Here is a 54,090-nt window from a genome sequence, read left to right on the forward strand (position 1 = left end):
GCTTCTAGCACATCAACTTTGTGTACTTAATAAGTTAAAATTATACAATAAACAACCAAGTGTTCTTAACGAGTTATGTTGTTTTAATTATGTGTGTATCATGGTTTTTGAGTGATGATGGATTTCTAAATCAAACCCTTCGAGTGTTGAGACGCACGCTGACGTGTGACGTCATAAACGGCCAAACGGGACTTAACGTTTTCAGAAAATTCAAGATGGCTACCCGATGCGAGGGAGACGGTTTTGCAAGTAACGGAGCAAAACTGTTAATAACCTATTTAACAAAAGTCAAGAGAACCAGTATTTATTCGCAGCGCTGTGATAGAAATGTTTTTGTGTTCTTTAATTTCTATTTTACAACCGTGTGTGCTCTGGGAGGACCGCTTCAGGATGTAGAGGCAGTTTGGCGCGTTACTTTTATGCTAATGTTAACGGACATTAGCTCCAAAGTAACGTAACGTTGTGACTGAAGCCTTCGCCTGACAGTCGACAGAGAATGCGCTTTGGTCCGGTGAGTAAAAAAGTTTATCACATTTCGGCTCTGTTTTCGCAGAGTACGGCGCAGTTACGTTTACAGAAAGGCTAACGCTAGAAGTAAGCTAGCTCACATTGAGGTAACGTTAAGTTAACTTTGCACTATTGTGAACTGATGTCACTGTCAGTTAACGTTAAATCACGTTAGTTAACGTTATATTGTGGAGACAGTCAACTTCTGCGTTTGTTTATAAGCTGTTCCTGAAATAGTGTTGATGCATGGCTAAAAGTTTAACGTGAACGTTATTAGCTGTAAACCTAATGATTCTCCTCAGCCCCTCAGTTGCCTCGTCTGAAGTGGCTGTAACGTTAATATGTATTTGTGAAGGAGTAACGTTATTTTTCCACTGTGGTAATGAAACCTTTTAACTGGTGAAGAATGCTCAGTTTTCATTGAAACTATTTTATCATTTGTTCATTTTGGAAGATGTTTGTGGTAACCTTACGTTGACATGAGTTGCATTATTAAGTTACACAAAAGATTGTATTATTTAGCATCGGCTCAGATATTAATGGGATGGACAAAATAACAGAAGCACCTGTGATAACGTTACAAATTACCAGCAGCACAACTGCAGTTTCCAAAATGATCATACAGTCGAATCAACAACTCTCTGAAACAGTTTCATCCAAAACTGAACATTATCATTGTTATGGAGGATTTATTAACTATTGAACTGGTAACTTACTCTTAGAGACTAACGTTAAATACATTTCTCACAACATTAAACTATTCCAGTATCACATGTTTGTGAGAAGTGTTTACATGGCCATTATTTTGTAAACTAATACAAAGTTGGTGTTCATATATTGTGTGCCCATTAAGGACTATAGAGAGTGCTGCTGAAGGGATTTCATCTTGTCCATAATCACCTGACTTGCAAAAGCAGCTCTTGTATCGCTGAGTAAGTGAAATGATAAAATAAAGTATTTTTAAAAATCAGCAATTGCGGAGATCCTAGGATTTATGACCTCCAGGTGAGTGTACGATTGATTTTGCCATAGGCGCTAATGTAGATCACATAATGTGTGGTCATTACAGATTAGGACATCTCTGCAATACAGTTATTCTGAATTTGTGATGATTATGATGACATCTACTTTCAATGGTCATTTCACATTTGCATAGTTGTTTGCTTTTTTTCCAGTACATGATCACTTTAAAAGTTGTTTCAAGCCTATTTTAAATGGCTATTCTTAGGCTGCACTGAACACACAATACAAAACAGAGAATCCTAATATTTGTGTATGAGGCAGTCAGTGTTTTTGAGTTAGTAGTAATTGAAAATATTGAACAAGAAACTAATAAATATTGAGTTCATAGAACATGAAACACTGGGTTTTCATACTTAAAATGATTAATTTCTGTCCAATGAATATTTTAGATTTGCATTAACTCTAAATATTTGAGTTATGTTATTCAGTAATTTTATCTAACAGTAATCAAAAAGTATATGTAACCCAAACTCTAAATATTTAAGTTCTAGAAACTTCTGACTTTTGAGTTTATAAACTCAAAAGAATTGAGGTTTTTTGAGTACTGCTTACTTATTCGGGTGTACAGTGTGCTATAATAATGAGATAATCAGTGTTATTCACTTCACCTGTCAGTGGTCATAATGTTATGGCTGATTGGTTGCTTTGTGTGGTCTATGATTTTAGTTTTCCTTTGGGCTTTGCCACTGGTAGATTTATGAGTTATGCTGAGATTGTTTATATTCTTTGTCGGGAAAGTATCAAAAAACAGGCAGTTATGTAATAATTTTCCAAACTTTCCAAATGATCTTATGAACCATTAACAACTCATATATAATTGGTTTGTCATTAAAATAATACTTCATTTATAAATAGTGAACCGATCATGTATAAAGTATGATAGATGAGCTTATTAATAAAGAATACAACATGTATAACTATGTTTATAAATGACTTACTAATGTGTATTAACGTAAGAACAGTGGTTTATAAATTATGAATTAAAAATGTACTAATACTTAACAACTGCTTCATAGTGTGTAGATAACAAAGGATAAAACATTTATAACTGTTTATGAATGACTTACTAATGTGTATTATGTGTATAATGTATGAACAATGCTTTATAAATGATGAATTCCTTATTTACTAATGCTTAACTAATGCTTTATAGTGTGTAGTTATTATAATGTGCTACCGTTTCATCTTCACAATAAACAGTCTGACATTTTGGAAACAGAGTCCATCTTGATGGTCCAGTTGTTTGGGCCGGGTGGATCGTGGTCTGTTTCTCTTTATTCCAAAAGCTCTAATTACCGCCTAATTTTTGAGGGGGAGGGCCAAAGGATAAAAGACGCATTAAAAGAAAGAAACTGACCACTCGTGGTCTCTCATGCAGCATCAGGTTTAAATCACTGGACTCCCCACAGGTTAGCAAAATTGATGACGCTCCTTAAGAAAAATCTTTATCTCTAACAGCAGTCCATCGTTCATTCTGACTTGACATAAGTCAAGTGTGGAGAGTCAAATGGTCATTGTGGGATTGCTGTTTGCTCCTAGTCTCCCTACTCCCTTTTATTCTGATGGTAATGAGGCCTGGACAGGCCAGTCAATAGGGTCATTTCCTGACCAGTCACTGTGACAATAATGAACTCTAAATACACTGGGTGGACATGTGCTTTGTGCTGGTCTTGTCAGGTTGGCTGGTGGCATTGAGTGAGGAGGTCTCTAAAAAGGCCCAGTGGGGTTAAACAAGTTAACTGTGGAGTAATCTGTTAACACACTGCTGGGGTCAAATACCCATGTGTTATCAGTAAAATGAAACACAGCTTTTACATGGTGTCATTCTTATTTAATTTTACCTCACTGTTGTGTAAAATGCACTGGGTTTTTTTTGCAGGTCTGTTTTAATTGTATGAATGAAAGTGTGTACCAGCTTCAAGGCCTTATTCATAATGTAGCTGTACTTTGTTAAGCATTAGGTCAACATTCATACTGTATTACAGGTTTATATTATGTAGCACTAATGTGTTCTGATAGCAGGACAATGGTAGTAGCTACGCTGTTGAGAGTAAAATGTTTGGACACAGCTGTGTCTCCATCAAAGCCAAAATCCTTTCACCTAAACACCAAAAGGATCCAGTTTGACTTCAGCATAGTTGAAGACAGATAGACTTTAGGGATCTTGACTCAAATCCAGTCTTTTAAGACACTGCAACAGTTTGCTGTAATTTTATTGATGACGGGGTCAAGAGGTGAGAGACAGAACCACTGTAACAGAGATGTTTCTCTTAAATCACTGTGCAGACAGGCCTTGCAGGGACCTGATGCCAGAGGAGAGTGGACACAGCTCCTCTTGAGAATTATATGACCCTGGGGAGAGTGTTTGTGAAACCACTTGGTCTGCTATTGTCCTCCTGGGACTGGCCTCCTCTGAAAAGCTGCAGAAAGCCTGTAATCAGATTAAAGGTTGCTGGGAAGGGGAGGAGGGATTTTTGAGGAATAGCGAAGAGGTCGTGGAAGTTCTCTAATCAGTACCTGCCATTGAAGTGCAGAAGAGGGGCTAAATAACGCAGCAGGAGGGGAGGCGGGAGCCAAGCTGGAGGGACAAATTGGCCTGTTGTTGGAGGGGGATAATGGGACAATGAGGGAGGGGAGTATAATCAGTGAGTATAGAGTGAGAGAGAATAGGTGCAATGAGAAAAGGAGGAGACTGAAGAACTCCAAAGGCGGTGGCCTTGTCCCATCCTGCCCTGGCAATTATATCACCTTTGTGAGCTGATTGGAGCAGGCTGCAGCGTCCATCTGGGCTTTTATATGGACGTAACAATCTACATTTTCTCACTGTCCTCGCCATGTGGTCTCAGCGTGCCACTGAGCGAGATATCCGGGGCTCCTGTGGTCTAAATAAAACTCATCAGCACACTCCTGAAAAGCTCCTGCCCTTCAAGAGATCCACAATACATAATTGCCACATGATAGTAACAATCGTTAGTCACATCTCCATGTTTTCTCTCAGACTACTTCATTTGAAAAGGATACCCACAAGGCTAAAGATGTTTTAACGTTCTTTTGGTTCTCGTGGGAAGCAAGCAAAAAAATCTAAGTTTGATGTTGATGCAATGGGTTGTGCTGAGATGTAACCCTGTACTCTAACAAATACACATTACCTTCCCACTGTCCAGAACTTGTAATGCTGATGTCGTATCACAAGACATCCCACTGAGCACTGAGCTCCACCAATCTCGCTGTAGGATCTTTCTGTCTATGTGATTACTCATCAAACGTCCATTGCCTGAACAACAGGCATCACTAAAGGCCAATCACTACTTTTTTATTCAGTTGACAAGAGTCCATTTGTTGGGGTCAAAGGGGAAAGTCTCAGGGGGGAAGACCTCTCTGCCAGCACCAGTGAGGAGGAGAACCAGAGAAATAACTATTCATAGCGGGGGAATGCTTTGATGGGGCACAAAGGCCACTAGTTCCCTGCCTAGATTGAAAGAAGCAAAAATCAGAGCTGCTTTAAAATATGTGCGAGGGATCCAAAATGAATGGTTTAGCTAATTAGGTGCTCCACCTGCCCCAGAGCCCTAATTAGTGCATAAGAGATAGTATTAGATTATAATAAGAGAAAAATCTTAACATTATTTTATTTTTAATTTACAGTTTTTTCCAACTGCTTACACACGTTTTCAAAACTATGTCTCCTTTTTTCAAAACTCTACACACAATTCTCCCAACTGCTCACACAAAATGCAACATACCTCATATGTCCTTCAAAATGAAACACTGCATTCAAAATGCCATAAACACATCACAAAATGAAGCATTTGCATCAGATGGCAAACACTTTTTTCAAAATAGCAAATTGTTGGATATACCATGCACACACTGTTCTAAATCTAAAGCTCATTTGTCTTTCACAGGCATATGTGTACATTTACATACAATGTTGTAGGAACTTGGGCTGGACTCTCAGTCCAGCTTCTCTCATACCTGTGGTCACATGATCAATAAGTGTGGCCCTGATCTCATCAGTGATGGCTCTCCTTCCTTCTCTTCTTTGCCCTCGTCATCGTCGTCCTCGTCCTCCTCTTCCTCCTCCTCTTCTACCAACTCTTCCTCCTTGAACTTTTCCTCTCTGTCCATTGTTGGCATCCAGTGTTCAAAACAGGTAATTTGACCTTTGACCTATGCATATGTCTACTGTGATTGGTTAATGATCAGTTAAGTTAGTGTTTGCACATGTGAGGAGTGGCGGTGTGACCTGGTGAATAAGTGCAGCATTTTGATTGGTTGTGTTTGGAAAAGGAAAGCAGGTCACTTCCTCTTAGATGTTTGTGTCTTAGGTAGAGAATTGTGTGTAGTGTTTTGAAAAAAGTGTTTTATGCAATTGAAAACTGAGTGAAAGGCTGAGAAATAGCTAATGGTTTTGGAGATTTGAGGTGAGGTTTTGCTCTTTGAGTGAGAGGTTTCAAAAATTGTGTGACATGTAAAGATTTTGTGTGGAAGCAGTTGGAAAAAACTAACATGTAACCACAACTATAACCTTTCATGTTCTCTATGCATAATGGTTCACATGCAGAATAGCAGTAAATCCACTTGTTTTTCTACCTGTAAAGAAGTGGCCCATCCTGAGGTTTGAGTTTTGGTTATATTCCTGTCTATCCTGCACAGTTTTACTGGCCACACTAGTGGCAGAAACAGCAGAAAATGCAAACACAATAATTCTACCCCAACAAATCGCAGACAGGTGACAGGAGTGTGTGTGTGTGTGTGTGTGTGTGTGTGTGTGTGTAATGGTACAGATCAATAAAAAGAATAATAATAGTAATAATGATAGCAATCGTAATGATATATTGATAATAGAACTAATAATAATTGTAGGATGTCGAGCAATAACATGGGAGCAGTAGGTGGCTTGCAACCACAGATTGAGGCTCTACAGCACAAAACTACGGGAGATCAGTCAAGTTAGTAACATGCATTAATGGGATAAGAATGCATATAGATAGAGAGGGAGAGGAGGAGAGAGAAGTTCAATGCATCATGTAAAGTCTCCTGGCAGTCTAGGCATAAAGCAGCAAAACTAAGGGTTTGTTCAGGACTCACCTGAGCCAGCCCTAACAATAAGCTAAATGTCGAAATGTTTGCCTCCCGAACCCAAACTGGAACCTGGTACCATAAGAGAGGAGCTTGATAGCTGAACGCTCTGGTACTTTTGGAGACTCTAGGAAACACAAGTAACCCTGCATTCTGGGAGCACAGTGTTGTAGTTGCATAAGGTACTATGAGCTCTATAAGATGTGATGGTGTCTGACCATTAAGGGTTTTTGAGCAGAAGGATTCAAAATTATATTCTGGATTTTATAGGGAGCCAGTGCAGAGAAGCTAATACAGGAGAAATGTGATCTCTTGTCAGTAAACATGCTGCAGCATTCTGGATCAGCTGGAGTCTTAAGAGAAAAATAAATAGCAATTGTCCCAAGAAAGGGAAACTTTTACCTAAGAGACTATAAGATTTAGAAAACTGTTCTGCCGTCAGTAATTTAGCCCTTAAGAGAAGGTACAACAAATTAATACACTTGTTTGTCTGTATGGGGCTCCTGAGTCAAGTATGCTGTAACTGTATCTACATGCTATACCCGTTATTTCATTGCCATCCCACAATGAGAAATCCAAAATCAACATAATTTCTTTTCAACAGAAAGAAAGCAGTATGCTACAGAAAATTTTGGTTCAATTAGACCAGACACAGACGCTTGATGATTATTTTCTCAGAAATATAAGATAAATATAACACAAAAGTATATTGTCATCTGGACAAAGAAAGGCATTTGGCAAAGTCCAGGACATTCTCATTTCTATGGTGCTTCTGGCGTCTCACTGCAGGCTGGTCGCCAGGCAAGACCGTGCTGGAAAGTGAGTCAGTCTAACAGCACTGTGTAGAGTAACACCTCCATCCTTTGGGAGTTTGTGACTGAAAGGGATTTCCCTGTGGCATGTCAGTAGTAGGAGTATGAGTTTGCTTTAACAGTATGCACTTTAGTGCTCTTTTGCCGGCACACATAGAAATGCATGGGCAGACACATGCACGCATACATAGTTGTAACATACAACTAGGTAAATGAGTTACATTAGTTTGTACACCAATTTTGAGATGTTTTTGTAGCCACTTTTAGCACACTTGTGGTCTTTTTGTTTCTATTTAACTATGAAATCAATAATACACACAATATAATGTATCACAAGACTTGAACTGAATCAGTTTATCTGTTCCTATTAAACAGACCAATGCCAGTAATATGTATGCAAAGAAAAAGGTAGTAGTCATTGCATTAGAGAGATGGACCCAAGAGGCCTGTTTTATCACGATGTATGGACACATGCATGCAGATTAAAGAGGCTTTATATAGTTTTTAATGAACTGAATTACTTTTTTTTATTGCGAGTGTTTGAAGGAGTTGTAATTTCACATAAAAATGATCCACCTTCCGGGTTTTTCTGTTACCTCTGACAGCCAGTATGCCCATTCCTATGTGAATCCCCTCCCGGTTGGATTTTCCGTGAAATCCCTTGTGTTGCACACTTGGACACAAAGGGGACTTCCAGGCGTGCATAAGTTTAAAAGAACTCCTTTACTTTCTTTCTCTGTAAATACAGAAACACAAGCACATCAGCAGAATGTTGTCTCTATGTACAGCAGGTTGTTTACGTCTACTGACTGACATGTGTGCCCTCCTGTCTAACCCGAAGGACCCCACACGCTACCCAAAGTGCCTGTGTGAGCCTTACTCATTATACCCATAAATTGACCTACTAAAATATTACATTTGTTATTGCACAAGAACATATACATCAGATTAATAAAGCAAAATCAAAACAATTAAAATAATACATTAGAATGGGGGGTGCCCACTGCCTGTGTCCATCAACATGCCCAACAGAGTCCACTAACAAGGCCAACATCACTGTGGGTCCCACGACTTGGCTGTGACGTGCATGCGCGCTCCCGAGCCTCTTGATTTTTCTACTGACAAAACAAACTAAGGATGTAAGGATAAAAAACCACAATACAGTTTTGTGTGCTGAAGCCCATCAGGTCAAACGAGATTCAGATCGATGTCGTGTAAAAACACAGTCGACATCATAAAGGTGTTTGAGTCACAGAGAGCCCTCCGCTTTGTTTTGGAGCTGACAAAACGGACACAGAGTTGGATTTCATCCTATTGCGCAGTTAAACTAACATTACTACAAAGCATGTGATTTGTGCTTTAGTTGTGCTTTAGTTGGCTGAAAGTCTTAACGGCAAGTCCTGCCACACGACAGAATTTTTGCCAACGCCTCCGGGTAGTCATTTTATGTCCAGGCTCCTATCAGAATGAACAGGGAGAGAGCCATAACTGCACTTTCACTGGTCACTGGGACATAAAAACTGCATGTACAGAATCAGCAGTAGCCTAAAATCTAATAAAAAACACTGAAAAGTTTGATGCCTTTGCTCAAAAATAAGGTTTAAAAAACGTTTTTCCCCACAGGTTATACTTCCTGCCTCGGCTGTTAAAAGCAGACGATTGGCTTTCTAGTGGGAGGGACGGGATAATCGCCATCTTTGGTGTTACGGGCTTTCCCTATAGAGTTGTATTGGGGATTCTTAAAGTGGTGTGTCTTTTCCATAAAACGTCTCTGGCTGAAGTTAGATTATGTTAGCTCGCTGGCTAACGCCAACCAGTTGCTGACATTATCTGGTGCAAAATACTACAAAATACTAATGCAATCCATATTACTATTCTATGTACCATAATGCTGGTACACAGAAGTGCACATTTTGATTGGCCTTTTATTGTGGCCAGTCTAAGGCACACCTGTGCAGTGCCCATGCTGTCTGATCAGCTTCTTGATATGCCACACCTGTGAGGTGGATGGATTATCTCTGCAAAGGAGAAGTGCTCACTAACACAGATTTTGACAAATTTGTGAACAGTATTTGAGAGAAATAGGCCTTTTGTGTACATAGAGAAAGTCTTTCCTGAGTGATGGTGTGCAAAGTGGTCGTCCCACAGTATTTATTAATGTTGCAGATACTGTACTAGTTGCACAAAAGCATCTCTGCACCCAATTCTTCAATGCTCTTAATGCAAAGACCTATATTATTCATTCCTGCATGCCAACTGTAAGTGCCATCTTATTTACACTTAAGAACGTGCTGTATTTTTTGCAGGTGACTAATCTTTATCAGAAACCATCATCTCCAACTAAGTTAATGCTGATGAGACACACTGACAGAGAGGGGGCAGTAATCTCACACTCCACATTGCGACAAGTGCAAACGAAGGAGAGAAAGTCATGGAGAAAGAAATTAGGGAAGAGAGGAACAGGGACGGAGGGGAGAGGAATGATTCTCTTGGGAAGGGAGGGTGTTTGGGTGAAAAGCAACAGCATATGTATTGTTGGAGGCCCTGACTCGCCACCCTGGAGAGCTCCCTGTTCCCACGGTTTGCTCAACAAACAACCCCCCCCCCCCCCCCCCCATCACCATGCACTGAGTGGTGATGTCATTAATTACCATCAAAATGAGCATGACAGCAAGCAAGTGTGCGTGTGTCTGCCAGCAAGGCTTTGTGTGTGTGTGTGTGTGGGTGTGTGTTTGTGTGTCTGAGAGAGAGGGAGATGTAGGGGTGAGAAAGAAAGAGACCATTGTCCATTCTGAAATAAAGAAATCTCCACTGAAGCATTGTAAATGGAAAAGGCAGAAAAATGGACCAAATTCGTGGATCTTTGAGTGAGAGCTGAGCTGTCACATCTCGTCAGAGCCTCACAAAACCTGATGTGCACACATTGACCTGCCTGGCTACAGAGACACACTGTGGCCCTGTGATTGTGTGCTCTCCTGATGAAATTCAGCCTTTTCCCTCCCAGCCTCACAGGCACAGGACACGGTGCTACATGCACTGCATGTGAACATAATCAAATATTTTATTGCACTACAGATTTTGTCTTAATGCTTTTGTGATTTCACTTTTATACTGTAGTCCTCAATAAATTATATTTAATTTTACTTTATTCTTTGCATTTGAAATGATAAAGAAATCTGAACCTAAACTTGAACTTGAAACACTGTCGACAATCCATGGTCATAAATATCTGATTTGATTGTGAACATAATCAATTTTACTAGTGAACAATGAACAATAGCCAATCCAGTTTTCTTGTTATATTATAATAAAATGGCAGCTAAATGAGTTAAATGCTAATGTCAGCATGCGGACATGCTCACAATGACAATGCTAACATGATGATGTTTGGTGGGTAGAACGTTTACCATGTTCAGCATCTTAGTTTAACGTGTTGTGCTAATTTGCGCTAAACACAAAGTATAACTGATGACGCTAACTGACAACTGATGAAGTCAGTCAAAGATATTGATTGAGGCGTATTGTAAATCCATCCAATAGTCATCTAAATATTTCCCTCATTTGCTACAAATGTGAACCTAATGGTGGCGCTGGAGGAAATGTCAGGCATCACTAAACACAGTGGGATTCATCATCAAAGGCCTTTTTTCTAGTTTGGCTAAAACACAGCAGAGACGTGGCTTGGTTGTTAAGATCGGACAGCAGAGAACTGGACGATTCTGCATTTAAAAGACGACTGTCCAAACTCTCAGCCTGCTACTAAACACCTGCTGTGTAACTAAAGAGTCCAGGCTGCTGTAGACATCTGTTATTTTCTCTAACCTAATGCATTTACAAAAAGTGATTACTGAGCCCAAATCGGTTTTAAATAAGTATTAGAAACAAACCAAACATGTTTGTGTGTGTATGTAAATGTGTGTGTGTGTGGATCAGCTTTGTGTCCTGCGATTTTTTGGCATGGCATAGATCATTGTATGGACCTTCATTAGAGTTCATTAGTTTTTTTTGCAGAGAGGGCCTCGCTAAGCTCTGGTTGTGCAGTGAACCAGGCCGGGGACTGAGATTATTGTTGAATGTGCAGACATGAATGCATGAGATTCCACCTCATCAAAGTTTGCACAGATAATTGCTACTATTTGATCTCCACTATATGAAAAGAAGCCGTGTTAATTAGAGGCTCTGATCGGGATGTGAAGAGAAGAGAAACAAATGTGTGCTTTGTCTTCTTGTTCAAATTTTTCCTCTCAGGGGTTTATGTATCTGCAGAGCTGGAAGCTTTTTGTGTTGCAAACTTTGATGAGGTCCTTGTTTCAGGACAAATCCCTGTCCAATCTCTGTCTTTGGGAAAAGATCCCTGTGTACCCCCCCAACCTCCAAGCTCATCAGCCGTCCCTGTGAGCTGAAACAATGCATTGCATTGAAGACTTGAGATGGACGGTTGAAAGTCCTTAACTTATATGTGTAATTTGTTCTTTGAATGGAAAGCTACTTAAGATACATTATCTTGTTTTCAAAAGGGTTCTGTTCAAAATAATGTTGTGTGGACATAAAAACATGACGTGAAGATACTAACCCCTTTTTGTATATCAATTTTATTTGTGTTCGACAAAATAAGCTAAATATAAATGTCATTTCCAGCTACTATCATTTTTGAGATAAGTAATAATGTTGTGTTTAAAAAAGATACAAGATCCTTCTCACACTTCTCTTTGTAATGTGGCTCAATCACATGGAGTTGTTATCGGTTGTGTGTACATAACCAGTGTGTTTATGTGTGTGTGTGCCTGCAAGTGTGAGGTCATAGATGCAGGTGGGAAGGCAATGAAAGAACTTGAAGTGAGGGAACACATTGTGCTTTATTTCCAGCAGGTGGTGCCACAGTGACGAGGACTCAAGCTGGTCATTTATTCTGTCACACACATTTCTTTCCTTTCACTCTACTTATTCAGGCTATATGTTGGAAGCCACAATGAGTGCATCTTCTTTTCTACCTTCATATATATGGAGAAGGTGACTGGTCTTCTCTGTTTTCTGCCATGGTGCTCTTCCTACTCACATCCATTCACACCTCTGCCATCAACTTGCCCACAGTGTTTCTAAGCAGATCTTCATACATGAGACAATAACCTGCTTCTCTAAACTCCGAGGTAACTGGCCATTTTGGTAGTTTACAGTACAGTTTGTATTTACAGAGAATAATAGTGATCTATAATAAGAGCCCTCTCCTCCTCTTTCACACCTCCAGCATCATCTCATTCATGCTGCTGAATGGACTCCACTGTAAATTGGGCACACTGTTATTTATGGTGTCCTGGGCATTTTAAAGTGAGCTCTCTAAGACAAATTCCAATAAACTGTGTTGGTATGGCAATAAGCATTTTAATCTTGAACTTTGCATCTTTTTCAGTGTGTCCATCCCGGAGATAATGGATGGTCTTCACTCTTAAGTACTTTTTCCCAAACTGTGAGTTCAACAACCTGCTTGGAAACATATGGTCCATTTCATAATTCTGTAGGCTAGTTAAATTTGGCCTACATTTAGAGATTAATACACAAATATACCAGCTAGTATTTTCATTTGAATCTTACTATATCTTACATAAATTAAAAAGGGGAAATGTACATTTGAAAAAATATATTTTACTTCATATGAAATTCACAGCTATAGCTGCCTTATGTTATATAAATTTAATGAACAATCATTTTAAACAAGAACACATCTTATGAATTAAAATGTAAGAATATAGATATTAACCTCATGGGTTTATTGCACATTTCCAGAGCTTACAAAAAAAAGTTAATTATTATGACAGCAAAAAAAATATAATGACCTTTAATTTTAAATGTGTTTAAGGTGAGTAACAGGCCGAAAATGAAGCAAAGCAAAGTAGCCCATCCAACCATCTGGTTTGGGTGGAATAACTGTAAAAACAGTAGAGAAGCCGTTCAGACTTATTTATTTAAATAGCCTAACAGTAATATAACAATACAGATGAAGTACCACTGAAATCTAAGCTAAGAAGTCACCTAAACTTTTTTCCTTCCTGTTTGTCCGATGACAACCACTTTTTCAAAAAATGTTTAGCTCTGTTCTTGACTTCATTATTGGGCATGAAACTTTATAATCTCCGTTTGTTCTGATATTTGTTTTTAGGTCACCATATATTTTACAGCATATCATAAAAGTGATAGTTGTATTATTGAATCTGCTGCTTTGCTTCAGAAGCTTAGATATGGTTTGTCTCATGGTACAAATAGCCAAGAAGTGTCACAATAATACTCACATCTTGATTGAGGAGGATGATTTGTCGTGTTACATCAGGTCTTTGATGCTATAGGTGCTGACCTTCCTACGCTCCCTGTACTAGCCTAATATTATCGCCCTGATTAATAACACACTGTCAAATTACCTTTCTAGTAGAAGTTCTGGACTGATTTTGCAATAAGACAACACCCATCTAACATTTGAACACCTGCATGCCTGTTTATGGTCGCGATCAAAGTCTTGTTTTATTGTTTCTACTCTCCCAAAGAGTTCATTGCAGCTCCTGTGCATCTTGGGAAGCCTTCACTGAGCTGTCTGCTGGGCTGCACAGGTGCTTCTATATGCGAGGTGATGAGTTGACAGTTAAAACCTCACAAGGCTGGAAAAGAGAACTGTCCAACACAATGTTCTCCCCCTAAAAAGCAAAAAGAGGTAGAGGAAGACAGAAATAAGAAACAATGACTCTCAAGCTGCTGTTGTTATTTGAGGGGTTTACCCTCCAGGTTCATTTTGATTCATTTTTGCAGATTTTCTATGTGTTTAGGTTCATAACTCATCTTTGTAACTTTTCATCAAGAAGCTATTTATTCCAGTAAATCACTGAAAATATAACTAATTTACAGTTTGTTTAAAGGTCTACACATTTAAATGAGACACTGTGTGAAAGCCGTTCAGAATGTCTCCAAATGATATATAAATATAATAGTAATCATCACCATCAAATAATAATCATATATAATATATAAATATAGTTATGTTAACTATAAATTCACTGATGACAGGCTCCAAATTACTGAACCTGGAGCTGCCACTTGTGAAGCATTTGAGACAGCCTTAGTCTGTTTCACCATGTTTCATCTTCAGTTTTTAATTATTTGGAATGGAGGCTTATTTAGCTGCTGAAAGGGACTGTAGTGTCACAGCAGCCCCTTAAATTTGCCAAATAAGGAGAAGTGCTGATGAGGTGAGAAGCAGAGAATGCCTAAAACAAACTGTAGAGGGCCTCCAGCAAAACAGCCAGGGGCTTCAGATATATTAAATTACCATGATTGGGACTTAAGGCATGGTTAAAGCCTGTTTGAGAGGCTGGGGAGCCTCAAAGCAGAGCTATTCATGTCAGGGGAGCTGGGTCAATAGGTTGGGGAAGTTCACAGGACCTGGTTCTATTCTTATGCAAACGCAGAGTACAAGACCTAAAGCTCATTGAGTTGGAAGATATAAATGACTGGACACAAACCTGGTCTACAGATTCCTACTCGTCATTCATGAGGTAGAGCGACGACGTCTGAGTTCACTCTGAATGTCTCACTTCCTACTTCAACAGTGAAATGTACAGGATGATGTTCCGGAGTGCCACATTTTGGCACTTTCACACAATAGCGCTGATGGACAATATGTATTAAATTCAGTCCTGTCTCATGGAAAATGTTGCCTATAGATTTTACATTGAAGCATTGCAATGAACAGAATGTAATGATCATTATTCGTTTATATTGATAATAACAGCACATAACAGTGTGCTTTGTTCCCCTGAAAATTTATTTCTCAGCTTTGGTGAGAAATGCGACCTCTGAAGACTTCTCCTACCACAATGACAACATTTATCTCTATCTGCCGACAAGTAGAAAATCTGAGCAGAATGAAAGAATGAATACACACTGAGTGCCGTGAGAGAGAACACCTGCAGCCAGCAGCTCCTGAGTTCCTCTGGTCAACTCTGTCTGATGCAGCTTCAAATGCATCACTCTTGTTAATTAATGAAAGAATGATTTTTTTTTCTTTTTTTTTTACATCACACAAATATGAAATGAGGAGGAGTGATTCATTGCTTGCGTTAAAGGCTGCTGAAATTCTAACAATAATGTGAGATACAGTCATACTGAAGTAGAAAAGATTAATCAGGATTTCATGCTCAAATGTGAGACAATCAAGAGAAAGGCAGAGGCGTTACATGGCCAAAGTATGTTCATGTCTTTATGTGATCATCGAACATAAACAAAACCATGGGCTTCAATATGCTGCTAAAACAGCCTCCACTCCTCTGGGAAGTCTTCCCTCAGTATTTTGGATACTGCATGCCGAGAGCGGAATCAGAGAGGTTGGACACTGATGCTTGGTGATGTGGCCTGGCTTGATCCAGTTCATCCTAAAGGTGTTGGAGGGGGTTGAGGTGTTCTTCCATACCAAACTTTGAACACCATGTCTTAATGGACTATGCTTTATGCACTGTGATATTAAAACAGGAAAGTTCCTTCTCCAAACTGTTAAAAGCCTAAAATATCAATGTACACTGCAGCATGCGTTTTTTAAAAATAATTGGACCTAATAGGCCGATCCATGAATAACAGACAAACAAGGTCAAACGTGGATGGACAATGGTGTCCATATAGGACATATTGAAGATTGTATAGATTTAAACATGTTTCTGATGCTTCATAATGTAATCAATAAATGTGTTGTAATGTTGCAATGAAGTCTGGTAGTGAACACGTGCACTTATGTGTTTGTGATTAACAAAAGAGAGAAGTCCTTAGCATGACCTTAGACTCCTCTAAAAGGCCCGAGGGACAAACTTATTACATTTTTTACACAGCTTGATTCTTTCTTTCTTTTTTCCCCATGAGAGACTGAAACAAGATGCTGTTGTCCTGGGCTATATAAATATATGACTTTATTTGACATTGATATCTGATATATGAATTTCATAAAATCACAAAAAATCTGATGGGTCAGGGACGCATCAGAGGAACACACACTTGTCTGGTGGCTTGTGTCGGGTCAGTGTGTGTCCTGGGAGAGTGAAAGGTCATGACGCTGCCTTTCCAGCAGCTGGTTGATGCACTCCGGACACAAGCTCTTCACACTGTGGGAGGCACTTTACTAATCTGCAAAACAGTGAGCCAGATTAGTGAATAGTGAAGCAACTGTTGGTTCATTATATGATCATTTGCGATCACATGGCATCTCTTTCATTGTTACATGACTTCAGAGACAGAAGTAAAAATAGCTGAATATTTTGTTGACAACAGGTGAATAGCTGGATTCAGTCTCCTGTCTTATTACAGTATTAAGTTAGGCCCTTATCATTTTGCTTTAATTGTTTAGCTACCTATAGGCTATTATTAGAATCCACTGTTACAGGACAAGCAATGACATAATATTAACAGTATACTCAAATTCCCAAGGTGTGAGTTTACATTCAACCATTACTGCTCTGTCATTTACTGTATTTGGTCAAGGCCTTCCAGACTTTTACTTTTTCATCTTATTTACCTGTTCACTGGTTCATTTTGTTTATTTCTCTGGGACATTGTAGAGAGAGATGACTGAATGTTGTGAATCTGTCCATCAAAAGAAAGCAAACTGTTTCCTTATTAGTATATTATTCCTGTGTTTGTGAATAAGTAGCATAGGTCTATATTTAAAAAGCCCTATAATCCAACATGTAACTATGTTATTGACTAGATGCGTACAAATGGCTGAAAAGGTGCAGCGCTGCATGTTTTCATGGCTGCCTCTGTCCAAGGTGCTGACAGTTACCAGCCTTTCTGAACCATTTCAATAATAGTTGAATAATAACATATTCATCACATGTCTCCAACATTTCTTTTATTGAGTAAAGAGCAAAACATTTCATTCAGCTCGCCTTCACAATCTCAAATAATAATATGAATAAATGAACCACGTGTAAATGAATTGAAACAGCAACCTCTCAACATTTTGTTCAGAATGCCTTACAAAGATTCAGTCAAAATCCATCCCCATTTTAACAAAGACAACATCTTTTTTTTTTCAAATAAATGAGAATTTTCTTTTTTTTGTATCAAAACTCAGCTTCAAAGCAGCGATTTTTAGTTAGTCCAAACAATGCTTCAGAGAACCATTTCTTTGCTGCAGCCTAACTGCACAGAGACAAACCCCCATGCAGTGGCCTGTGAATCCATGTGATTAACACGCTGACACAAGCTCTAAAGAACCTCTCCGGCGTGGTGGCATCATCAGCATCATCAGGGTCCTTTTCTAAAAATAGACAACATAAGAAATCTGAATCAGCTCTGTAATTCAACATTGACCCAGGACATTTCTTTGTGTGCAGGTACAGTCAGATAAAATGACGCCCAGAGCACCACTCTGAACGTTTACGCTTCTCTCTGACTGGTTGCATCATCTCGGCACATGTAACCCTTGTCTACTGAAGTTCAGTCGGGAGCTTGACGTGGAGATCAGGCTGAGCCCAGCCCTGCAGCCATGCCGCTGCCAGATTCACCAAATTATATGTAAAGAGGTTCCTGGACAATTTAATCCCGCTGGGAGACATGGTAAGACCCTTTCTTTGCCAATTTTCACCCTCTCTCTTATTCAAACCTCTTTCTTCCTGCAGCTCCACAATGCAGGATTGTGCTTTCTATTTTTTTTTTTTCATGTTCTCTGATATCTTTTCTCAGTATGGCTGCCACCCCAGCATGCAGTTTATGCAAATGATCAGCCTTTCATGCTCAAAGTTGAATGAGATCTCTCTCTCCCTCTCTCTCTCCCTCTCTCAAACACACACACACACACACACATACAGTGACTCAGTTTGAATTGTCTTCATGTGTATTTTTTAAATTTCAGTTTTTGTTTTGAAATGTTATATTCCTTTACTTAATTACAGTACAGGTGGTCATAAGGAAGTAAGGTGTAGCATGGGAAAACAAGACAGGGGAATGTGTGTGTGTGTGTGTGTGAGGGGTGACTGTGTAGATGTAGAGTGGTGTTAAGTGGTGGATGGATGCAAGGATGGACACAAAAGTTAGGAGTTTGTGTGTGTGTGTGTGTGTGTGTGTGTGTGTGTGTGTGTGTGCAAGGATGATGAATGTGAAATTCTTGCTGTTCCCAGAGTCTGCGTGGTGTTTGAAAAGCCTGGGGGGGAGGCGGCTGTAAGGGGTGTGTGTGTGCCTGTGCCCAGCTGTTGGGGGGAACCTGAGTCTCTCTCCCTCCCTGACAGGCTGTCCTTTTCACTAGCACATAGCCGGGCCGTCCAGCCTGCTGCCATAACAACACCACAGCCCCTCTATCATAGTAACACCATGCAGTCACCACACAGCACGGGGGGAAAGGGAGGGGGGGAGGGAGGAGGAGTTTGGGGGGGATGAATGACAGAAGTGAATGAAGAGTCGAGACATTTCTACCCCTGTGAACTTGAACTTGACTGACAGTTTGAACGACTGGCGGGGGAGAATGGAAATCAACTCTTCAGAGATTTTGTTCTGTGATTTAGTTGCCAAAATACTTTCATATGTTTATATATTAAAGATCTGCAGTGTAAATCATGAATTGTTTATATTGATTTATAGCTTGTTTGGGATCATTTAAATTAAGATTAGGTAATAATAATGTGGCTAAAAGGCTTGAAAGTGGACCCTGAGTTTTTTTCGTGTCAAATAAATAAAAATTAAAAGTCCCATTGCAATTACATTGTTATAAATTGTCCTGTTACAATGAAATAATAATAACAATAGGTAGAATAATTTATTTTTCTTATTATTTTATTATATTATAATTTCATGTAGTGCACAAAAAATATAATATTACTATTCTCTAATTATTAAGTCTCACAGTAGGTAAAGAGAGCTGATTCCAAACAAGATGTTTTGTGTTGAGATGAGGACTGTGAGGAGCTGCATTTCAATAGTTAAGTTGCTAATATTTTCAACATTCAGTGTGTATCTCCGTCTGTCCGCCTCAGGGTCGGTGTGACAAGCTTGTTTGCTCCAGCCTACAGCCAATGAATGGCGACTGGTCCACATCAGGGGTCTTAGCTGCTCAGACCCACTCGACCATGGGAAAAAAAGGAGCTGTAAAAGGTCCCCTGTCGCTGTTACAAAGCCAAGAACAAGCCATAGCAGGATAATCGTGTGTATCCTCAGATTAAGACAGGATCGCAGCTGCGGTATCCTTGTGGGAGGGAAAGGAGGCTGCAGGGAGGTAACACGTACAATGTCCTGCCCTCAGGAGAGCTCACAGTCCTTCCCATTCTGCACAGGTTCTTGTGCTGAAATATGAGGCTGTTTTGTCCTGTTTGGACCAGAAAAGCCAGGCCCGGGTCTTTCCTGTATACTATAAAATCGTGGCTTTGTTCTGGTGAGAGGAAGGTCTCACAACAGAAAACAAAACAGCTCATCCAAAGGATGAAAACTGGCAATGAAAGCATTTTACAGCTATCCATCACTGGTTTAATTCCACAGTCTGAGTCTGATGTGCGAGTTGTATTATATTTGAATTATCCGTCTCTGACTCATGGCAACAGAGACAGATCATCTAACCCTCCCCAAAACACACCAATTGAGCCCACTTTCTCTCTCAGACATTCAAACACACTGAAGACCTGCCAGTTCTAGTATTTCTATATTATAAAATCATGCGATTGTTAGAGATGTAATAAAGGAAACTAATAATATATAATCAGATTACCCTTAAGTGTACTTCAATAAAAGTATTCATTCACTGTATTTTAAGGTTATTTTAAGTCTTCTGTCTGTTCGTCTTGCCTACAGACAAACATTTTGATATATATCCCTTGGATTTTAGAGATTTTCAGAATGTGGTGTTTGTAATATTGAACTATTTATATTTTTTTAAACCTGCTTTCAAGTGACAGTGGGAAATGTTAAAGTTTATATGAACTTCCTCCTATGTCATGTTTCAATTTCATGCTTATTCATTATTGTCTCCTTATGCCCTTGTTGGATAGATACTTGTGTCTTTTGTTTTGATTTTCTTTCTGTGCTAAAGTGTGGTATGTGTGGGTTGTTTATGACCAAACCAAACTAAATGGTCGGTAAGCTACATCTTTGCAAAGGGGAGAACTGTTCCGATTTGGCAGAGAACTGTGCTCTATTGAGTTCCCTCTAGTGATATGAATCAAGTAGGACACACATTTGACACATTGGCCGAGACCTTTTTCATTAACATTAGTTCTGGTATGAGACCACACACTCGTACACACCCATACACTCGCTGTGAGAGAGTCACTCACAGACATAAAGAGGGAGGAAGACAAAGGGCCAACTTTTCCACGAGACACTCTTATGGCTGCAGTGCTAATGCAGGCATCTGCCACTGTCTGGTCTGGCGCAACGTTCCCACCTCATTGCCCTGGGTTTACTGAAGCGCCTTCTTCTCACATACACAATGTTGGGAAAAAGAAGTGGCGGACCTTTGTCAAGTGCTCCTTTCACAAAGCAGCCATTGTGGAGCGAAGCCAGGATCAGAATGATAATGTGGACTGTGGCTACTGTTTACCAACAGGGTCTTCTGCAGCTGCAGCACACACGACCTGCACTGTGTTTGTGCAACACTTGTACATTACATATGTACAGGTGCATATTCGGTGTAGGTCACTTTGTGTTTATCCATTACTGGCAAAAGGCCCTTTTCAGCAAAATCAAATCAAAGTCTTTCCTTGAAAAATAATTTTCAAGACTTTCTTCAGTTATGTAAGAAATAATTTACAGTGTACAGCAGTCTAATGCTGTCTCTATTATCATAATTTTTCTGGCTCTAAAAAAAATACATCATATAGCCTATATATAAATCTATATTTTCGGCATTAATTCAAATCTGCAAATCAAACTGAGCCATCCACACACACAGAAATGCAATGAATCTAAGAATAGATTACATTTTTAAACAAGCTTACAAGGGTGATTTACACACATGTGCTCTGTGTTGGTAGTCATACAGTATTTTTCTGTATGAGCTCATGTTATCATCCAGCTTCACACCTGCCCCTCCCCCCTGCTGCTTGTCTAATTACAGCCTGGTGTCTAATAAAGGAACAGTTCCCCTTTTATTTCCCAGGCTGTGGCGCTGACCATAAAACCAATACTGCTCTTTGTCATGAAAAGAAAACAACAACCTTAAAACACAGACTGTTACATAAAGCTCAATGGCATTATAAGTCAGAATATAAAACACTGTCGAGTTTATTTTGCTTTTAACTCACTAGACTTACGGTCACTATGTGCAATATTTGATCCTTTTAAATGATATAAGGGAAAAAAATTTTTTTTAAAAAGAAACAACAGTTCAAAGCAGAGACATTCTCTGAGGCCATGTTCTCTTAATATTTCTCTGAAAATGTTGGAGGTTTTAGCAGTCTGGAGCGCATTTACATTCTATAATTACAAATGTACATGTGGACCCACATGTGTACATTTTTAATTTCAGTATTTGGGTGTTCTCAGCATTTTAAACTCAATATATTTAAATATGACTACCTTTAAGCCAACATTAAGTGAATAAATAATTGAATTCCTGGTAATCTGGAGCTTTAAAATATCGAAACTATTCATTAATGTTTCAAAAGGAAAAATGAGCAGTTACCAAGTTATTACACAAGTTTTGGTGTCATGGTCAAAATGTTCAGGGAAGGTGAGGTGGGTGTCAGTGTGCATGGGGGGACTTTGACTAATGACTTCAGTATTTCTTTGAAACAGCGTTTTACAGCCCTGATTAAATGACATAGACATTTTCATGGGTTAAATGTAGGCTAACAATGTGTTTTTACTTACTTAATGTAGGCCTATATGCATAGCTTTTTAAGAGATATTATAACTTCAGGTTAGGTTTAATTCTAAGGATGAATCAGATAACTTACACAGTGCACCTTTATAGAAAAATATATTTAATGGCAATACAATTTGACCATTTTCCCAGTCCATAATCTAAATATTCATATAGACTTTCATATTGTGGAGGGACGAGCTGGGTGCTGCTGCGCCTTTAAATACTCTCTCTGCTCCCCTCGTTTCTATGCAATTATGTTAATATGCAGAGCTTGTCTGGTTCCTATTCATTATCGGCGGGAGTTGCGTGATTGTTTCCTTTATTTTCCATCTTTGTAAGACCACTTTTGGTTTTTGTGGCAGGCTTTATACCACAGCAATGGTCTGGTGGAGAGACCAACAGAGAGCACTGATGTCGGATAAAGACTTTCTGCAATAAGCGTCTGTGTTTGCAGCACAATGTCCTGTGTGAGGTTCATTCTCTCAGTTTCAGCACTGTGGATAAAAACCGTAAGTAGCCTGTTATCTCTGGGCTGTAAAAAAAAAAACAGTTTCATTCATGTTTGATGATATGTATTTTATTGTATTGTTGTACAACTGACACAATTAAGCCCACTAATGGATCTCAAATTCAACTTGTCCATATGTCCAGGTTCCTCCATCTCTTTTCAACATCACAATAAGAAACAGAGATGAAGCACTTACAAATATTTAAAGAAAGCAAGAAGGAGGTTTTAAATGTAGCTGTAAGAGGGAAGGTTACATTTATGTTTTTCTCTTCTATAAATCTGTATTAATCAGCCCTGGAGATGCTAATTTAAAAATATAGGCCTTCTCCTATCCATTCTGACTTCTTTACTTTACTTCATGTTTTGAGTAATAACAAAAATGTGCATCACTGTTTCCACCCCTCTGCTGCTCATCTAGGCGCTTTCATGGAGATTTTAGTGAACAATAAATTCAGATTTCTTTCCATTTTCATTGTTCATGGGACAAACTCATGAGACTGTATGCATTTATAAATAATAATTAATACATTAATTATGATGGGCTGATGAAGATTTTCCCAGAGCAGGAGATTTACATACTAAAGGCCTGTTGTTTTGGCCTTTAATTCTCTGACAAAATAGAAGAGGCAGTTCTCATGAAGAAGCTTGTCATATAGGGCCCTATTTAAGGCCTAAAAAGGCTTATTTATTTACTATCTTTTAAAATAATTATTATTATAATAATTTCTCTAAATGCAAGCTAACAATATTTTGAAATGTAGCGTTTCATTTGAAAGGAACAAATAAACACAGACAATTTACAAAACCATTAAAGTGTTCTTCATTTATTGACATGTATTTTTAGCTCCCGTTAGCTTTTATTGTCCATTAAAATTATTAATACAGACATCCTTATTTGCCATTTTTATATTGGGGTAGTGGTCACATTGGATCTGACAGGCGATTGCAGTTTTTAATCACCTTACAATGTCCAGAGTTAAGACAAGGACATGTGGCTAATTAGATATATGTGATGTATTTATGTACACATTTTTAATCATTTTATAACACAGGCAGGTAACAATACTTGAACTTGTAGAATCTGAATCAGGTTTTTAATTTTACATTTTATATATAAAAGAGCTGTCTAATATTGGCTTATCAAAGGTTAAGTGTACTAAAATGTGTTGATTCTGTTAACTTGACTTAACTAATTAGACTTGCAGGACTTTTTACCTGATTATTTCCCCTCCTGTGAAATTAGTGGGATCTCAGAGATGTCAGGTGTACAGGAATGTTCCAACAGCTTTAATGTAATCAAATGTCACAAGATTGCCTACCACTGAATCAGTGTTATTAATTCACTGTTCAATTACAGTAGCAGTTCTATGTACGCTGACTCATTGATTGACCTTTAAAAGGCTGCAGTAATGTGACCTCACTAATTAGCTACACCTTGATCACACCAGAGAGGAGACAAACTGATTATGGTCTGATAGACAGCTAACGATGGAACAATTATTGCGGCACTGCAATGTGCCAACACAACCATTTTAGAGGCGGCAGGGAGACTCCGTCAAGATGGCTTCCTTACAGACAACATGATGTTCTGGCAGTGAAGGAGGCTGAGCTCTAACCTGCACAGTCCGACATGTGTCTTCACCGTGGGAAGGCCTTTTCTTTCAGAGTGAAGATGTCACAGTGGCGGCCATTTGGATTTAGAAAAAAATGTTTTATTTTTTCTTTGCATTTCTAATGCCTGGTGTTTGTTGTCAGTATATAACTGCTGCATAATCTCTGTCTATACATCAAATAAATACTGAAATTGCATCAAAGAATTCTGTCATTCAAAATGAAGTTATGACTTTTGTTTAAAAACAATCATTTAAGAAGGACTGCACTAATAAAAATTATGCCTTATAACACCAAGAGGGATGTTTTGGTTGATGAGCCTTTTGAAACACAAGCAGAAACTTTTCTTTTCTTGCTTATAGCTTTGCAGTTTTGAACAGTTTTTGGAATTACTAAATAACTGCAAATCAGTTTCTTTTAACCTCCAGTTTGTTTTGCCACCAGAAATTTTATTTTATTGTAAATATGCAGTTCTGGGTTGAGGAAGTAATGTGAGGCTGTCTGTGTTAGATTCACTGTAGATTAAAATTTTTCCAGTATTTGCACTGTTAATTTATAAGTGACAATACAAACCTATATAATATGTCAACTAAACACTATATAAAACTCAATATGGAGCCACATGTATTGTATTCTTCCACTGACTTTACATCCTTTTCAGCACCATGTTTAAAGGCAGCATAATTACATCTGTTTTGATGATTTTAAAACATTTAGAATTTAATAGATTTTCCAAATTTTGGAAATTAAAAACATGATTTATATTTTAATTTTTAAATTAATTTAAGTAGATTCAAGTTATATTATCTAAAGTGTTTGAGTTTATCAAAGCAGTAGGAATACTGAGCAGGAATCAACATTGTTTGGTAAATTGGCATTTAATTGTTTTACTTTTGTTCAACAGAGTGTGAGAGGACAAGTAGATGTCAGGTAGATATCCAAAGTCTACGTCCAAAAGAAGCGTGGGACAGCAACATTCATGCGTTTGCACATTGAGAAACTCAGCAAGCTAAAAATGGGGAGATTTTCAAAGCATATCTAACTGTGCATTATTTCAGAAAATGAAATAAAAATACACAAATCTGTTTTTTGATCTTTCCTGTCTCATTGTGTCTAGGGGCTGCAACTGGTGATTATTTTCATAACCGATTAATCTAATTGGCTTATAAAATGTTAGAAAACAGTGAAAAATGCCCAACACAATTTCCTCAAACTTAAATATGATGTAATCAAATTGCTTAACATCACCTACAATATAGAAAAGCAAATTCTCACAACTGAGGAGCTGGAACTGGGAAAGGTTTTGAACAATTAATCAATTATAGAAATGGTTGCTGATTGTTTTTCTGTCTATTAACTAAATCAGCAAATTAACTAATTGTTGCAACTGTAATTGTGACAATAAAACCCCAATAGCCTTTATTTTTATGTTTGAATGAATAAAACAACTTAGTTTTTCATAACCTACCTGAAAAGATGTCTTGTCCTCTTGTGTCTGTGTTTTTCTTGTTTAATCTCATTAATGCAGGAAGCTGAGGGTTTGGAGATCATTCCTGCTTTCGGTTATCTAGCTTTATGATGGATGATTAACACTCATACAGCTAGATAACCAAAGATAGAAACAGGCTCCGTTGTTAGCTCTAACAGCAAAAGGTAAGTCTGAATCTTCCTGGGAACAAAGACAATTATCATAGAGTTAATGCATGCCTAATTACTGGAAGGGCTTCAAGTGCAAACTGGAAAACTCAACCTTGAAGGTTTTTGTCCACAGCCGGCTAAAACCAGCTGTTTAAAAGCTTTTCAATCAAGTAGAAAAAGATAATTCATATAAATATACCATTTAAATATTTTTTGTTTGTTTTGTATTATCTCTGTCACTCACAGACATACTTCAAGTCTACGTGGACTAATTGTAATTATTTCCAAATTTAAGGCAAATACAGAAGTAGTATACACTAGCATCCTGTGAAAAAGGTGAGGTAGGGTCACAAACTGTTTACAAGCATTTCCCATTGCACTTTACATCTCATCTTTGAAGTGAAACACATTCATTTTCAGGAATAACACATAGTTTAGACTATATGTGTCTGTTTTCAGTCTCTACACTGTCTTCCACACTTTTCAAACAGACAAACTCCCCCTGCTTTACTCTGAGAAAAAAAACTTCACTTAGCTCCAGGTGATACTTTTTCATCAAAGCACAATCTCTACACTTACGTTTTTGCTTAACAATTAAAACTTTGACTTCTTTACTACAAATCTTTGGGATGTAGACACTCTCAGGGGCCATTTAGTCCCAAGTGCTTATGCTATGCAGAAATGTTTTCATCAGTATCAGATTTTTACAACTGCATTAGTATTATTGATATCATTTTATTATGCTGCTGTCACTGACATAGTAAATTCTAAACCTTAAGCATCACTTTTCTACTGGTATGTATAATTTTTTGCCTCCAAATACATTTTGGTATACTTAAAAAAAAACAGCCAATGACTACTAAAAACGCGAAATCATTAGGTCACATCACCAGCCCTTCACTATATTTATGTTAAAATCTATACCTAAAATAACCTCATGATGAACTCACGCTTTTCTTTGTCAGTAGCCTACGTCTGACGTCAGTCGTTTTAATTGGGGAGTACATGCAAACCATGCGTCACTTTCTTTGTATATGTAGGAGATAACTCTCACACCTAACCTATTACTACAATTATCGTAGCCTTTTGTAAATTAACATATTCAAAAGACAACGGACTTGAAACTGTGTCTGCACCGTGTCTATGGTCAATTTTAGAGACAAAGACACATTAATAAAACCTCACACTGTAGGTGTGAAGTTGCCTTGATTGACTCAGTGTGTTGAGGGTTTATGAAGGGGCTCTGGGTAACTCAGAACAGGCCTGTGTAATATATCTCCACTGTCACAATAAACAGCTTTACGTTGTTTTTGTCAACTAGCCCACTATGACTTTATCTATAATGTGGCTTTGACGATGTACCCTATTTGAAACATTAGAATTGAATATAACACGGCTAAATGAATACAGACATTCTGTAACGCCCTGTTCCTAAAATATGTCTAACGTTAAGGGCAGTGCATCTTCAGCCTGACAATCAGATGCGTTCATTAAAACATGCCTGTAGATGATGTGAGAGCGGGTCTGATCCGTGGAAACTAATAATGACCACTGAATCCAAAGACTCACTTTCACAACGTGCAAGACGCCTCCCGCATCCATGGGGACTAAAACATCCACATGTGGCGACGAGGACGGTGGGCAGCATCATTCGGGCTCCAGATGTGCAGGACACATGGGTTTCTGTGCAGCCTCGGGTTAACAAACAGGTGAGCGCGTGGATCAGATCTATAAATCCCACAGCCGTCTGCCGAGGCTGGCTGTGGAAGAGATATCCATCCTCGGTTGTGTGTTTGTATCCGTGATAATGAGTTTTTTTTTCTTTCTTTTTTTTCTCTCAAGGTTCTTGCGTTGATTTCCGTCAGACCAGCAGAGGCGTGGGACGGCCTTTCATCCGCAGTGTTTAAGTGTGTGTCCGCTGCCGGAGCCTCCACTGATCTCCTCTCACCTCCTCTCTGTCTTTTTTCTCTGCCCCCCCCCCCGGATGCGCCGACGTCACAGCCACGGCAAGTTGCTGCCAACCAATCGGATATGGTCGCCCTGTGTATGTGCGTGTTTTGGGGGTGCAGTAGTGTGGCACACGAATTGTCGTCGGTTCAGAGTCAGTTGTGCAGGACGCTATAGCATTATGACCCATTTAATAAAACGGTTTGGGTTATTTCCATTTAAGGAAACCAGGCAACACTAGTTTGTTTTGCAAAAGTATTTTAAACAGTAAAATAGCCTACCGATTAAGTGATGTCTGACACCATGGAGCCTGTGTGCATATACTTGTCTTACCTGTAAAACAACAAACAGTTGATAGGTGGCTGTCCATTCCCAAATACTTAGAGCCACTATATAGAATATGAAAATGTCTGATTTTGGCGCCCCCCAGTGGTAGTATTGACAAAGACACTATGGCAGACCACAACGCACAATTAGATTCAGTGTCACAAGGCCAAACATGTAGATTGCATTTCTTACCTGCATTTACATGTGGTTTTCTCCTCATTCATTGTCTCATAAAGCCTACATTTTCCAGCTCATTAAGACACCATCTTTAGACTAGTGATCATTAATTTTGATTGAAGGTGTGCGAGTGTGTTCTCATGCCTGGCCTAGGTAGGGGACAAGATACAAACAGGACGGAAACACACTTGTTAAACTGAGATACAAGATAAGATAGAAAAGATAAGACTACAGGATATGCATCATAGGCCTTGAGAAACAATGAAGTTTCGGCTATACACTGTCCAACTCATTATCCAAGAATAAAGAAAAGCAATTCTTAGGTCATGAACCTCTTCCCACTGTTTTAGGGAAGCTTGTTCCCCAATGGCTGATTTTTAAATTCAGACTTTAAAGTAATGTATTCTGTGTCTACGGCTTTCCATTTTGGTGGGATTAAATGCATCTAAAATTGTTTAGTTTTAGTTTTCTACAAGGATGTGGCACAGTACGAAACAGACAAGAATCTCCAAAGAAACACTATAGCCCACCTTCTATGCTACATAGGAGTGGTCACAGTCCTGAAACAAATGAATTACTCTCAGATGAGATGGATCATGTCTGTCACAGAATCCCACACTGCTCTCCTTTTAAAATGATTTGGGCCTATCCATCCTCCAAGCTGCTCTTCCCCAGTGCCTCCCCACTACCAACACCCAGAACAACATCAGGCCTGTTTTGGAGCAAGAACAATGTGAAGAAGTGATAGTGGATTTTTTAAATAGTTTTTTTCATTTGTGTAATAATTTTTCTATAGAGCTAAATTCAGTGAATGTGTTGCTCTGGCCAAAATCAGGAATAACACTTGAACTTCCCCTTAATATGGGTTGTTTTTAAAGGGGAAATGATTTTACAAAGATTTCAGTCCAGAGACAAAGAACTGTGGCTTGACCCTCATGAAGATGAGTTCCGAAATACACAGACTCATGTATCACTGAGGATACACTGCCCTCTACTGCTCAGATGGTGTCCACACTCCCACCCCACACTTAAATTTTCTCTGTACTCCATTGCAGGGAGATCACTAGTCAAAGACATCTCCTAACTTGTCTTTAGTGATTTCTCTTCCACCTGTGGGTTATGTAACAAGACAGATATATTGAGCTCTTATAAAGAACCAGAATTATTTGTGATAAACAAAGTGTAATGTTGCCATGGAGTCAATGAGCTCCAACTTAAGCCCTGTGTTTTTCTTTGCGTATACTTGCTTACATTTGGCCAATTGACATTAAAAGTATGCAGAGTTAAAGTATGCAGAGTTAGCAATTAGCAGTTGCTTTTTGCAATGTTCCCATGGATGTACAGACATGGAATTACTTTGAAAAAATTTTAAAAAGTGAGGTTTCTCAATTAACTTCAGTAGGTTATGAGCATTTCCCTCTACGGCTTCTAAGGGAATTTAACAACCTTTATGTATGGGCATCGAAGATAATCATATCTCTGGAAGTGTAAGTCTTTTTGAATCTAAAAATAAATTATGACCTTACAGCCTGCACTAATGTTACTTTTCACCATCGATTAAAAATAGAATACAAAGGGCTATAATAACTTCCTCATCCCTGCATATAAGTTGTGGAAGAAATTTGCCTCATATAAATATTTTAAAAGCAAGGCACAATCTCGACTTCAATAAAAATGAAAACACAAGCCAGGTGAGTGTGGAAGGCAAAAAGGTTTTAATATAAAATATTGTAGAAAGTAAAAAGACTACATGATTAGAGAGCAAGATAATCTCATTTTGTAATGATGCAAATGATTCACCTCTTATTGACTTTCATGGCTGGTAAGACCATATACCTGACAATTGCTGTATGAAATGAAAACGAACTTTACGTCAGTGAAAGTGCCTCATATAAAAATCAATGGGTGTCCTTGTTTATTAAAAACTTTATATACAAGTATAAAAATTAAAATGCAAAAACTAAAGATGGATAATACAACAAAATATTTCAGAAACCACAGAACAAAAATCTATGCGAATGATCTTATGTAACACAATAGATTAATTTTCAGACAGGATTCTTCCGTACGTCAATGAATGCATGGTTTGAAGTCAGTGGTCCGATGTTGAGGCTGGAGCGGCGGGACTCTCTGCGAGACTTAACCACAGGTAGGGATGTCGGCCCGCTCCAGGACCCCATACCAGTTTGAACTACGCGGTTAACGGGAACGTCCCCAGCCGCTCGGAGCCATAACTCCTCCATGACAGCAGGTTCCTCTGTCGGGAGCGATGAGCGTCTCCAAGTGGACGGTAGAGGGGTGTTCACCAGCTCGCGCATTTCCTCCCTGGACTTGGGAGCTTTGTCAGGTGCTACCCTGCCTCCTGGGCTGTCCTCGGGGCCGCGGGTCAGCTTCTCCATACTGCCAATGCCTGCTGATTTGCCATCAGGTGCCACAACTAAAAGACAAACACATGCCAAAGGCACAGTCAGAGCTGTGGGAAACATTATTTTTTAACACCAACAGACTCAAATGCTTTACTCAGAGCTGAGGAACAAATGCTTTATGCTCCCTCAGCAGCAGGCAGTTAACTGAGCAAGAGACAGTATGGCACCAGAATGGAGAGGAGAATGGAGATATAGTAGTTGCTAAGAATATATGCAACAATGTGATAGACACAAATTATTAAAACAACTCCGCAAAGTGGATTTGCCTGAGGACATGTGGAAGGATATTTGCACTTATGTCATTTTATTTGGCAATAGGCAAAGTACGTCTTAATAACACAGATATCGGAAGCCATCTTGCTGCAAGCTGTAAACAACTTGATTATCATAATCATACATATGAAAAACAACAAACACTTTGATCTAATAATACATGTACCTTTAGCATGCTCCTTTGGCTGACTGCCTGAACCACAGAGCTCCCTCAGTTTGTTGCTTAGCTCTAGATTTGCTGCCTTGTAGTGGTTCAGCTCCTTGCTGAGGTTATGGATCCATCCCTCAAACTGCCGCTGCCTTCCTGCCAGGCCTTCGTCTATTTGCTCTGTGGGGGGCAGGAGGACACACACACAAGGTAAATACTATCAATTTCAATGTCAGATTATGGAAATATTCTAAATTACAAAATATAAAATGTAGCAGATATGCTAGCAATATATGGTTAACTTCATTTACCTCACTTTAATCCAATTTATATATATATATCCAATTTACCTATAAACCTAAAATATACCCAATGTAGACCAATGAGTGAGGAATTTATAAATTAATGTAAGTGGTGCGACATAAACACATGCAGACAACATTTCTATTGGTAAAAATTTCCATGTGATCCGCACCTCGACACTGCTGCAGTAAGAGCTGCATGCTCCTCTCGTGTTCCTTCTGCTGCTGCGTGAGCCGGCGATCTGTGTCGAGTTGTGTGCGATCGAGTGCGTTCTCCAGCCATTGCACCAGCTTCTGCTGCTCATCCAGTTGCATTTCCAGCTCAGCCAGGGCGAGTTGTAGCTTACGCTCCTCCTCACGCAGAGACACCACCTATAGAATATATCCACATCAAAACAAACACATGGGTGAGTTCAGACACAGAGTCACACAAAGAGACACTGATCTTTCTTATGAAAGAGTAAAAACTACAACTACACTAATAAATTCGTGCAACTAGCCAACTTGTCCAAAACAGTATATACAGTATGTGAGAACACGGTAAAATAAGCTGACTCTACGGTTGAGCGTTGCACAGACCTTATCGAAGTACTTGCACAGCAGAGCTCTGGTCTCAGAGGCAGACAGGTAACTGAGTTTGGCCATAAGGTTCATCTCCCACTGGGAGAGCATACTGGCAGAAGCCCTAAGCTGTCTTTGTCTCTGAGTGATGGCCTCGTTCTTGTACTCGATAGCTGCATCCAGAGCCTCGATCGCCTCGTCGAACTGGAAAAGCGTTCGCTCCTCCTACAAACATCAGCGGAAACAGGAATATGAACATTTAGCCACAAACAGGTAATATTAGACTTGTTACTGCTTGCCAAATGCTTTCTAGTCACAGTTCCTATTATTGCCATGTGAGTATTTAATGTGTGTCTGCAGCACAGCAATCTCTCTCTTACTTTAAAATAATTTGTTTTTCTGCCACACAATTAAAAATATGTGCGTCTGTGAAAAACATATTCTATCCATTGTGCAGAGGACACAAAGTCTTCTTTTTCTTTTGCTGCTTGAACCTCAGAGTAATGTCTGACCTCAGGTGAGAGCAAGTTGCCCTGCCGCAGCTTGTCGTCCAGCTCCACTCTTTGTTTAAGCAGCGAATCTTTCTCTTGACGCAGGTTAGAGATCTCTTGGCGGATCTGTTGCGAGTCTTGAGCACTGCTGCTGCGAAGAAGACCGTTCCTCTCGCTCAGCTCTCGCTCAAGCGACTCAATACGGCCTGTAAGCGTCACCAGGTCTTTACTCAGGGCCTGGAGGGAAGATGAAGAAAAAAAAAACATCAGCATTTACTGGTTTCCTGTCACTGGACTGAGTCGTTTGTGGTTGTAAATACCTGACTGGAGCGGAGCCTCTTGGTCTCCAGTCCGCTGCGTTCCTGAAGCAGGGCTTCTTTCTTGGCCAGGATTTCCTCTCGTTTAGTGAGCTCTCCTTCCAGATCCTCCAGGCCTTTCCTCTGGTCCAGTACACGCTCCATTTCCTCATCCAGCCAGCGTTTTTGTTCCTCAATCTTCTGCTCGAAGGGAGTCACACAAAAACCCAAACATGATGCAGAAATACAGAGACAGACATGTAAACTGAGGCTCCAGGGGAGTGACAAAATCTTAAAATTAAAAATGGATGCAGCGTGCTAGATCAAATCATTGTGAGGCTCATTTTCTACCAGGGGTTTGTTTTCTATGGATTCAAAGTTAGTAGAGCTACAATCGTCCACCTGTTGCTCTTCCAATGAGATGACAGAGCCATTACTGCCGCTGCGTCTCTGCCTCTGGAAGGCAGCAATCTCCTCGGTCTTTATTCTCAGGATTTTTTGCTGCTGCTCATTCTTTATCTCCAGTTCCTACAGAAGAGATGGAGGTGAAAGAAATTTAGGTAGGTCAAGGTTAATTACAGGACTGGTATAGAACTCCAGCTCCACCCCCTCCCCCCCTCTCCATCTCAGAGAAGGATATCGACACACTATTCAGGAGACAGAAACCCCGCAAAGCAGTTGGGCCAGACTATGTCTCCCCACCCACCCTGAAGCACTGTGCGGATCAGCTGTCTCCAGCAGACATTTTCAACACTGGGGCTGCATGATTAATCTAATCGCAATCGCAATGTCATCATATGCGATTACATCACCACAAAAAGTGGACAATTTAATAAAACAGAAAAAGTGTATGTAAGCTCTCTTCTCTGTGTGCGCTGCAGTCCGCTCATTATCACCGCCCACACCGGGCTCTCGCATGTGCCCCTAAAAACAGATAAGCCTACATGCAATGGGAAAAATGTTTTAAGAGCAGTGTGTGAGTAACTGTTAGACAACAACCTACCCCGTAACACCCTGCCCTACCGCTAACTGAAAACATAGTCTCTGTCACAGAGCGACCGGAGCACCGGCATTTCTGTCGTTGCTCCCATCGCTCTGTGACAGAGACAGAGAGATGTCATCTGCAGCTGAAGCAGTGAGGCAGAAGAAAACTGTGAGAAGATAAGGAAGGTTTGGGTTTGGCTCACTGGCCATTTAACATTAGTGTATCGGTGCCTTTTGTTGTTCAACATGTTCAACTTTTCATAAAGCCGACGTGCTTGTCAGTCACTTTCCATCAACTGACCAATCACATTCTAGATGGGACAGGACATTAAAAAAAGTTTGCCGTGCTACAGCAAATCATTAAATGTTGAACAATATGATTATTGACAAGTTAGTACTTGGCATTAACAAATTAGAGAGCGATGTAGAGACTTTTGCTTGCACAAGGATTTAATGAATAAAACAACTCACAGAAATGAACTACTGGTAAAATAGTATACCATTATATAAAATTCTAATGAATTTAGTATTTAATATATTATTGTTATACTAAGAGCAAACTATTAACTAAACATTATACTCTTTATTTAATACAGTACAATTCCTCCTCCAGGTTGTGGATAGAGACTCTGCATTAGACAGGTGTACATTGAGCCTGTGCCAGTGTGCCAATATTTGCTGCTTCTAGCCGCCTCCTACGTAAAGCAACTTGCTCCCCTTGTTCTGTTTTATATGTTATTGTTATAAATATTGTTTATTGTTTAACTTTGTTCGACTTAAGAAATACACATTTCAAAATGTATTTTGTGCATTTTCCTTGATAATTAAGCAAGTAGACTCATAGTACTATTTGTTCCATTATAATCGAATTGGAATCGCAAATCGCTATATGACTTTTGTCCAAATCGTGCAGCCCTATTTAACACCTCACTGGAGACATGCCATGTGCCAGCCTACTTCAAACCTCCACCATCATCCCTGTCCCCAAAAAACCAAGGACTACTTGTCCCACCTAAAATCCATCACAGACCCACTACTGGACCCCCTGCAGTTCGCCTACAGAGCCAACAGGTCTGTAGATGATGCAGTAAACATCGACCTTCACTTCATCCTCCAGTACCTGGACTCCCCAGGAACCTACGCCAGGATCCTGTTTGTGGATTTCAGCTCTGCTTTCAATATCATCATCATCCCGGCCCTGCTGCAGGACAAGCTCTCCCAGCTGAGTGTGCATGACTCCACCTGCAGGTGGATCACAGACTTCCTGACGGACAGGAAGCAGCACGTGAAGCTGGGAAAACATCTCTCTGATTCCAGGACCATCAGCACCGGTTCCCCTCAAGGATGTGTCCTTTCCCCTCTTCTCTTCTCCCTGTACACCAACAGCTGCACCTCCAGTCACCAGTCCGTCAAGCTCCTGAAGTTTGCAGATGACACCACCCTCATCTCTGGTGGGGATGAGTCCGCCTACTGGTGGGAGATCGACCATCTGGTGACCTGGTGCAGCCAGAACCACCTGCAGCTCAACGCTCTGAAGACAGTGGAGATGATTTTAGAAAGAGCACAGCCCCACCCTCCTCCATCATCCTGTGTGACTCCCCCATCGTCAATGTGGATCCGCTTCCTGGGCACCTTCATCTCCCAGGACCTCAAGTGGGAGCTGAACATCACTTCCATCACCAAGAAGGCCCAGCAGAGGATGTACTTCTTGCGGCAGCTGAAGAAGTTCAGCCTGCCAAAGACAATGATGGTGCACTTCTACACCGCCATCATCGAGTCCATCCTCACCTCCTCCATCACCATCTGGTACGCTGCTGCCACTGCCAGGAACAAAGGCAGGCTGCAGCGTCTCATTTGCTTTGCAGAGAAGGTGATTGGCTGCAATCTTCCATCACTTCAGGAACTGTATGCCTCCAGGACTCTGAAGAGAGCAGGAAAGATTGCAGCTGATCCCTCCTACCCTGGACACAAACGGTTTCAAACTCTCCCCTCCGGCAAGGGCTGCGGTCCATCAGGACCAAAACCTCTCGCCTTAAAAACAACTTCTTCCCATCTGCAGCTAACCTCATTAACAAGGCGCAGGTCCCCACTGACACTCCCCCTTTCCAAATAATGCAAATGTCTCTGCACATGTAAATATTATTTCATTTCATATAATGCACAAATCTGGCATGATGCACATATTTGTTGTTTTATGTATATTTTTATATTAAGTCAATTTATATATTTATGTACACAATCCAATCCTCTTCTGCTGCAATACCTCTGCACAACACAAACCCAGAGTAATGCACATGTAAATATCTACCACGTTCTCTGCACATATTATTTTTCTCTATTCTTTTATTATTATTATTATTATTATTATATAACTTCCATCTGTTTATTACATATTTATATATTTCTACATTTAATTATGTCAACTGTATGTTTGTCTATGTGTTGCACCTTATCACCAAAGCAAATTCCTCGTACATGTAAAATACTACTTGGCAATAACGCTCTGATTTTGATAACGCTTGATAATCTGATAACGCTTCTGATTTTGATTCTTAAATGAGCTTCTGGTTCAAGCCAAAAGAAAATCTAAAATGTAAAAAAACTACTAATTGATCATGTATACCTACTGAATAAATGAAGGAACAAAATTTGCTTCAGGACCAGCTAGCACCATTAGTTGAAGCAAAAAACAAGTTCAACATGAACTTTGTTTCCAAGTTGAAACCCCCTTGTATAGTGTCTGTATAACAACTGTTATCTGGCAGGCTAACTGGCTGTAAAGGTTCAACTTCATTTCAAGCTGCGAGTTTGTAAGAAAAAAACACAAGTTAAAGGACCACTGAGCAGGATTTGTCAGTTGCTGCTTGTTAATACAGGATTCAAATTGCAAGCTAGTGAGTGAATGAAGAGAGTGTGCGGTGTTAGAATACAGCAGCGACTCAAAGAAATACAAACATTCTTTTCTTATTGTTGACGCCGGTTTCGTTCTGAAACACAAATAAACACGGCCACACCTCCGTACATCACCCACAACCGTGCAGGGAAGGAGCCACATTGCCAGATTTTGTGTGAATGCAGCCAAAGCGTACGCTTCATCCTGTCTGCGTCTGCTTAGCCCCGCCATCCATCAAACAGACCTGCAGCCCTTTATACATCCATGACACAGACAGAGAGGAGAGGAGACAGAGTCCGCCCTTACACCCTGTGCAATGCCCAAAGGTAGACGCCCAGAAACGTCCCAAACACAACAAAATACTAAGAAAATACAGGCAGAGGGCTTGGTCAAGTGGGTTATAAGTGATGATTGAGAGGGATTTTATTTGTATGAGTCGATAGCCTACATTGCTTTATGAGAAAATCCTACTCATAGTCTGCTTTTAAGGTAGGTTTTCTTATTTTGCAACATTTCTTGCTCATGTTTTGGTTTTTGCACAATTTTATCATGAGACATCTTTACTAGTGTTTTCAGCAGATGTTAAGCTAACAAAGTGATGTTTATTAACAGGGTATATACAGGAATCCAGAAGTGAAATTCAATACCTTTTAAGACCTTTTCAACATAATTTAAGACTGCTGCGCCACTTTGAGCTGTAACCGGTTAAGTCAGCCTCACACCTTTAAAAGGGGAATTGTGGACTTTTTAAAAGGAATTTAAACATATCTATAACATTTTATTACCTATGCATGACCAGGTTGTAACCTCACCTAAAAATTGAGGCATTCACCAACTTTCTCAGTTGCCTATAACAGCCTGTTTAGGCCTACTGTTTTCTATGTGAAGGACTTGTCGGATTTCCTGCAAAAATCCATCGTCTTACACAGGCTGTGATGTTTATGTGCGCAACATTACTGCAAAACATGTGAAACAGTTTGATTTTGTGTTTTAGTTGGTTCAAACTAGATAATGTTAGCTTGCCTGCAAACGCCGACCAGTTGATAACTACCTCACATCGTTGTAACTTATTTTCAGTCACAAATATGTAAAAAGCGTATGCTGTTGGTTGTAATCTGAAACCTTACTGCTAGAAGCCACTAAAAACCACACAGCCCACCTTCAACTTACATTTACTATAAACAGATTTTGAGACTGTAAAACTAAACCCTCTTTTTGTGATAACTTTCATCGACCACTGCACAGACATTTGCGATCAACAGCTACTGTCTGCACCCTAAAGCTGATTTGTGTAAACTTTAGTAAAACAGATGTAAAATAGAACAAGGGGAACGTGGTGCTCTCAGGAGGAGGAGGCGGCTAAGCAGCACATATTGGCACAATGGCATACTGGCTCTGGCTAAATCTTTCCACTACAGTGGCTCGATCCACAACCTGGAGGAGGAACTATGAGTGTATTAGTATAATATTATAAAATGATCTTAAAAGTACATTGTTAATATAATAGTAAACTGTTAGTTTTATATTAATGTTAATTATATGTTGTTAGTATATTCATTATAATCATTATAATCTATATTCTATAATAGTATAGTATATAGCTTACCACTACTATAATATTAATTCCAGTTACAGCTGTTTCATTTTGGGGTTGTTTTTTATTCATTAACTTTGTGAAAGAAACATATTCTAAAGTTAGTTAGTCTCTAACTTTAATTTTAAGTAGGCTACTAACTCGTCAATAATCATAACTATTTAGGCAGAAGGATTAGTTCAACATTTGGAAAGTTGCTGTAGCACATCAAACTTTAAAAAAAAAAATCCCGCTCCATCCAGGCTGTGATTAAACTGTTCACGAAAAGTGACGATGACAAGCGCATCGGCTTTGTGAAAAGTTTAACGTGTTTCAATAAAAAGGCACAGATGTAGCTAAATAGCCAGCTAACGTTAGCCAAACCGATATGCTGCTTATATTCTCCCTGTTGTCTTACGGCTTCACCTGCTGACTGCGCATCTTGCTCTTGTTTTTGAGTAACGGGGCTGTTCAAGCGCTCAGTCCGACCATGTTTTGAACAATTAGCATTGGGGATCCGGCGTGGTGGAAAGTTGCGGTCGGTTGTGCTCGTAAATCAGTTTTCCGGTTCGCACGGATCTATTTTTAGGGGCGTATGAGAGTGAAAGGCTCGCACGGTAGATCCTAGATCCCTGCGGCTAACGTCACACAAAATAATAACTCGCTAAGTTCTGCCTGTCTAGTAATTTTGGCTATGCAATATACATAAATACGTTCACCCACACTTTTACCATACAAACTCTTTGGACAAAAAGGATGTTCACATTGACAAAAATATCTACACAATTTAATACCCTGTTAAATGGCGATCAAGACTTTTTAATACTTTTTAATGGCCTTAATTTTAAGACCCCGCGGACACCCTGATTAATGAGTGTTGAAGTTGTATACGATTACAGACTGTCCAGTCTCCATATTTCAGTTTCTTCATTGTTGGTATTTTAAAATACCTACAACTATTTTGAAACGTTTTAATGTCAGTCTGCTGTGATGGCCCGAGGTACCTTGACTCTGTGAGTTCTTCGTTGCATCTCGGTCTCCAGACGTCGTTTCTGCTGACTTTCCTGACGCAGCCGCCGTTGCAGCTGCTCCTGCTGCTGCCTCATACTTTGAACACTTCGCTCCAGCTTTAATACGCGACGTTCACTCTGGGCAGGAAGGTTAGCAAGTCGCGCGGTATCCCTCTGACGCTGACTGAGAACCTAAAATAAAAGCACACGCACTTTCCTTTGACAGAGGCTCAAATGTGCTGGTCCAAAAGGTCTCATGAATATGAACAAGATTATATTATAAGAATATATATTTAAAAAGGGTTTTCTTGTTAATTACATATAAGGGAAACAAGCAAGAACATGGGATTAAAACAACACCTTAGCTGCATTCTTTCAGATGCTGCAAAGATCAGCATCACTCGATATCTAGTTTTTCTGTTGCCTATGAGTTATTATGCATGAATACAGAGGTGTGACAGTCAAACCTGAACTTTGCTCTGAGCAGCAGCTATCTTCCTGCGACATTCTTGTGCTCTGGTCTTGTCTGTCGTGCTGATCTCTCTCTCTAGCCTCTCTAGATCCTGCAGCTGCCGTTGGGCCTCCTGCAGCTCCTGTCGAGCCTGCACAGCTTCACTCTCCAGAGCCGTGATCTTATGGCTGTACTGTCTGTTCAGGGCCTGAGCATCCTTACCTAAAAAAAACCCCCAAAACAATTGATTTTCAAAAAAAAAGATACAAACGATGCAGCTATGGAAGGGTAACAAGATCCAAAGTGTTACCTGTTTTGACTAGCTCCTTGATGAGTTCTTCCTTCATGCGGATGGTGACAGACAGCTCCCTGATCTTCTGCTGTGCCTGAAGAAGTCCCCACTCTGAAACGCCTTCAAAACTTTTCAGACTTTCACGCACAGATGTTTCCCCAGTACTGGAGTTGGCTACATAGAGATTTGAGAGAGTAAACAAGAGGTCAGCAAGGGTGGTATAAGGTATAAGGTCCGATCCCTCATATGTGATCTTCCTTAAGTATTAACACAGATCAGTACTCCCTGTTTGACTCTCACCGTCCATTGGGCATAAATGTGGTGTAAAATGAACCTTGGGCCACAGAACAGAGACTAAAGACAGGCAACAAAATCATATTCATACAGATTTTAAAAGCCTCAGGTTACCATGACTCTACCGCATCAATGTGTACCATCTGATCACAAAAGGAATGAGAACACAAAATTTAATTAATTGTCATCCCACATGTGCGTGTGTCTCTAAAAGTTAAGATCTTTCTGTGCACAACAAAACAATCCAGTATTTCTCAATCCTGGAAATGAACACGCTCAGTTCACCAGAAGACTGCGTGCCTAAACATCAGCTGAGCGTCACCATCTGTGGTGAGATGCAGTGGGATATTTTTAGATTTGTACACTGGTGAAACAAAGAAACTTCTCCTAAAGGATCCTAAAAGATTTTAAGCATTGGGAATGTTTAAATAGAAAAAAGTCCATGGTTGCATATCACCCTGTGAATGTTTCTCAATGTGCAGACATGCAAAGAAAATTAGATTTGTGCAAACGTATGTTATGTGCAAACATATAGAAAAGAACAGTAGTTCTACAATGATTTTGTGAATGTGTCTACTAGTAAGGTAACATCTAGTGGATCTTTTTATTTTGACTTGGCTTCCTAATCAATACTCGTAAATCTACCTCTATCATATAGATTTTTAGACTTACACGCTTTTCTGGCTAAACAGGGGTGCTGGTCTTGCTCATGCAGCAGAGATATGAGCCCTCTACCACTTGCAGCAAGTCCTCCTGACAGCATGTCCCTCTTGGTCCAGGTCAGGTTCACATGCCTGACAGAATCATAAGCATTACATTATACAGACTCCAACATGACTTAACATGAAAGTCATATTATCCAACACTTAACAAAGAAACATGTACAATGTTAAAATTAATCAGTCTGTTAATGATCAGTAATATGTGCAGTGTTTATTTTGAATTGAAATCTTTATTTCGAACATGCAAGAGAAAGTATAAAAAAATAAAACAATGTTTAAAATATAGGAGGAAAACAAACAGATGAGCAGCAAACAAAGTACCCTTCTTTCCTGTGTTAACATACATCTATCACATGTGCAAAAAGGAGTAGGCAGATGTAAAACTTATGTACTCCTACCCCTTTAATTCTTACATTCCTTCAATTAACAATTCTTTTTATATATATCACACACATATATACACACACACACACACACACATATATTTTATGTTTATTTTTTAACACTCAATTTAAATAATATAAGCTATTAAACACAACATACTTGCGCCTCTCTTGGTTGAAGTTGGAAAGACCTCCCTCTTCTTCCATGTCCTGCATTTCTGCTACTCCAAGGATCTCCTGCTCCTCATAGAAGCTACCATCCTCATCACCACAAGGCCCATTACCAAGATAGCCCACTGGACTGACCTGTAGCCACACACATAAATACAAGAAGATTTGAATCTGTATAAAGATAGTAAAAATTAGCAAAATCAAAAAAATCTGAAGAAAAAGTGAGTCTTAAAGAGATTTTTCTAGTTCTTTGTGTATGGGACTTTTTTTTAAATAACATGGGACTTTAGTATATGCTTATCCCATTAAAGAGCATGCACCTCCATTTCTTACCACCTTTTTGCTTTTATATCCACATAACACCATAGGCAGAAGATTAGCGCTGCTGGTTGCTTACCTGTCGGTATGTGCCTCCATTCTGACTATGTTGCATGGAACCCATGGGGGCCGTGTGAGGCCGCAATCTCAGTTTAAGGCCCAGACCCATCAGCCCTGGAGTAGACAGATGACACTGTAGCTCGGCTATCAAGTCCTGTTGCTCCTGCAGCTTATCACTCTGAGGCAGAAGGAAAGCATCAAATAAGTAACATGTAATATAAGGCAACAAAAACAGCATGTTGAAAATCTGTATAATATGATGTTGACACAGCTTGGGTCCCAAGTTGGCCCACATTACTGCAGGTCACTGCTTTGTTAACCCTGTGATGCAAATAAATCAATGAATGCGGCGTGCCATGAAGTGAAACACTGCACTAAAGGAAAAACATTAGAATTTCACTGCTACTCACCTGCTGCTTGTACTGCTCCATAGCGTCCTCCAGAGCTGCTAAAAAGTCTGTGTTCTCTCTCTCCAGCCGCTGGATCTGCGCTTGGAGCTGGACAATACTATCATCTTTCTCTCCATCTTTCTCACTTTCAAGGTCGTGGCTCCATCTATCCTCCACAGCTTCTGAATCCTTTACAACACATTTACAAATGTATAATGAATAACTAAAATTCCTAAAATCAGAATGAAACATTTAATATTCTCATGGAGTGTGAAAGAGACATACCTGGTTCCTTACAGAAGGCCTTCCTCTCCTTAATGCAACACTGTCCTCAGTGGAGCTGTTCTCGATCCCGCTGTCTGGTCCTGAGGCAGTGGTCAGTCCACTCCGTTCCTCCTCCACTGAGCACAGCCACTCCTTTACTCTCAGACTCTGTTCTGCAGTCAGAGCTCCTTCACTCTGCAGCTCCCGCAGCAACCTGTAAGACATTATGAACAGATTATCTGAAGGAAAGGATCACTGATGCTTCTTAAACCTACATTTATGAAAATTAAGATAAAAACATTTCACACTCAGGATGAGAGACACTTGATTGGTATAACCTGGTATGGATGACACAATCCACTAGCAGAGTGTGTTTTCCTCAAGCTAAAAAAACAGTATAAACTCAGAAACATGTCATCAAGCATGACTTCTCCTTCAGCACTGAGCTGAACCCCATCAAAACTGTAAACAATAAATATGTTAAAACATTGTTTTTTATGTATTTTCAATAGTTTAATAAAAGTAGAGATGTATTACACAGCCATATACGTCTCTGTATGTTAAGCTTTGGCTGAACACATACTGTAATACTGTAACACCAGTGTTATTCTTTAAACTGAGTGAAATTTCTCAAATTTACACTAGCAACTAGATTTCACATGACTGATGTGGAATTGAACCCTCGCTAAGCCCCGCCCTCCTTAGTTACTGTTGCTAAGTCCGACAGTCAGCACTGCCACTGTCTATACTGCAATCTCCGGAGAAATATTTTTTCTCAATATTTATATATATATTATATTATATAGTATATTATTTTTGGAAAAAGCGATCTTCAAAAGAAGCAGACAGTTTTGAAGTTGCATTATACATTTGAAGGTTGTATTCAGGCTGTCAAACTGACTCAAACGGATGTGAAAAGAAGAATGTGAAGAAGCTAAAGCCTACCGATCACACAGTACAAGTGAACCACCGCATCCCCCGACGACTGAGACAAAAGACAACGATATTAAGGCTCAACACTGTTCCTGTAAAGCTAGGTAGGCCTCTATTCATTATTACAGTCATTAAAAAGCAGAACAGTAGGACTTTATTACATTACATACAGTAGGAAGTTAGCTAGCGTTAGCTAATTAACTTTTTTAGAAACAATCCACAGACGACATTTTTCTGGATTTGTTTTAGGTTTTGGAACGAGAATAAATCGTACTTCCCCTATCAACCTCTCTGGGTAGCGACTGTAACTATTACAAGTGCCCCAGGAACAGCGTTTGTCCATATCTTGGAAAAATACAGGCAAATAAAAGCTAGAAAATGACTCTTTTTGCATTAGTCAATGAAGTGCAGCCATGAAAATGTTGGACCTCAGTTAGAACAAGTCATATACTGCGCTGTGATTGGCCAGCTGTGTATTCAGGGCGTGGCTTATCGAAGGGTCAATTAGGATGGTTCATATTATAGTGGTGGTTTGCACAAACAAAATGGAGAATCAACGACAGAAAGAAGGATGCCTGGAGTATATACATAAAGTATAATATTGATGGCTATATACTTTATATACCTAATTTAGATTTTATGTTTTATACTTGTGCACGGGGAACCGATTGCTGCTTAATTACATATGCACATTTATTTACAAATTAACTTACCACTTAATGATCAAGGGGATGCAGAATAGAGCACATAAAAACAACATCATGCAGACTAAATTCATGTGCTTTAACCTGTACGCAGTGTCTGTGCACGTCCTGTAGTGGGCACTCTGGGCTTGCAGTCTGCTGATCTCTCCCTCTCCGAGTCGAGGTCTCCTGTGTGGGTCAGCGTGAGAAATGATGCGGGTCTCTGAACGCTGGCGGTTTTCGAGGGCTCTGCGAAGGGCCTTGATTTGTTGCTCCAGCCCTTCCACCCGATCTGGCTCACGCTTGCAGTTCACTGTCGCCCGGTTCTGAATGTTTCTGGCCCTTGTGGCGTAGTTTAGTGTATTCAGACTCTCATCAAAGTCTGAGGAGGATGGGCTGACGCAGGCAATCATCAGTGTTTTGGAATTTCCCCCCAAGGAATCTTTAAGGATCCTAGATGAAACAAGGATTATACAAATTAATCCAACTTGACATTTTACACCAATTTTTGTTAGAATGGTACGCTGAAGTATCTCATTAAAAAAGTACCTTGTGATCTTAGAATCTCTGTATGGTATGTGAGAGCCTTTTCTCTTGGGGTCCCCCAGTGCCCCAATAACATTTCCCAGAGCCAGAAGACCACTGTTAATCTGGATACTCTCTTTCAGTCTCTCTCCAGTGTTCCCCGTCCTTAGGATGCGCTCTGACCCTGCCAGGTCAACAAAGTGGAACTTGGAAGACAACATTTGTGGTCCCGAACTTGTGGCCATCCCATAAAGGCGAGAGCTCCCCCGACGCTGGTCCATGTACATGGTAAAAATGGTGTGCGAGCGGCTGGAAGATGGATTCATCTGTGTTGCACCAGTGTGCCTCGCTGTGTTTCCTGACTCTAGTAAACTCAACACCTCATCAAGACCTTCCACTTCGCACTCCTTCACGCCACACAAAACTATGAAGTCACAGACAAAAATATAAAATACAGATAAATACATAAAATGCTGAATGGAGAAAAAAATGCTACATAACACTTCACATCATGTCCACAAAAACAGGCTTAAATACAAATTAGTCTGCCTATTCCATACCAATGTTGCCTTTATCCTCCCGGATGTGGATGTCCTTGCTGGCGGTCTCCACCTCTAGTAAGTCCTTGAACTCCTCTTTATAGACCTCCAGATACGACACTCGGACAGAGAAGTCTGAGAGGTCATTTTCATCTAGCAGCTTAAAGACATCTGCAACAGCCCTGGGGATGATGCCCTGCTCCTCATCTCTAAAAGAACCTATAAACACAATTAAAACACACATCATCGCACACAACTGGCTTTTTACAGTGAAACTGGATTACAGCACAGGTCATACTTTGCTTGACAAGTCCAGCTGATTTTGATCTGTTCACTTCTGAATTGTCTCAAGCAAAAGGACCTAACCCAAAACTTAGTTGAGCCTGGTTCATATTAACACAGGATAAACTGACCTGAAAAAACCCTGAAGTGGACAATGGAAGAACAGATCAAATAAATAACTTACAAATATTAGCTTCTCCAATGGTGTATGTCTTTCCTGAGCCTGTCTGTCCATAGGCAAACACTGTGGCATTGAAACCTTGAAAGAAGGCATCTATGAGTGGCTGGACAGACACAGAATAAACCTCCTCTTGACAGCAAGCCTCTTCAAATAGATAGTCGCAAAGAAAGTGTCGGTCATGGCCCAGAGTAACCCGACAAATCTCCGAGTCCACGGTGATACAGCTCTCGTGGCAGTGTAGAAGCTCTTTAGGAAGCAGGGGACGCACTCGAACAGCTACTTGCACTGCAGAGTAATCCCCCCTGCCTTGGCCACCGGGCACTTTGGGAGACATTTCCTGCTGCACCGTGGGAGCTCTCCTCTGTTCCTCTGCTATGTATGGATCATCTTTGGGCCACTAAAGGGGATAGAAAATCACCTGTCATAAAAGGTTTTTTCAACATCACCATGTCTCAAGGATGTAATATGGCAATGAGTGAGAATGTGACTGATTACATTATGATGCAATGAACCAACCTAGCACCTCAAGCACACTTTTCAACTATTCTGGAAAGTCAATTAATAGCTGAAATACCCAGAAAGGCCGGTTCATCGATTTGCAACCATGCCAACAATGGCCTATACCAACCAGAGATAATAAAGTGACAGCTTTTATGTTAACTGTATAAGGGGTATGGCAAAATCTCTGACAAATGACCAATTTATATTGTCTCACAGTATATATTGTCCTGCCTTGACCTAATATATGTAAATGCTACACCTTGCCCTAAGCCAGCTTTAAGCCAGTTTACACTTTACAGGGCATATTTACACCTGAGACAAGTTGCCATGTTTTCCATTTTTTTCTGAGTACAAAACATGTGGCTAGTGCTGCTGAATAATTATAGTAACAGCTGTCAGGATGCAAGTGTGTGAGTGTTTATTATGTCAATACACTGTTAATGCAAACTCATCAGATCATGGAGCTGCTATAAAAAACAAAAAGAACTGTATGAGATACTTTTTTTTATTTCAAGACTATTAGCAGAGGTGAATGATTTACTGCAAATATGGAACTTTTAATTTAATCTTAACAATAAGTAGGCTGGTGTGTAAATTCAATGATGACCTTGGCAAATGTAACATGGCTATGTTCAGTGAAACAGAAGCAAAAAGCGTCTTCCTTGAACTCTGTACTGTGTAAATCAGAAGTGTTCAGGAGCTGGATGGACCCGTCTTCAAGGTTGTTTATTTGTCATTATACAGCCCAAGGTTGTATAATGAAATGAAGTTCGTAGTCTCTTGATTCTACACACAGAAATTAATTAAGTGTAGGGCTGCAAATAATGATTATTGTTATTATCAGTTCAATCTGTAAAATATGTTCTCGATTAATTGATTAGTTGTTAGGTCCAGAAAATTGTGCAAAATGTTGATCAGTGTTTCCCAAAGCCCAAGGTGATGTCCTCAAATGTCTTCTTTTTTCCACAACCCAAATATATTAAGTTTACTGTCATAGAGGAGGAACAAAAACAGAAAATATTCACATTTGAGAAGCTGGAATCAGAGAATTTTTTTTCTTTAAAGAAAGAGAGATTAATTGATTATCAAAATAGTTGGCGATTAATTTAACGGCAATAATAATGGTAATATATGAAATAAAATAAAACAATATATACAGTTATTTATATAGTATACACCTTTAACGTTTAAAGAAATTTCATTTCACAGCCAACTAACGTTACCAACGAACCAACTACCAAGTTGACTTTAACTTCCAAAGTTTACCGAGTTGACTAACGTTAAACTGGATATAGGATCACTTCATCAAGTTAACTGTTAAACATGTAACGTTAACTTAGTTGAAGCTGAGTTGTGACTCGAGCCTTATTTCAATGAGTAACGCGAAACAACACGGATCAAACTCGTAAAGTTACGGTAGTCCTTATTCTTCAGGAACGCTGGTTAATTTTTACTTCCTAGGTTCACGCAAAACGATACAGATAGCAGTTTAAAGCATCACGGTAACCTTAACGTTACTGGAAAGTTTTGACCCCGTTAGCAAGGTGGCGTAAGCTAGCCCCAGTTATCAATGTTTAACAAAATATATGCGTTAGGTACCGCTATCCACGGGAGAAACAGGTATGTCGACTTCTCTATATCTTCTCCAACAAGACGTTTCCCAAAGTTCACATGTTAGTTTGGTCGCCTGTTTCCCACGTAACTTCAGCTAAGCTAAAGTTAGCCAGTTAGCCAGCAGTCCGAACAACAAAATCAAAATATGAGGATGAGACTGGATGTCGTTATCTAGAAGTGCTAACGTTACAACTCACTCCCCTAAGAAATGGCTAACGTCATACTGCAAGCATTGATCGGGTGAGTTTTCGTAACCACTAACGGTTAAAACAACTTACTTTAATATGCCAAAAGTTACACCATGGATTCAGGATAACACTGGAGTGTTTTTGGGGAATGGAAGTTGAGGGGCAGTCGAGAGGAGGAGCCCGAAAGTTTGAGCTGAATTTTGGGTGTGGTCTGCATAAAGTATTATGACTGAGATGTTTAAGAGTGGAGAGGTAATAAACCAAGGACTTATAGCACCTCTGCAGCTATAAGTCAAAATTTAACATAGGCCTATAACAGACTTATTAGTCACATAATAAACAAAGTAAAGAAATGTGCTTTGGGAATATTTAATAACTAATTAAACATTACATGTACTTAAATCTTATTAAATGCAAAGCAGAACCAATGCAATATTTCTATAGAACGACCACCAAACTGGTCAATGTGTGTATCCATAAGTAGCAGCACAACCTTTTTGCAAACCTTCACTGCATCGGAGGTTTATTGCCAGGTACATTTTCACATACAAGGAATTTGCCTTGGCATACCATGAAAAAGTTAACCTTTTCACAATATTCCAATTTTATAAGATGCACCTGTATATTGGTGCTTAACAGTAGGCCTACATTTAAACATAAATATAGAAGTAGAAATATAGAAAAAGTAGAGAAAAAAACCAAAGAGATCAAAAATGTGCAAGTATACAAAATAATACAACAATACTATAATGCTAATTCAAAGGAAAATTAACATGGAATGTGCAAAAAGTCACAATATGCAATAAAGAATTAATGCAATGTACACAGTTAAAAGTTGTACATACATACAGCTTTTCTCTTAGGCACCTGTATAATGCAGGATTCCTTCCATATGCCGGTAAGAGTCTACGTTTAAAACACTCATTCAAAATACGTGCTCTGTGGAATTTAGCTCTTTGAATCTCATTCACATGTCCCCGGTTTTCATTTTCAACAAAAGCAAGCAAAAGCAGGGTGAGATGAGTGTCTGCTCACTAACCGTCTGTCACCTTCTGCACAGGATGCTCCAGATCCAACAGGGGCTGATGTTCACATTGAGTAGTGAAATGAAGAATTTCACTGTTACATGCTGATGTTGATCACAGAGGGCTCAATAGCTAGAAGCAGTAAGTCGAAGCAGCCAAACTTGTATTTGCAAATGCACAGCAAGTCTAGTTGCTTTTGGCAGAGTTCTCCTACTGTAGATTTCCTGTGACCATAAGACAGTATCCGCTCTCATCATTCCCACTGTTCATAGCTATACAGGCACAAAACCACTTCTGACATAGTTACACAGCAAGTCTGTGGCATTAATGTTTAGTATGGTTAAGACACACACTTAAATGTAGAAAATATAAATATTTAGCCAAACAACTTTTTTCTGCAACATTTTCATATTAGAATTAACAGCTATATCAATGACACCTCTGCAGGTAAAGTCTCATTACTTTCACAAGGGTACATCAGCATTATTTTTATAATAATAGCACAATAATTGGGATCACGAACAACAGGAGGTTTTACTGACTGAAACAACTCAGTCTGTTTTCAAATAGCAGTCACTTGTGTAAGTAAGCATCTACACAAAGTTTTCAATGTGATCTTAACTGAGTAGTTCATTTTGAATATTAAGGCAGATTATGACTTGTTGTCTGAGTCTTACAACAACAAAATCACCAATCTTCCAAAGCATTCAAAACATTAGCTTTGGCATTCGTTCTGTTTCTTAAAACACTGTTTCATCCTTTGAAAAAGAGAGAAAGGGAAGAAATTCTTAGTAAAATATCAGTTAACATGGAGATTTACCTTTATTCCTCATGGCATAGCACAAAACATGTGCACACAGAATGTCAAATATTCTGTGTGAAATACAAGATTTAATCACCTCTTGCAAACCATATTTTCACCTGCATGAAAATAAGGACAGCCAACTCAGTAATGCATTTTTCTATAATAAAAACATAAATAAAGATGACCACAAACATCTTAAAATTACATCACAAAATAATAATTAAATGCACCCTGTTTGTGAGCCATCATACAACACACCGTTTAGCATAATGTACATGTACAGTGTTTGGCCTTTAAAGTGTGAATTTTCATAGTCTGTTTGGTTAATTTGGTTCTACACACTCACTCACCTCTTTAACTCAGTCACCTGTCTTCGGTTTCTGCATATCCTGTGTGTAGGGATTTCTCTCACCTGCTCAAGCTGTTCGTCAGGGCTGGTCAGATGTCTGTCAGTCATCTACCAGCTGAGCAGTCTGGTGTGTGTCCTTTATACAGCAGCTCTGTCACAAGTGGCCTGACTGCATCATGACGTCACAAGCCTAGAGCCTATACTGTATATTCATTCTAAAAATATATGTGTGTACATAATAATAATAATAATAATATAATTATAATCTTTATTTGTAGAGCACTTTTCAAAAACAAGTTACAAAGTGCATTAACAAGTGTAAAGACAATAATACCCAAAAGACAATAATACAAAAACAATACAAGATAAAAGCATGAAAACATTGAAAAGACTAAAATACACGTTTAAGATAAATATAAAATTAGTAAAATAGAATAAAGTAAAAGGGATCAAATAAAGTCAAATAAGATCGGGAAAGGCTCTCCTATAAAAGTATGTTTTAAGAAGGGACTTAAAAGAGTTCATTGACTCAGCTGACCTGATTTCCTTGGACAGGCTGTTCCAGAGCCTAGGGGCCCTAACAGCAAAAAATTATATTTTATATAATATTGTCTGTATAGAACCATGGCACATTGTCTTTGTGCAACTATGATATAACTCCGAAGAATAGTTAGGTACCCATACCAATCAATGCCTTTGTTCTATGTCACCACATTTAATATGCTATATATATGTCTACATAGATGTATACTATATGTAATATTCATTAACAAATTACCCAATGTTTTTGATGAAATGCCCACTGATGAGAGCTTCATCTTTATAATTATAAACTGTTTATGCTTATTGTTTCTTGTTTTATAACAGGGTGTCAGTTCTCACAAACCCAACTGGAAACAGAAGAACTTCACAAAAGTTCACACCCAATGATCACCTTCAGACTTTGTCTTGTGGGATGGCATGTTCTGGCACAAAGGCACATGTAGGGCTCACACTTGATCTGCGATAGAGTGACATGCTGCACAATAGTGGGGCACTGTGTATGTGGAAGGTTAGAAATTTAAGCTGGGCCTCAGGTCACAAAAAATACTGTAAGTCCCAGCAGGGTTCAGCCATTAGGTGTCTGACTGAACTCGTGGTGTGACTTTGTTTCATTATCATGGCTATGTTCAGACAGACCCAGTTATTGCACCTCCCCCTAGTTGTATAGGGGCTGCAATGAAATACTTCATCAAAAAGTAACAATCAGTTATTTGGTGTGATCTTCTGTACAGCACAGTTTCTTAGACATTACAATCTGTGCAGTGTGATAAGAAAGCAATGATGCTGATAATATAAGATTTATTAAAAATATGAAAGATTTCATCAAGGACAACTCAAAAAGTACAATTTATGTCAATCATCTAGTGATTTATAAATGGAGATAAATATAAACAGTGAGAGAAGAGACTTGAGGACAATGATCAATAACACACACCTTAAAATTGAGTGATTTTCCTTCATAGTTACACAAAGACCTGTGAACAAAGGTTTCGTATTTGTGAGCTCTGTACAATGTGGTGATGCTTAAAGAATTGAAGCTGGAAGGCAAAATGTTTTATCCTATCAACAGCCTCAAAGATAAAAATTTAAATAAAAAAATAACGAGCCAACTTGTATATCGCATTTACTCTTACAATTATTCAAAGCATCTCTACCATGCAGACAATTTCCCAGAGCAAACTGCTTTGAAAAAGGACAGTGTAACTGTGGGAATGAAATTCTTAATAGATTCTGAGCCACAATAATCACAATAACTTAATTCACTACAAAGGCAGATGTGACCTGCTTGATTATAGTGGCCTCAGAATAACCAATGGAGAGAAAAGATTGCTGTTAAATAGGGAAAATGTAATAAATGTTGAGGCTGCCACAGAGGTGTTCATTAACTTTTGTTGTCATTGTTGGAACCATAGTTTTGTAGTTTTCACCAGCTTTCCTGTGAAGTGTTGATTTCTCTTCTCAACAGGCCTTTTTCACAGCAGAAATTCTGACTTGTTGGAAAAGCACGTGTTACTAATAGCGTTAACGATGGCTCTGTTCTATGCGCGTGCAGTGACAGTGAGCCAGTATGCACAACAACAGAACCCTGAAACTACTATTATTTAAACCTGTGCTTTTGCCACTGTGACCTGTCAAAATGTCTTCTGTGAGAAAGGATTGTACCTGCAGCAATTACTGCTACACGCATACAGCATACAGAGGGTCCTTGGCTCTTTGGGCCTATGTACAGTAGACCTGTGCAAAACATACAGTGCAGTTAGAAAGATGACACTTTCCTTATTGCAATGGCTCTGTATTTTCAGCTCATAGCTTTATTTGAAAAGTAACACTGACTATATGTGTTGACTCTCATCTTTAATTTGAATCTGTTTTAGGGTCCCATGAACAGAGTACAACCAAAACCATAAAAATGTATCACTTTCCTAGTGGGTTTAGATTGCGTTGTAGTAAGCAATTCTTTGAGATGCCTATATTATTGCTTACCAATAGATTTCTGATGAGTTAAAACCATTGGCTATTATGTTAAAAAAGCATCTGACATTTGGCAACAAAGATGCAAAAACAGAAAGTGATCCATTTTTACTTTTTGCTTTGCCTGATCAAATCACAAGCCTCAAATTGATCTGTAAATATAAATGCAAAAAAGATTCCATGGCCCATGTAACACCACCATCAGGCCCTCATTAGGGTACTTCTAGACTACGCATTTTATTCACATATATTAACAATGTGTGTAGCCATGTAGGTCTGTAGTTTGGAATGTATTTCTGGAATTTAGAGTCACAAACTCAAACAAAGCTGTGTGCGAAAGGAAATTGTCATACTCCTTATAATAACTAATTAATCATGACTAGATAAATCAAAGTTTTGCACCACTTTGAAAATGCCATCACATCTTCCACAATGTTCCTGTCTGTGATGTTTCATCTTCAACTTCGTGTTTTCGTAAAAACAAAATGATGGCAATTAATTACGTGCATGCCTTATTTTACCAAGCACATCACGGCGTTGAAAACTCACTTTTCTTGTGGTGTTACTTGTGAACAAAATAACTTGGCATTTATTAGGTTTTTCAATAGATTCAATAGATCCAGCAGCATTTATTTTAGCCAAAACAGTATCAAACTATTCTTTTCTATAAAAGTTTCACAAATCTGACCCCATGTTCTTAACGAGAACCCCACCTGTGGCTGACCTCAGAAATAAGTCTGAAAGAAAAGTTGTAGTCCTGGCATGAATTTGCAATTCATTGCACCCGCCATCTCTCTACTCCTTGGTGTTACACTTTTTTGAAAAAGAAACCACACAAAAGTACAGACTGGTGCATGTGACAAACTGAGATGTGATGAAACCAACAAATTGGTTTGTAAGTAATGGCAGCTGGTAGGGAAACAACATTTGGCTCATGGCTTCACTGTTTACAGAGTATGTGTGTGCAACATGTCTCCTCTGGGAGCAGCAGGGGGCGGTGTAACACCATGGTTTCAAATTGCACATGAACATACACATTCTTATGCAATGACTTTAAAATGTAAACTCAACAATAAATGTACTTGTTAATATTTGACTGGACAACAGCTGCACTGAAAGAGAGGAGGATTAAAGAGAAAAAGCCGAGGATAGGAAGTATCAATGATGCAAGAGTAGATCAGGTGACTAATTTAGGATTAGAAA

At 39.3% G+C, this 54,090-nt stretch overlaps 1 protein-coding gene and 1 long non-coding RNA gene across 2 annotated transcripts; both read right to left on the bottom strand.

Moving 5' to 3' along the window:
- Positions 1 to 17,281: 17,281 nt before the first annotated feature.
- Positions 17,282 to 27,931, bottom strand: LOC119889781. Its single transcript, XR_005442158.1, has 3 exons — positions 27,566 to 27,931; positions 25,827 to 26,027; positions 17,282 to 17,709 (listed from the first exon to the last, which is right to left on the bottom strand). It is a non-coding gene; the product is annotated as an uncharacterized LOC119889781 (long non-coding RNA).
- A 2,208-nt stretch (positions 27,932 to 30,139) lies between these two features.
- Positions 30,140 to 48,387, bottom strand: kif7 (kinesin family member 7). Its single transcript, XM_038701283.1, has 20 exons — positions 48,285 to 48,387; positions 45,895 to 46,288; positions 45,450 to 45,647; positions 44,914 to 45,313; positions 44,470 to 44,817; positions 42,770 to 42,962; positions 42,506 to 42,673; positions 42,115 to 42,273; positions 41,707 to 41,852; positions 41,114 to 41,235; positions 40,166 to 40,321; positions 39,872 to 40,077; positions 39,399 to 39,596; positions 33,347 to 33,472; positions 32,969 to 33,145; positions 32,670 to 32,885; positions 32,176 to 32,382; positions 31,770 to 31,968; positions 31,313 to 31,474; positions 30,140 to 30,884 (listed from the first exon to the last, which is right to left on the bottom strand). The coding sequence occupies exons 2-20, from the start codon at positions 46,223 to 46,225 to the stop codon at positions 30,496 to 30,498; spliced, it is 4,101 nt and encodes a 1,366-aa protein (XP_038557211.1). The 5' UTR covers positions 46,226 to 46,288; positions 48,285 to 48,387; the 3' UTR covers positions 30,140 to 30,495.
- Between the last annotated feature and the right edge of the window lie 5,703 nt (positions 48,388 to 54,090).

This window comes from Micropterus salmoides, unplaced genomic scaffold (assembly GCF_014851395.1).
Source record: "Micropterus salmoides isolate LMB-PRFRI ecotype aquatic unplaced genomic scaffold, ASM1485139v1 Ms_hic_scaffold_6, whole genome shotgun sequence".
Taxonomy (NCBI): Eukaryota; Metazoa; Chordata; class Actinopteri; order Centrarchiformes; family Centrarchidae; genus Micropterus; species Micropterus salmoides.

Coding starts and splice junctions, on each gene's coding strand:
- kif7 (XM_038701283.1), bottom strand. CDS start 46,225: ATGTCTCCCAAAGTGCCCGGTGGCCAAGGCAGGGGGGATTACTCTGCA. Junction 39,597..39,871: donor CTGCTCAGAGCAAAGTTCAG/GTTTGACTGTCA, acceptor CTTTTATTTTAG/GTTCTCAGTCAGCGTCAGAG. Junction 30,885..31,312: donor GCCAAAGGAGCATGCTAAAG/GTACATGTATTA, acceptor TTTGTCTTTTAG/TTGTGGCACCTGATGGCAAA.